Source organism: Cibotium barometz, chromosome 9 (assembly GCF_041138505.1).
Source record: "Cibotium barometz isolate CiBa-2024 chromosome 9, ASM4113850v1, whole genome shotgun sequence".
Classification (NCBI taxonomy): domain Eukaryota; kingdom Viridiplantae; phylum Streptophyta; class Polypodiopsida; order Cyatheales; family Cibotiaceae; genus Cibotium; species Cibotium barometz.
The window spans coordinates 6,486,095-6,558,183 of record NC_141054.1 but is presented as its reverse complement, the minus strand read 5'-3'; the positions used below and the strand labels follow the sequence as shown (position 1 = coordinate 6,558,183).

Below are 72,089 nucleotides of genomic sequence, written 5' to 3'. Positions count from 1 at the left end.
CAGTCCTTCAATGCGCCTGCCATCAAGATTTTGGTCTTGAATCCTGGACATAAGTCTCGGCCGGACCTGTCTATCCAGCATTGACATTACATTGGTTTTCTGCTCTGCATGCTTGCTTGTGCTTGTTTTCAGAAGATCTGCAATGATTTCACGTGAACCATTCTCTTTTTGCTTACCTTTTCTTCTCTCTATTTCCTTAGTAGTTTGAATCCTCACCTTTTCCTGCTGTTCCCAGTCAACAACTGCCTTCTTTGCGGGCTTGAGGTGAGTCTTGATTATGTAGCGGAGTTATTACTACACCAGATTCATTAGCTTTAGCCCTTGTGACTGCCAAGATGTCATGAAACTCCCTCTGTATGTCATATTCCTCCATCATGTTGGCATTTGGCAGATTTTCTTTGAGCTGCATCAATTCTGCTTGTCTTTCTTCATCATGCTTTTTCTTCATGGCACATTCCTCTTTGCTGTGTCTAGGCTATTGACAATAGTAGCATGTGAAGGTTGTAGAACCACCGGCTCGTCTTCTTCCTGAATAATTTCTGCAGCCTCTATTTCCATACCTTCCCATTCTTGGGGGTCTTCTTTCCTCTCCTTCTATATTGTTCACCATGGGAGCTCTATTTTCACGTTGTACCTACAGTTCCATGTACTATGATTGTACATATTACAAATGGTACAAGTTGGTGGCACAGTGCATCCCTCCTTAAGGTGATCTTCCTATTTGCATTGGGAACAGAGCACATTTTTACGGAAATCTAAGCCCTTGCTCTTTTTCATTTCTTGCATCGGCTGCTTTACCTGCATCAATTCTCGAGGGCTTGTTTGTGCCTTCTCAGTTTTCTTCTTTTTGTCTTTCTTTTTCTTTTACTGCCATTGGAGTGTTCTCCGAGGAGTCGCTTGAATCGTCCTCTTGAGTGGTGACACTCTTCTTGGGCTTCCCTTTGGTCTCCTTTCTCGACTTCTTTTTTCTGCCATTTTGGCCAACTCAACCAGTTTCTCAAACTCCTCTTCAATTTTTGCTTGTGTTGAGTGCTACATAGATATCTGGCTTAAGCCCTTGGACAAACCAATCAGCAACAATTTGCATTGAGGGTCGGATTTGTTCTGCCACTCTCTGCCTTAGGCTTAGCAAATTTGTTGCATAGGCTTCCACATCTATATCCTCTTGTGTCGGAGCTCTCTCATTTGATCACATAGTTGAGTTGTAGACTTTATCTTGTGGAATCTTCCCAAAAAGCAACCATGACTCTTCATAGGTCTGGAAATGGTTGTCTTGATATCTTGACACCCACTCTGTGGCTCTGTCTTTGAAGGTATTCATGAAAGCATCTTTGCGAATTTCACTCAGCTCTGGCTCTTCCACATCTCGAGGTCTGGCCACTTTCCACTATTGCCCAAACCTCCTCACATGTAGATCTGCATCTTCCCCTTTCTATGCTGAGAACACCAAGAAATTTTTGGCTAATGATGCCATGGCTCCCTTGAACCTTTTCCGAGGGTTTTGTTGTGGTTGTTCTTCCTGGTTTTGTTACTCCACCCTTTTTGGGCTTTCCAGACCTGGACTGTGCTCGGCTTCTTACTCTTGGCACTCCTTTTCTTGGTCCAAATTGTGTGTGAATTCTGACACTTCCTCTTGCTCATGTGCAGTTACAGAAGTTTTCGCACTGAGTTCTTGATTGTAATGGTGTGCGAGGCACTCCCAACTGCGAGCTTCCTAGAGGGTCTCTTGGAAGGCATTACTTTTCACCATCCTTAGATTCATGAACATGCGGAAAGCATGCCTAAATCTAGTTGGGTTATGTGGTGAAAGGTTCTCCGCACTGACTTTCCCAAAAAGTTCCTTCCATGTTATGGTTTCTCCACAGACTTGTTTTAAGTGGACCCACACTTTCCTTTGCCTGGTGTAGAATGCTACTCAGCAGAGGTTTTCTTGCTTTGCTATGATTTTCTCAACTTGAGAGATTTCCAGCGAGGATGCTATAGAGTTTCTCTTACAGGAGGTTTCCTTGTTGCGGAACTACAGTAGCGATCCAGTAGAGTTGTGGTAAGGATTTTCCTCAGCACAGTTCTCAGTAGGAAGTTTCACCCAACAAGAAATTTGTTTTCCTTAGTAGAATGTTTGTTGTCCCCCCAGTAGGATCGCCAGGTGTTTCTTGCTGATTTTCCTCTCAGCAGACAGCGGAGGAATGGCAAGACAGTAGTCTAGGGTGACAGACAAGTCAAGAAATGCCTTGGGAGATGTGCAGTCACCTACCATAGTTTTCGGGTACAAACACCAACTCTCAAATGGTCATGAAGACACACAGAACACCACTCTTCTGAGCAAACCTTCACTCTCACTCTGAATTCTCACTCCGCATCTCTCTACTACATATCTCACTCACTCTCCCACACATACATAGCATGTTCAATAAATTAGAGACACTGCATACTTAATCCACATAGTGTAGAGAGTAACACATAAACATGATGAAATGGCAAGATTTCTCTTGGTTACATTTCAAAAGTATTGGAGACATAGAGAAATTTACCAACACAAACTACCATTTTCTGAGTACTATCTCTATAACAAGCTTCATAACACATACTATCAATTATCAATTAAGAGCATACAATAACTGCACCCTTCATACATTCATTCTATCTAAGTGTCTATCTCTCTTTCTGTCTATCACCATATCTCCCCTGTGTATCTATCTGTAGTGATCAATCGCTCTTTTAAGATGAGACTTCTTGTTCTTGTTTTGGCAACGGCTCTCTAGTGGTTACAGTTCGCCACCTCCACACGTGTGCGATACCGAGGTGGTGCTCACGATGTGTGGAGTGGGTTGCCTGGGCCTTTTGCCACCACTGAGCTGCTAGGCGCAACACTCAGATGTCATAGTCACTGGATGAGTGCAGTGGGTTACCATTAAGATTGAAGAGGACTGTGTGGGCTTCCTCAAGGTTTATGCTCCAAACATTGCAGCACAGGTAGAGCCACCTTTTAGAGTACAGTCTGTCAGTCACTTCCTCAGGCTGACTTTTGGTTCATGGGTGAAAACTTTAACATGATCGAGTCAGCAGAGGATAGACTCAGAGGAGGTATGATTATTGTCTCAGCAGGCACAGAGTACTCTGCTTAGGGAGGAGATGATCCTGGCACTTAGGGGACAGGACCCTTGACATCTGCCAGAGTTTGGGAGTAGCCCCTGGATCCTGTGCTTCTCATGGTCCAATAGGAGGAACACATGCCCCAACCTACCTTGACTTGATAGATTCTATGTGGATGAGTGGGCTTGCGGTCATGGGGGCATGATTGGCATCTTGGCGGGCACCACTTTCTCTGATCATGCTCCAGTTATTTTGTCCTTGGAGGATCCCTGGAGGTAGGATGGAGGTAGGATAGGCATGTGAGCACTATGATTCCAAACAGCCTCGTACAGGACCCTAAGATCTACAAGAGGATAGATAAGATATGGACAGGACTAAATTTTATCTCACAATTTGTTGTTATGGGCCTCAACAAGATCAGCAGCTTCTTACAGGAGGTAGAACATAGTAGATTGGTGGGATTTTATGAGTAGGAGGAGAATTTGAAGGGGTCTTGCTTCTCTCCATCACCTTCAGGAGAGTTCCCCCCCTCATAGCCCATGGATTGAGAGTCAACTTGCTACCACTTGTATAGAGATCATATCCATCGAGGAGAGGACGGTGGAGTACAAATACCATGCCAAAGCCTCCTTCTGGGGAGATAGTGTCACGGGGGAATCCTTTAAGATTGCATGCCCTCACATAGGCAAAGAGATGGTATTCGCAGGTTGCGTGGCTAGGATGGAGCTATTGTTTCTGAGAACCATTGCCATGGATTTTTTCAGATCTCTCCTTATGGGTGCCCCACTATCCCCACAGGTGGTGGATACGTGAGAGAGGGTATGGTGGCACAAGAGAGAGGTCCCACTCTCTAGACTTTCTTATTTACTCCCTTCAAGGAAAGGAGTTGGCGGAGGCATTGTGACGGATCTTCCTAGTAGGGGCAAATAGTTGGGGGCAGATTGGCTTCCAATTTTCTTCTTTCTTCGCCAACCACTGGGATCTCATGGAAGGCGGTTGTTCGTATAGCCTTACATGAGATTATGGGGTTGTAGGTGTCTTGCCAAAGAGGCTTTCACAAGGTTTGATTCACTTGATTCTCAAGAAGGGTGGTGCTAGATTAGAGATCTAGTAGTGGAGGCCCATCACCCTCCTTGGGACCGCCTACAAGATTTTGGCCAAAGCTATAAGCCGGAGACTTCAGCATTTGCTCCCTAACTTGATCCATGACTCAAAGCATTCTAGACATCTTCACTTTCTAGGAAAGGCGATAACTTCAGCCAAGATATGGCAGTAGGACCTCATTGTGCTCCTCCTAGACTTTGAGGAAGCTTATAATAGAGTTGATTGAAGATTTCTAAAGGGCACGATATACCGGATAGGGTTCCTAATGGAGTGGATCAGCGGTGTTTCAAGCCTCTACTCAACCTCTCACAGCAGTCAAGTTCTCACTCTAGGAGCCGGAGATTATAGGTTCCCCCTTACTTGCTCGATCCGACAAGGCTATCCACTGGCACCTTACCTCTTCCTATTTGTTGCCACCATGAGTAGTTTTCTCTCAGCTAAGGAGACAGGGCTCCAAGGATTGCGTCTCCCCATCTGTACTCAGGGAGGAGCTGCTAGACCGAGTGATTAAGGCGGCCCAAGGTGACAAGTTTCCCCCTTACTCTCTCAGTCCGGAAGGGCTATCCACTCGCACCTTACCTTTCCTATTTGTTGTCGAGGCCATGAGCAGTTTTCTCTTAGCTAAGGAGATGGGGCTCCAGGGATTGCATCTCCCCATCTATACTCAGGAGGAGCTGTTGGACTCAAAGTTTGTATATGACATGGTAGCATACCTATTCGAGGATGTGGAGATTTGTAGAGGCAATCAAGATCTTTTGTCAAGCATCAGGAGAGAAACTGGCACAAGTCGTGTGGTTTTTATGCAAGCTCTACACCTTCCTCGACTATGCATCCAATTGAGGCTTTTCAGTGGATCCCAAGGGGCACTCTAGTCTGCTATATGGGATGCCATGTGGGCATTGATATCTCCCTATAGAAACAACTCACCCCTCTTCTTCTGAGCATTCAAAGAAGCTATTGTACAAGAGTTCTACAATGCTCTCCATAGCTAGCCAAGTGGTGGTGGTGAACCAGGTTCTTTTTATAGGTACAATAGTTGATCTAGAATTTCTTATGGGCCGGCAATGATGGGAGGCCTGCCCAGGCCAAGGTGGCTTGGAGAGTGATCATTTAGCCGCAATGTAAAGGGGGCCTAGGCACCATTGACCCCACCATTCAGAGCCATGGACTTCTTCCAAGTGAGCCTTGGAAGGACTTCTTCCAAGTTGGTGACCCTTGGAAGGACTTCCTCTTGGCCTGGATTTCAACCTCTACTCTGAGTCTGGGGGGCCCTAGCCGCAAAGCACCAGATGGATCTTCACAGAGGCTTTAACCTAGATTTTGAGGATAGATTTTCAGCCACTACTCCAAGCTTGGGATCACCTCAGGTCGGCCCTTCAGCAATTAACTCTCCAGTAGACTTGGAGGAGCGTCTTTGGTAGCCCTTGATTTGGAACCCCCTGATCCGTTTACCCAATGGCCACACGTTGGGGGCTTAACCTCATGTATCATGGGGAGCATTGAGCATAGAAATCGATAGGTCCCTTGGAGATTAGCTTGCATTCAGACAGCTTCCCCCGCGGAGGCTCAAGAGATAGGCATGGCTGGGATCTGGGATAGAGACAAACTTAGCATCAACATCAACTCTGGTGTTCCCTAGGAGTGGCTGACCCCTATCCCAAACCTGATCCCCCCTCCCCACGGTGGTTGGGCATGTTTACTAAGCATGCTATTCTCTTGGCAGTTCATGGCATAGATGAGAGTCATACTTTGCTCACTTTTTCTATTAGACCCCATGGTAGATTAGAGAGATCAAATCTCCCTCTGAATGATTTCAATGGCTACACCTTACAGAGGGTGAGGGTGATCAGATTTCACACACGAGTGGCACATTGACCCCCCACCAACCAAGGTGGTCAGGGAGAGACTCTAGTGATTATGGATTTGGGAGAGCCAGTCCCTCATGCGCCTCCAGGGGAGTGGACTTGGCGTGATCTTGTTGACAAGGAGGAGACACTGGGTACCTCTTTCTTTACATACATCGCACGGCTACGTCGCATGATTCAAATGCCCAAGGTTGAGGGCACCTCGACGGTAGCACACTAGTGTAGTCACAAGGCCTCCCACAACGTATTCTCTCATATTTTTGGAGATCACCCTCTTTCTTTGGCTTCTGGCACACAGGAGTTTGGCGGTTGGCATGTGGTTGGCCATTAGCGATCGACCAGCAGCTTGTGTGAGGTGCGGCCACCCTCAAGAGTGTCTCAAACGACATTCTCTTTGGGATTGCTTAAAGGCTCAGCAGGTTTGGTAGCAGATTCTTTGCATTTTCACGATGGACAGGACCTCGACCCATATCATTTCATGGGGCACTCTCGCTTGGGCCATAAATGCTGAGGTTATCATGGCCTATGAGGAGGAAGGTGGGGGGCTAGCCCTTCAAGCCTCTTACCTTTGCATTTCGACAGTATCATTCCCAGCCCCATCTTGGGCTCGTGCCAGATATGGGAGATTCATAGTAGCATTATAGCTTGGCACATCTGGAGAGCTTGATGTAGTGAAGCCATCGAGGGCACCCACATTCCAACTATAGAGTCCATTAGGAGCATTTGGCTTGACATCATTCATTCCCTCCGCAGTCAATGGGGGAAGATGGAGGGGGGCTCTGACTACATGCAAAAGCAACAGGAAACTTTCTTGAGGCTCTGGCGGCCTAGCCCTTTTCTTACAAATAGAGGTGGTGATACCACTTGGCATTACAAACCACCTATGAGCATATTCCCTCCCCCTCCCTCTGTATGGGATAGCCTTCTCGTCATACAGTAGCTAGAAGGAGGAGAAGTGCATCTTTCTCCTCCCTTTGATTCTTTGATCCCCACCCCATACATGGAGGTGAGTCTGTATCTAGCCCTTTGTGGTTGTACTTAGCCCTTCAAGGCTGGTTTTTTGTTAACTTAGAAGGATATTTTTCCCCAAAAAAAATCTAAGAGATTTTTACAATTTTGTAGAAAAAGTCTAGAGCTTAGATCAAATTTTTTATTTGATTTTTTATTATTTTTATTGCAATTGAATAGATAGGCAGGTTAGCAAAGGATTATAAAAGACTAATCAAGAAACAAATCACAAAAAAGACATAAGAAACTCTTAAGTTTGCTAACTTTCACTAATCCTTAGGTTTTCGTTCTTAGTAGGGTCAAGAGATGAAAAATAAAAAAATTGATACATATTGTGTTACTGGGTCTCATTGAAATCATTATCTCCATGTTTAGGAGAACTAATCTAGCTACTTAGGGTATGAAAAATTGTCAATACTGCCTAAAGAGGTCAAATACGTAGGTTACTTGCATTTTCGTGCCCATAGGCAAAACTTGACTTTCACACCTATGAAACATGATTTTTCACACCCATAGGCAAAACTTTCACACCTATGAAACATGATTTTTCTATCGTGAAATTTTTCTTGAAAAATCACACCGTGGTTACAGGGACTACATGGCTAAGAATGATCGGGTGTAACATGATAAAAAAGTATACTTTACTATGAAAAACCAAAGACTTTTATGCTATGAAAGACCAGAGAATTTCATGTCGTGAAAAAGGGGATTTCATGCCAAAGTTTCTCATGGGATGATGGCCAATTCAGAGTGAATTAATTTTTCACACAAATTTTTTAACAATATGCGACCAATTCACATGGCATATTAGTTTTTCATAGTATGACCAATATGAGTTTTTCACGCGAGTTGTGTCATAAAAAACCAAAGTTTTTCATGTCATGGAAAACCGAGCTAAGATGTGGAAAGGGAAGAAAAACAGCAAGGAGAAGTGGGGAGAAGCATTCAAGAAGTGGGGAGATACTCTCCACAAACCTTGATGATATGGAAAGAAAACAAAGTTGAGACTCAAGACCCCCTCAAATGGACTTGCAAAAAAGAAAGAAGAATTTTTATCTCAAAAGAGTGGAGGGGCTTGTGTTCTTATTTAAAACACACACACACATAAGCACACATAACTCAAAGTCTTGCACAAAGTATTCACAACAAAACCTCCACATTTTGAGTTTGTTAGGATATCGAGCTCAACACACACATACGCACACACAACAACTCAAAGTCTTGCACAAAGTATTCACAATAAAACCTCCACATTTTGAGTTTGTTAGGATATCGAGCTCAACTAGTGTGACAGACAATGATAACTTGCCTAGGTGATAGCTTCCACATTTACGCCACTGGCATGGTTAGTGAGATTATGCATGATATGCCGCCAGTAGTTTATAGTCTATGTGACAACCACTTTGGTTTACTATAGTTATGGCATAGTTATAGCACCAGCTCATGTAGTCAGGCTCACACTATGGACCAACCATTCTATATTATAGTAAGAGATTACTTTCCCTTATAGTATGTACCTCTTATCTTTTTATGTTATAGTTGTAGAGAAGAGAAGAAAATAGAAGAAAATTCAACCATCAATCTCTCTTGTGTGCTTGTCTACTCTTGTGTGTGTGTATTTGCTTGCAAGAAGGAGCTCAAGGATATCCTCTCCCCCACATTATTATCATGGTATCAAAGTGTCAGTTCGTGTGAAGAGCTCAAGAGGCAACAAGCAAGAGGCAATCTCAAAGGAAGTGGTACGGCGGCACAGGTAAGGCTGATTCCATCTCTTTCTCTCTTTGTTTTTAGAGCAACACATTTGGGTATATGTGAGAGATATAAGTAGACATAAAAGTCACTGTCTTCTCAAAGTGAGGCATCCTCTTGGGTGAAGGTAGAAGACCTTGTTGTGTATAACTATCTATATTAATAGTTAACTATTAACTACCTTAACTTAAATTTTATGCATTTCGATGTGATCCACGTGTATTTCAGGCACGGTCTTAGCTTTGCAAACTTTTTGCAGGCCCTCTATAAAACTGCCGATTTTGACTGTGTATATGCCCAATTTTTTGTCAAAGCAAAGTTACAGTAAAAATTTGGTTACAAGATAGTTTATGTAGAGAATTTAAGATTTGAAAGTTGTTGGTGATGTATGGTTACATGATTATTTCATATAAAGCTACAGTATAACAAGTGTATGGTATCACTCTTAAGATTACAACTTTGTTGTAATTGCAAAAGTTTTTTTGTAAGATCTATTTGGTGAGTTATTGTAGGGTAAAGATGTCTGACGGCTTGTCACAAATTATGAGTGAGAAGCTAGACAAGAATAACTTCCAAGAATGGAAGTTCAAAATGACCAATTTCTTTATGAGATGAGAAAAGGATATTGGGAGCTCATCCACATGTGATGAAAATGAGCTAAAGATTGCTGAAGAAAATTCCACCCCATAGCATATGCAAACATATAAAGATGGCACAAAAGAGCCAAAAAGGTGTTGTACTAGTTGTCTTATCAGTCTGGCAGGCTCCATGATTGTGCATATATAGGATGCATAAATACCTAAGGAGGCTTGGGACGCCTTGATGAAGATGTATATAGTATAAACACTTAAGCTCGAAAGATACAACTAAAGTAGGAGCTGCATAATGTGACCAAAGGAAAGCTAAGTATATAAATGATTACTCGATAAAGGTTAAAGGGTTTGTAGATGCCCTTACTTATATTAGATCACTAGTAGATGATGAAAATAATATGGTATCCATGAGCTTGAATGGTCTTGGCAAGGAATATAGTTAGTTTTAGACCTCCATTGGAGTTCGACATGACTATCCTAATTTTCAAGAACTGATTGCCTTTCTCATCCATGAGGAGACAAATATTGGGGGAGGTTCATCCTCTAAAAATTCCCATGAAATGGCCTTCTACTTAGATACAAGTAGAGGTAGAGGCATATTATCATATCTAGAGGGCAAGGTGTAGGCCGTTTTGGAAACATAAATCATGGGTAGTAAAACATCAAGAATCTAATTAGGTGGAAGAGGTCACTCTGAAGACAAGGACTAGAGAGGCCGAGGTGGTTGGAAAAGTAATCAAAATACAAATAACATGGAGTACTATTACTTTGGCAAACTAGGGCACATTGCAAAAGAGTTCTATAAAAAGAAAAATGATATCAAAAGTGAAAATTTGATGTAAGGCAACTATACATCATCCAGTAAACATGGTGATGATAGAATTGAGTAGTTGTTTTGCATAGTTCCACAACGAGCAAGGTTTACAAGCAATTCAATTCTCAAGGGTGTTTTGTGTAAAAAATTAGTGTCGTTTAGTTGTATTAGGTAACCAAAATGGCATGATGTTTACTTTTGGATGTTAACATGCTTGAGGTGAAGACAACCATGCTTTTGCATGGGACATGTGTTATTATAGATATTAACATATTGACATAAGCACATTGGTCATGTGAATAAGCAATGGCTTTGAACTCTGTGCAGGATGAAAATATTATTATTACAAGTTTGTCAAAGTTTAAGGTTGATGATATGCACAAAGTATCTGAAGCATGCCAACTTGGTAAGCAGACCAAAGATGCTTTCCTACGTGAAAATCACGTCAGTGCAAGGCCATTGGATGTTATACACTCTGATGTATGGGGATCGACCAAGACTATAATAGTTGTAGGTTGCAGATACTATGTTATATTCATTGACCACACTAGGAAAGTGTGGGTTTCCTTCATGAAGGAGAAAAGTGAGGTGTCACTTTCAGAGATTTAAAGCCTTAGTCAAGAAGGAAAAAGGTATGCATATTAAATGCCTAATATTCGATGGTAAGGGAGAATATTTCTCCAACGAGTTTAGTGATTTCTTGAGAAAGTAGGGAATCAAGAGGCAATTCACATGCAGGTAGCAAAAAGAAAAAACATGCACATTACAAAAGTTTCTCATGCCGCCTTGATGCCTAAAAATAATATGCTAGATTATTTTTGGGCTAAAGCAACAACAACTATTGATTACATTATAAATAGGACCCCCACTTCAACTGTTCATGGTATGATGCTTGAATAGAATTTTACATGGTATGACGCCTGAATAGAAGTTTATATGCATAAAACCAGATGTGTCTCACTTGAAAGTGTTTGGATTTATTGTATATGGACATGTTTGTGATGAAGTGAGAATCAAATTAAATCTAAAGGTAAAGAAATGCATCTTCATTGGTTATGATTTGAAGTAGAAAGGTTATAGATACATGTAGCTGTAAATGACATAATGGGACTTACACCTCTTTTGACATAATGTTTCTCCATCCACGGTGTTAAAGAAGCTCTAAGCCTATGGTTCCACCAAATCCTCATGTGGATAACCATGTGCCATGCACCACAACACCCTTTTGACCCACTGCTTGTGCCACCATTCGCATGTATTCTTAAAGTCTATGGTGCATCAATTGCCACAGTGTCAATGGGAATGCTTGACTTGGTCGTATTTCCCTCCGTGTGGATGATTTACTTGAGTAAGGGTATCATAGGAGTGACCCACTGCCACAAGTGTGCCCCCCCCACCATTTGAAGGCCCAAGGTCATCTCCATGCATGTCCACCGTGCAAGCTTGAGTGTCCCAAGCACAACATCATGTCATCTCCCATCCGTTGCTTGCACATGTAGTGTCTGAGGGAGTGTTACCCAATACAGAGCCTCCTCTTCATCATGCTTGGTGATAGGTCTAGCCAAACCAGGGTCATTGGAAGCAGCATGTTACAACCAGAACAATCTTCTTCACCACCATACTTCAAGTGTTCTCCCCCAAGGGCAAGGCAGAGATGATTGAGAGAGAGAGAGAGAGAGAGAGAGAGAGAGAGAGAGAGAGAGAGGAAGAGATAGGAAGAGAGAGAGAGTGTGTGTGTGTAAGGTTTTTAAGTAAAAAAGAGGGGAGGGATAACAATAGTCCCGGTGCTATTGCCCTCCTTTATTTCAAAAAAAAAAAGGAAAACAAATCTTTGGTGCAATACTTTGAGCAATGAATTTATCTTTTCCATTGTTTAAGTGTATTGGAGTTAGGTCTACATCTATTATAACTTCCTTTATGCCAACTTGCCTTGATTGACACATCATGTGTGGGGGAATCAAGCTCAATTGATAACTATAATGTTGAGCCTACTTATGATACTTTGTTCTCTCCCGGATGGGTGATTCTAAGTCTACTGCATAGGGAACAATAGGTTTAGCTATGTTCACCCCACCGAATCAAAGCTCACCTTAAAAATATAAGAAACGTCTCCTTCTAAAATGAAATATTCATTGTCTTGTGCAAATTAATTTTTTTCCTCCATTTCTATGCTTGCATAGAAGAAAAGAACTTTTTCTCAACCTGCACTTAGAACTTGGATTGTGTGAGAGAGAGAGAGAGAGAGAGAGAGAGAGAGAGAGAGAGAGAGAGAATGTACATTCATTTCAAAAGAAACCAAATGGATTCATACTTTCTAGAATGCCACATTCATATGCTCTCAGAAATTGAGCAAGATATTGAAGATCTTATCATGAAAAATAATATCGAGCAAAATTACAACATACATTTCAAACATGACATCAACAAACTAATATGAGACTGCAAAAAAGGCCCATTTATGTTGTTTGTGTGTTAATAAATCATGGCTGCAAATATCGAGAATCAAAGTCTTAATACAAAAATGAGCCAAACAAAGATCCTCAAAAGTCTTAATACAAAAATGCGCCAAACAAAGATTCTCCAAGGATATGCAAAAAGCATGCCACTAAAATCAGAGAAACAGGATGTTTCAAGAGCCAAGAGATCTTCACATTATTATTTATGGGGCACTAGGGTTTGTAGAAACATAAATGATCAAGTACATAATGTAGCATTACAAAAAAAGGGTGCTCAATCATGTTGACAGTATCCCCATAAGAGTAGGTACGATACAAATAATCCATCTTAAATAGTATGGTGTGGAAAAACATACATGATCAAGTACATATTGTAGCATTATATAAAACAAGGGTTCTCAATCATGCTGGTAGTATCCTCATTATAGTAGTTACAATGCAAATAATTCATCTTTCATCTATGTAAATGACCATCCAAACAAAAGTGTTACATGTGGGAGCTCCAAAGCAAGTCACAAAGATACCAAGGTTTTACAATGGGAATCTTGCCTTAGAGTTCCCATCAACATTGGGTCAAGTACCTCCCATGGATGCACTGGAAGTAGGTTATAATGGTTAGATATGGACAAAAGCCATAACTACAAATGTATCTTTTAATGGTGCCATGAGGATTACTTATTGTGTTAGGGAGCTCTAATGCTTGAGTGGGCTATAGTAGTTGTCCACACTTTGTCGGAATAGGGAGGAGGAGGAAAGATATGGACAAAAGCCATAACTACAAATGTATCTTTTAATGGTGCCATGAGGATTACTTATTGTGTTAGGGAGCTCTAATGCTTGAGTGGGCTATAGTAGTTGTCCACACTTTGCCGGAGGAGGAGGAAAGATTAGAGAAAGATCTTTTATTCAAGTTCCATATATGATTAAAGAGGATGCTTCTTTTGAAATGTGTATATCTAGTCTAGATCTTACTTCATTAAAATGAAGATGGTAGTTATGGGGTGTCATGCAGTAACTAGGAATGTCAAAAGTAAGATTATCTTGAGTCTCTAGATATGTAGGAAGTATGTGAAAATTATTTATATAATGCTCTTCTTGTTTAAGTATGTGTGAGAGATTTAAGCTAGAAGAGATATGTCCATTGATATAAGGGCACAAGATTTAATCACTCCATGATTTTCCCTTCTCATCATTGTAATATGTTAAGAGAGAGAGGGAGATTAGTATGAGTATAGGTTTTTAGATAGATTCTATCTGTAAGTAGACTTGTAGGTTTTCTTTTGAACTTAGCTAGTGACTCAAATTTCTCATAAGTGCTTGCTTAGAAATTGTTCAATAAAGCATGATGCTTGAATTTTAGAAAATCTCATTTGCTATTCATGGTTGATATATATTGAATGTTTATGCATGTAGATATGTGGATAAACCTTGAGTGGTTATGTATATAGATTCTAGATGTTCATGCATACGGTACTTAGGATGCTTAAATTTGTGATTTATAGGAGTATAGATCATTAATAGAATTAGGGCATGCAAGGTTTATTTAAATAGGACTCTTGAATTAAATACTTAGGGGAGGAATGATTTTCTCTCCTAAGCTAAAAATATATTGCTTCTAAAGTTAAAAATTAGGTTTTCAAATGTTATGAGATGTGCTCTAACCTATTTGATTTAGTGAGATAAAGGAATCTTGTTGCTTATATTTTGATGATAAAACATATATTGATGCTAGGAATTTCTTAAGAAAAAGAATATTATACATGGGAATGTCCCTAAAATGAACCAATATGTTTATGATTTCAAACTATAATATTAGAAGACTAAAGGAACATAGACATGAGTATGTAGTTCTTAGACATAGATAGATAGATCCATGTAAGACTTGTTCTTTAAATATAAATAGAGCATATCACTAGGGGAGTCTTAACATAGCCTTAAGAGGGTTATGCATGTATTGAGAGGAACCTAAGGATCTAAGAAAGAACCCCCACCCATTTGAATATTACACTGAAGACCTTGTCCCATGGACAGAACCAGTTTTGGAATCAAAGATGTGGGAAGAATAGAAGGAATGTGTGTATAAATTGTATTCCATTGTTTCATTACTTGAACAAATTTGATTCTGGATAGGGATAGCCATCTTTTCGAGGGAAGGGCACTAGTCTCCATGTATGGGATGGTGACCCTAAGGGATCCAATCTCTATGTGCGAGATGGTGACCCTAGAATTTGATGAGGAGTAGAGTGGTCGTGACCTAGCGGTCATGACCTAACCCCCTCCTCAAGTCCCCACTAGGTGACTAGGATGAGGTCTTTGAGATGTGGACCATGTAACAGTCTTGAACCACCATGACTCCTGGAAGAGTTCCAAAGTGGCGTATTCAGAAATCCCATGAAACATTCAAACCCACATATGTACCAAGGTTGCAAACCAAGGTATTCGGAGATGAAATTCTCGTGTTGGGAAAACAATGATCTTGCACAATGATGAGGACTATGCCTCAAGTTGTAGAGTAACTTCTTGATGAAATTTGATTTTGAAACAAATTCTTGGAAATGGTATGCTTTATTTTATGAATGGAAACAAACTTATTGGAAATAAAATAAATCCATCCCTAGGGATCGAGTGGCCGCTCACGCGGATGGTGGCTAGATCGTGGGGTTCTCAATCAAGGATGGATCCAGTCTTGAGTCTCCTCCCTCGTTTTCCCAATAGAAGCGGTATGGGATTGTTGAATAAAAGGTTTAATTTCTGCTGGTCAATTTAGAAAACTTTTGAAACACACTGAAAAAATTGAGTTATGCTTTTTTGAAACCACCTTGAGGAGAGTCTATCCAGATCCCAAGCGAGAGGCACCCAGTCTTGCATGAGGGGTGGTCCCAAGAGGGGGAGCTAGGTTGGGCCTCACATAATTGGTTATTTGATAGCCCAACATGCATAACATAGATTTTCCTATTAGCTTCACTAGTCGCAATTGAAAAATTATTTACCATTATCTTTAACAAGTTTGTTTTTTTAAAGACCATCAAGCCCTGCTCACCTAATTGACAAGCCATGTGCTACATGAAGGATCACCCGATGGCTTATGGTCCTACTTGAGTGTGACTTCCACCATTCCGATGAGAAAGGGCTCACACCACATGCATGCCCGCGCATTCCCAATGGAAAAATAGCCATAAGTAGATGAAGATATAACTTGACGCTCAACTGTTTAAACTAAGTGTTGTTCTTGAATGCACCGAAGAGATAATTCCTTATCTAGCTAATGGGTTTCCCTATGAAAGCCCTATAAACAAAGATCATGTGAGAAGCCTTACCAAAAAGGCACTCCCATATCAGTTACAAGCTAGGATAATATGGTAGGTTGGGATGGATAATGGTAGGTTGGGAGAGCCTTACCAAAAAGGCACTCCCATATCAGTTACAAACTAGGACAATATGTTAGGTTGGGATGGATAATAAGGCATCCTCAAGATCTCCAATACATAGAAGTCATGGACAACCCCACTCCGATGTGACTGGAGAACACTTTGGGGACGACACCACCCACAAAAAGGCCTTATTAGCTAGCTTGTGATGGTGTTTGGAAAATCAATAGAATTTGTGAGAGGATGTGATGAATGCCAATGATTTGCAATGACAAATGCCAACAGTTTCCAAGATGGACACGTTGTCCCTCAAGAATTCGAATATGTAGAAAATCCTAGAGAAATCCCACTGATGTGGTTGGAGGACACTTTAGAGACACCACCCATGAAAAAGGTCTTACTAGCTAGCCCTAAGGGCCATCCAACACTATTTGGCCATCCACGAAGTCCTCCTTGGAAGAGGGTGGATGGGGTATAACATATGCCAAATTGACTAGGATTCATGGACCACTTAACTCCAACTTGCCTCTAAGTAATAAAACTGAAAACTTAAAAGGCTACTTGGGAATCAGGGACACCATGACACCAGGGAACCCTCACAATCAACCATGCCTCTCAAAAGTAGGACTTTGATTCAACTCACGACAAAGGTAAGTCACCTAGTTCCATTGAAAGCCTCTAATTAGCCAAATCAACAACTGGGATTCACAAACCCCAACTCCAACTTGCCTCTAGGTAAGTAATGGTGCTACACGTGATGAACCAAAAACCAAAAAAGAATCACAAATCGAAAAAGGACACCAAGTAACCCTCCCTCTCAAAAGGGGCCTTGGCTTCAACTCACAACAAAGGTAAGTTACCTAGTTCCATTGAAAGTCTCTCTAAAGTAGGTCATTTCTTCTCCTCCGCTTCCTCGCCCAATAATCACACTCATCACCATACACTAACAACACCTTTTCTCACACAAATAACACTAGAGGAAATACTCCTCTTGATTCAACTCCCCATAATTCTCACCCAACAATAGGATCTAGCATCAAGAAGGACACAAATGGTGGGTGCCCAAAAGCATACTTCATAGATCCCAACTCTAACTTGCCTTTGGGTAAGTAATGGTGCTACACATGAGGAACCAAAAACCAAAAAGAACCATGAATTAAATATGGAGGAACCCTCACAATCAACCATGCCTCTCAAAAAGTAGCCTTTTCTTCAGCTCACAACAAAGGTAAGTCGCCTAGTTCCATTGAAAGCCTCTCTAAAGGAGGTCATTGCTTCTCCTTTGCATCCTCGCCTTGGAACAATCACACTCATCACCATACATTGACCCCACCTTTGCTAACACAACAAACACCAAAGGAAATACTCCTCTTGATTCAACTCCCCATAGTCCTCGCCCCACAATAGGATCTAGCATCAAGAAGAACATAGGGTGCCCAAAACCATACTTTGGGCACATGGATGCTATGAAGGGAATGACAATCTATGGTTACCCAAGAGAAAACTCAAACATGTACCCATCGCCACCACAAACTACAAGAAGGGACAACCCTGCATGAGCTAGTTGCTAACACAATTAACACTAGAGGAAATACTCCTCTTAAGTCAACTCCCCATAGTCCTCTCATGAGATGAGAACAGGATCTAGCATCAAGAAGGGCACAAATGGTAAAGCATACTTCGGGCATAGGGATGCTATGTTGTTAGTTGCTAGCATAACTAACCCCAAAGGAAATACTCCTCTTGATTCAACTCCCCGTAGTCCTCACCACAATAGGAGTTGAGTCAAGAAGAAATACTCCTCTTTATTCAACTCCCCATAGTCCTTGCCTCTACAACAAGATCTAGCATCAAGAAGGACACAAATGGTGAGTGCCCAAAATCATACTTCAGGCATAGGGATGCTATGAAGGGAACAACAATCTATGGTTGCTCAAAAGAAAACTCGAACCCATACCCGGACACCACAAACTACTAGAAGGGACAAGCCTGCATACGCTACCCCCCCCCCCAACAACAACAACAAATATGGTGGGTTGAAGAGTGTTGCATGGCCAAAGATACTATGAAGGCATAACTCTACTATGGCTCCTCAAGGCCTTTGTAGAGTCCCCTCACCTCATTGAACCACATAGTCCTGGCCCACACCAAACACATAGTGAATACCCAAACCATTTCTCATGGCACAAGGTTATTTTGAGGGTAATAATCGTATCTAGATGCCCAAATATGTCGCATCGACCAAGAGACTAAAAAGGCCCTTTAAAACCACAACTTACAACCATCCCGACAAGGCCAAATCAAGCTACATAGTCAAAGTAAGCAGTTATGCTAGAGAAGTAAAAGAATGCAAGTAGAGAAAGAAGTGAAAGGGTTGGAGGATGAGAAAGAAGTGAAAGGGTTGGAGGATTATGATGGAGAGTCCCCCATGGAAGCATATGCACATCACTCACCTCCACGGCCTCTTCATCAACATCCATCTGAAAGCACACTTCCTTGGATTAGGGAACAACTTTGTGGTGAAATACTGTCAAAAATTATCTACTTCACGTGCGAACGCACGTTCCTTCATCTCACTCTAGCTAGCCATAGTTCCACCTGTCAATGCGCATTCCCTCATCTGATCAGGGCCATTCGCTCATTTGTGAAAGCTCTACACACACACACACACACTTGTTCCTTCAAATGGCTTGCAAATGCACGTTCACTGCCATGCGAATGCATATTCCTACGTGCAAACATGCGTTCCCTCATAGGAAATACATAGAGTATGCCCCCCTTCCTCATTTTTTCATTATCCTCTAGCGAAACACTTGCCAACTTTAACCATGCACTTGTGTTCACTCTCCCAACCTTTACACACCGCTCTGAACTCCATTTTTTGAGCTGTTAACCATCATTGCTAAGGAACACACCTCAGATACCTCTTTTGAGCCCATCACTCCCTAAAAAGAAGAGAAAGGCCCTTGAGGTGCATCACCAGTAGTAGAGCATCTCATACGCCAACAAAATGAGAGCTTCCACTTCAGGAAACAGATGGCATGATCCACAGCAAGATCATGTCTCTCAACAAGGTAGAGCATAAAGTCACCTACCACATTACATCATGCTGTGACATTGCTCGCCATCTAGAGGTGATGACCTTTATGGATAGGTTGGGACTTGGTGGTACGGTGACACTCCCCATCTGAGGCCCAGACCTCTTCACATGCGATTCATTTCCACTTATGACACCAACTACTCTACCACCGGCAACATCCCGCAGGCAACCTGCACACCATCCCCCTTGCACTCGACCTCTACCAGAGATGCCCTTCACTTGCCACATACCATTTAGCCATATCAAAAGAGCTTGGTCGTAGTCAAGGGATCGTTTCAAAGATATCATCAACGGAATGCACCAATTAGGATGGGGTAGAATTAGAGAACATCACCCAGCAGACCTGATTGTGCCCACATCGGAGTCCTTACATTACTAACCCATCTCCGCGTACGCTTGTCTAAGTCAAGAGATTACCTTAGCCTTGCCAAATCAAGTGTCAATGATCTCGCGTTCAAGCCGTAAAATGCAAATTTTCAATGTGCGAGCATTGTCTTATCCATTTGTCACTGCGTTCTCACTCTATTTTGTCACACTAGAGCAATCCATAGCTATGGGAGTGAAGGAAGAGCTCTTTTTGTTTAGATAGAGGAAATAAGAAATTGGCCTTCGCAATGGTTCCCTCTCACAAAAGGTGGAAGAAGAAGAAGCTAATGAGAGGGAGCAACCTACAATCAAACCTATTCAAGCAAGCAACCCTCTACCAACCTACAATCAAACCTATTCAAGCAAGCAACCCTCTAGCATGCAAAAATCTAATAGAGCACAAGTAAGCAAGAGTAGAGAAGAGACAAGCTCACAAGTATCCTATTGTTGCAAGGGAATGAATGTATATTGCTCGACCTAAAAAATGACTTATACATAAGTAAATAGATTTCACACTGGCCAGATAAAACTTAAAAGGAGTCTCGGGCTACGAATTCTAGTCAAAGGCAAGTATATATACATGAAGTTAGTGACTTTCCTATTTAGCATTAAAAGTCATGGTAAGGCTTTTTTATAAAGTCACTCATTATCTTACAAAAGATAGATGCCTGTTCGAGCAAGTAAGATAGCAAAGCACCTTACGGTATTGGTTGGGTGGGTGAAAACATGTCAACCTACAAAGTGGTTAATATAACCCTCCTTCCTAATAGTGGCTGCATCCTCATGTCACACCTAGGTCCGTGGTGAAGCTCTACTAGTTCAAAGAGGTGTGGATGGTCCAAGATACTACACTATGAAGTTGGCTTGCAAGGTTAAATGGTAGATTTGGGACTAAATGCAGGGCATGTTATGATAATCTATGGATAGCCCTGGTGGTAGGCAGCTTCTCGAGGTGGCATGAAAGGTATGTGCAATGTAGAAGTTCCTCATACAACGCCTCCTTTAGTTATGGAAGTGAGTAGTTGTTAGTGGCCCATGCCATTTGATTAGTGAAAATTATGCCAAAACTACCATTGAATGTTTCGCATGAGTAGATGGCAGTTTGAACCTACGATTGGATATTATTTCTAGACCTTACAATGCAATGTTGAGACATTGGCCTTCTTCATGGTGGCTAATACATTGGTGTGGAGAGATTGTGTTTGGGTTGAATTGGAGCCAAAGAAGAGGTTGTGTCCTTTGAAGCACTTTGGAGGTACTTAATTATGGTTATCTAGGCGATGGGCCGTGCCATGGGCCCCATAGCCCCTCCCATCAAGAGATGCACTTGGAGGGTTTTATTTGACGAGGTTAGTTGCAAGTCCATGTGTCCAAGCATGCCATGGGATGCAAGACATGAAAAAAATTGATACCCTCGTGAAATATATAGGTAACATGCACGGGTAGCAATGGGCGGAAGGTGTACTGGTGTCCTCCTCCAAATTCAACAATTTCTCTAACTCAAATACTTTCTTTGAGCCTCTATCGTTTTCCGTGGCATTTACCTAGCATCCAATTTCTTGGGGAGTAAAGTTGTGAGGTGCTGGAGTTGTGTGGCAATGGATTGTGCACATAGCTTCAATGGACATGGGTAGCCTCTCTTGCTCGGTTGATTTATCATTATCGAGAACTTGGGATGGAGGCAACTTGGATCAATGTTTAATGTGGACGAAGAAGAGGTCCAATGATGTTCGTCTTGAATTGAAGGGAGTCCAAGCAAGGAGTTGTACCATGGGTCAACCATCCAAAAATATACCCAAACACCTATCGAGGATGAGGCTTAGTGTAGATGCTTGTGCTATCGGTGCCTATTTGTGCTCAATGTGCCTACTAAATGCAGAGCTTGTGTGCATACCACAGATGTCATACATGGGCATTGGGCTAAAATTCTGCCCATGTACAATCTCTTTCCGATGAAAACTCCAACATACTGCTTTCTTCGACTCTTATTTTTATGCTTTCTTTGAATCTTACTATGCATCCTATATTTGTGGCACCCATTGACATAAGCAATTGGAAAGTAAGAGACAGGGTCCAACATGGGGGTGAGACTTATCAATCCACATTGGTGCCAAAGATGCTGCCAGTCTCATAGAAGGACGTGATGAAGGGCTTGCGAGAAATCCAACGATCGGATCACCTTCATGTGATATCAAAGGGTTCCCAAACTCGATAATCTAGCATGTCTTTGAATGTGGCCACCTTGTGGTCATGGAAATATTTGACCATGTTGAGATCTATTTGCTCGCAAAAATTAGGGCCTTCATTGACCAAGCATTCTTTGCTTGTCCATGGGTTCTTTGGCACCTCCTTAAGGATGAGGGTGATTGGCACATGTGGCCACTATAATTTGGGCGAGGACACCTTGGTGCAATAGAGATCATTAAAGTTTTTCATTCCGAATCACATCATCTCCATGGTGGTTCTCCTTCAATGTCTAGTCAACCATATGTCTACTTATATAGGAATCTAGAATCCTAGAGGCTAAGTGTTATTATTTGTGGAAGATTCTTTTTGGTGCCCTTCATATGGAAATGAAGCTTCTAGCAAGAATTATGGATGCTAGATATTACTCTCGATGCAAGAGAGCACAAGTAGATGTGTGGGATAGATTTTTTGGGGTTTTGCTTTACGAGCTTTCTAGAGTTAAATGACTCGGTGGGCTAAGACATCACTAGATACTCACATATCATGGCATCATTGGTTACTAGATAAAAGTACATGACCTCCTTTATATATATATATATATATATATATATAGTGTTGCAATGGGGAGTATGGACTTCACGAAATGCTTTAGCATGATGCTACAGGCGAGATGTGAACTTCTAAACGTACTTTAATGTGCTATATGGACTTCAAGAAATGCTTTGGTGTTCAATAGCTCAAGCCCGCAAACACGTGATGCCAAGCCTATTAATATATAATGCAAAACTAGTCTTCAAAGCTTTTGTGCAAATAGATAATAGATAATTAGAAAGATGCACGAATGATTTTTATTTCTGAATGTTATTTTTCTCTTTTAAATCTACTGAAGTAGAGTTGCAAGTATATGGCATTTGCTTCTAAGGTTCACATACAAACTATAAGCACGCTCCATGCATCCATGTTGTCACGTGTTACTAATCTTGAATCGGGCTAAGGTTAGTATCAACCATGGATTGGTGGCCTAGGATTAGCGGGATAGACTAACTAAAGGTCACTTAAGGTAAGGTTTAGGATTAAAAACTAACCTGGCTAGAGGTCACTTAAGGCTAAGGTTTAGGATTAAAAACTAAACTATGATTAGGATTAGGGCTTAAGGATAAGGCCTAAATTGGTGGCCTTAGGTCACTTAAAAGATAATTAGTGGCTAAGAAAGAAAGAAAGAAAAAAAAGCCTATTAGAAGGATTGGGTGCTAATCGTAGCCAAGACTAAGGGCTAGCAAGGATGAGGTGAATCGATGGCTATCAATTTATCCCAACCCTATGAGGGTTCCCACGTGTGTGATCCACACACTTTGTAAACCTGTAACGACTAATGTGAAGATTTGAGACCGATTCAGCCTCATGGAGTTCAGACACGCTTGCCTGCTCCTCCTTGAAGCACTTGCATGGGGCAATCTCAAAATGCATTGCGCACACCAGGGTGTTCAATCACACTTGCCTACCACCAAACGAGAATTGTACGCAAAATAGTCCTTGCTACCACACGGTCAAGCACGCTCTCACTAGCAAATGAAGCTAGTTCCTAATAATGAATATCAAAGTATTTAAGCATGAAATTCATTGATCTTCGGTACAAATTTTAAACCCTAACCCCAAAAATCCTTTCATGATGATTACCCATGTCGCATGCCTGAGTAAGATCTTTCCCTTCGTGCTTTACAAGTAAAATCAGTCTTTGATGGTGTAAGAGGACATTAAAGCACAAGTCTGTGTTGGTATATTTATGCGTTTCTTTCAGTTATGACAGCACCAATATACACAAAAGGATATATAATGAATCCATAATTACAAGAGATGAGCTATGTTACAACAGGATCAAAAGAAGAGAGAACATCTTCCAGATGTCGAACTACAGTACCTAAATTTTCACCTTCGTATAATGACCTAACGACAGTATCCAAGGCTTTGCGATGCTCTCTTAGCATCTTAAACGACTGAAGCACAGCCCATCGAGCTTGATTAGATATCTGCATTTAAACAAAAAGGGCAATGAAACATTGAGATGATTAAGTAATTGACAATCATAACAAAACAATTAAGTCTTACTTGTAACACAATGGGAAAAGACCCCCACCTGTGAGGCAGACCAAGGGGGCCTAAGGATGGACACAATTGCTTTGAAAAGATTCTCATCGTTTTCACCACCTTCAGCCTCACCATAAACCAAGGCCTCAGCAGCAATTCCAGCGAAGAGGATGATGCTGTACCTTAAGACAATACAAAGCCACATTTCAGAGAACAAAGGATGAGCCGAGCTGTTTCACGCATCTGTAACAGAAAACATGAACAAGTACTACCTGTCAAATGATGCATTTGTCAAACGACCTTGTCGAAGCTCTTCCTCCAGGGTTTCATCCCAGAATTGTGTTCCAGCCTGCAAAACTTTGCTTTTAGAGGAACCAATGAAGGAATCCTTATTTGCATGATATACACCAAAAACACTTGTCCCAGCAGATCCCAATGTATCTCCAGGGTGACAGATATGCCCTCATCTATATTGCCGGAGCATCATCAAAGGAAGGACTAAGCTATGAGATTGAAGAAATAGTAGCATGGCAGATCAAAGGTGTATGGTTGTTTACCTGGTGGTCAGGCTCTGCACCTCCACCATTTGGTTGTTTACCTAGGTAGGACAGCAGGGCAGACAGCAACAGCGTCGACAGCTGACATGGGCAGAAGGACAGTTTGCCAGCGGGGCCTTTTCGAGGACAAGGGGGCAACAGAGGCTGGTTGTGCAGTGCGGCCAACTCACAACCAGCCAACCAGCAAAGAAGGCCCCTGCCTCCCTTTAAAAAAGGTCACCCCAGCCTCTTCCCTCAATTAATGGTACTATTAATTGCAGACATTAGCAAATCATTGACGGCACAATTGAATGCAAAAATTGGGGCAATTAACTTAAAATATTTGATTGCACAAATCAACAATTAGTTAGGCGAAAAAAAAATCCCGGGAAAAAGATCCTTCAATTAGTTAAAGAAGAAAACAGCCACAAAGGGCTAAGTACACCCACGAAGGGCTAGATACAAACTCGCCTCATATAAGGGCGGGAAACAAGTGATCATAAGGGAAAGAGATGCTTCTCCTCCGACTGGCCACTCTGTCAGGAGAAGGCTATCTCATAAAAGGGTAGGGGGGAACAACCACACAGGTGGTCTATAGTGCCAAATGGGGGTCACCGCCTCTATCTGTGAGGAAAGGGCCAGGCCTCCAAAGTCTCAAGAAGGCTTCCCGCTGCTTCCGCATGTGGTCAGAACCTCCCTATAGCTTCCCCCACAGACCGCGTAGGGTGTGAATAATATCAAGCCATATGCTCCTGATGGTCTCAGCTGGCGGAGTGTGGGTACCCTCCATGGCCTCACTGAGTCACCTGTAGGAGGGGTTGTGATTGGTACTATTGCAATACGATGGTGAGAGACCCGAAGGGCTAGCCCTCCCCCATCCTCCTCATAAGCCTTGATCGCTCCTGCCTCTCTAGCCCAAGTGACAGTGCCCCAAGTGATGATCCGGGTTGATGCCTTGTCCATAGCAAAGATGCGGAGAATCCGCTGCCAAATCTACTGAGCCTTCAGGCAATCCGAAAGGCAACGTCGCTAAGACTCCTGATGGTGGCCGTACCACAGACAAGCCGCTGACCGACCTCCAACTGCCAGCCAAGTACGGACCACCAAACTCCTATGTGCAATCAACCAAAGAAAGAGTGTGATCTTTCTAGGTCGAAAGCTGTCCCACAGCCTCTTCCAGAAATCTGAAAGGAAACGCTGTGATAGGCCCTGTGACTGCCAATGTGTTGCTACTGCCGGTGTGCCATATATCTCAGGCATCTGGATCATGCGGCCTAGCCGCGTTGTATATGCAAAGAAAGGGGCGTCTTGAATCTCCTCCCGATCCTTAGGATCATGCCTAGTCCACTCTCTCGGGTCCCACTACAGCCACGTGAGAGGTCCGCACTCCCAAATCCATAGCCACCATAGTCTCCCCTTGGCCACCTTGGTTGGCGCTGGATCTATGTGCCATTCCTATGCCTGAAAACCAATCACCCTCACCCTCTGAAGGTGCAGCCTCTGAAATCCTCCAAGGGAAAAGCTCTGATCTCTCTAGTCTGTCTTGGGATCCAATAGAAAAAGTGCGCAGACCACTGTCCTCATCAGCTCCGTTGACCGCCACGAGGATAGTGTCTGGTAAACACTCCTAACCACATTGGGGGAGTCGGGTCTGGAATAGGCATCAGCAACTCTTGAGGGATAGCTGAGTAAATGTCGATGTTGAGCCTATCTCGACCCCGGATCCCTAGCAAGCCTCTCTCCTGCTCCTCAAGGGGGTAATTGCCTTTGTGCAATCCAATCTCCAAGAGACCTGGTTGGTCCTGTGCTCAAGGCTCCCCGAGATACATACGGCTGGGCCCCCAACATGTCGCCACTCGGTAAACGGATCAAGGGGTTCCAGGCCAAAGGCTTCCAGAGCCGCTTCTCTGAGGCAACTGGAACTATCTGGTTCCCCCACCCCCCCGCACCAATTTTTTTGGATTTTTTTACTTTTGTTTTTCTTCCATATCTTCCTATCACCTTCCTTCCCTCTTCTTCCCTTGCTTTCCTCCTTCCCTTTCCATCTTCTTCTACTTCTTTCACCTCTACTCCTCCTTCCTTCATTCTCCTCTTCTTCTTCCTTTCTCTTCTTCTCTCCTCCTCTTCTCCCTTGCTCTTCTTCTCCTTTTCTCTTCTTCTCCTCTCTTCTTTTCCCTTTTTCTTCATACACCATCCTTCAATGTCTGAAATCTTTCCCAATTTCTACCTTCTCTTCTTCAATTTCTTAAGAATCCTTGATTAAACCAGTTGTGGTATCTAATCATGCAAAATTGCCATAATGCCTCACCAAAATAAGGATGGTTCCGTGAGATGTGTGAAAAGACACCATTTTTTCATCATTACACTATGGTTTTAGATGGCTACTATAAGTTCTTTAAGTATTTATACTTTATGAAATTATTGATTTTTTGAAACCTCGCAGTTTCTTAAACGAGAGACCAAACCTTTCGAAACAAAACCTGAAAAACCTCGAAACGAAAAAAACCTCAAAACGTTTCTTGTGACTATGCACTAGGGAGAGTCTCGCCGAGCTCCAATATAAAAGCTTCTTTCGAATACTCAGAAGAAGCGGGGCGAGTTGCTGCTCTAGAGAGAGATCTATGCCAACCTAGCAACCGAGGTATCGAACTAGAGTGCCCCTCAGGATCCACTGAAAATCCTCAACTGGTCGCCAAGTCGGGGCGGGTGCTGAGCCTACCCAAAAACCACACGACTTGTGCTAGTTGATATGTGCTCCTAAAGCGCGGAAAAAAACCTCGATCGCCTCCGCAGATCTTTGTAGATTCCCCACATCTCCTCCAAGAAACGTTGTTGTGTCATCTGCAAACTCTGAGTCCAGCAGCTCCTCCATGCGGAGGGGAAGACACAATCCTTGAAGCCCAGTCTCTTAGGCGGAGAGAAAACTACTCATGGCCTCGGCAACGAATAGGAAGAGGTAAGGTGCCAAAGGACAGCCTTGTCTAACCGAGCGGGAGAGGGGGGAATCTATCGCCACGGGCTCCCTAAATGAGAACCTGGCTGTGTGAGGCCGAGTAACGTCCTGAGACTCCACGAATCCACTCCATGAGGAATCCCATCCGACTCATAGTGTCCTCCAAAAAGCTCCAATCTATCCTATCATAAGCTTTCTCAAAGTCAAGGAGTAGCACAATGAGGTCCTGTTGCCACATCCTGGCCGAAGTTGTCGCCTCCCAGAAGGTGAAGATGTTGTCCAGAATGCTCTGATGCTGAACAAAGCCGGTCTGAGTGCCGTGGATCAAGTCTAGGAGAAAAGGCTGAAGTCTCCTGCCGATGGCCTTGGCCAAGATCATATAGGCTGTCCCTAGAAGAGTGATGGGTCTCCACTGCCGGATCTCCAATCTGTTACCGGGAATCAAGTGAATCAAAACCTCTGAGAGCCTCTCTGGCATGGCACCTGTGATCATAATCTCATTGAAGGCAGCACGAAGGCCACCTTCCATGAGGTCCCAATGGCGAAGAAAGAAAGAGACTGGAAGCCCGTCCGCCCACAGGCATTTGCCCCTGGGAAGTGCCGTCACTGCCTCCGCCGACTCCTCAGCAGTAAAAGGTGTCAATAAGAATGACCGGAGAGAAGGGGGAACCACCTCCCTCATATGCCGCCAAACCTTCTCGCCTGCTTCCACCACCTGTGGAGATACTGGGACACCAATGAGGAGGGATCGAAAAAAGTCCGTGGCGATGGCTCTCACCTCGGGGAGATCTGAAACAATAGCTCCGTCCAAGCCATGCAACCTACGAATACCGTCTCTCCTCCTGTGGGGACGGGCTATCTCAAAGAAATCCCCTGTGACTCCATCGCATGCCTGAGTCCAGAAAAAGGCCCTGGCATGATACCTGTACTCCACCCTCCTCTCCTCTATGGATCTAATCTCTGTACGAGCGGCAGCAAGCTTGCTCTCGATCCACTGACTATCCGGGGACCTCTCCTGAAGCCGTTGTAGAGAGGCAAGACTCCTCCGCGAACTCCTCTCTTGCTCTCGGAAACCCTCTAAACGGCTCTGGGCTGCCTCTTGCAAGAAACACTAGATCTCCCCTAAGCCATCCACTGTGTGCGCAACAGAGCCTGAAAGAAAATCCAATCCCACCCATATCTGCTCTATCCTGCTGCAAATCTCTGGGTCTTGAATGAGGCTGTCCGGGATCCTCGAGCTCATCTACATGTCATGCCTCCAGGGGTCCTCTAAGGACAAAATAATCGGGGCATGGTCAGAAAATGTAGTGCCTACCAAAATACCAATCATACCCCCTCGGCTGCAAGCCCACTCATCCACGTAAAATCTGTCAAATCCAGAAAGGTCGGGACCGTTGCTCGTCCTATCCGAACTCAAGGAGCGAAGGCCCCCATGGCTATGCCCAAAGAGGTCAAGGGTCCTACCCCTTGACTACAAGAACCATTTCCTCCCAGGCTGATTACTATGCTCCTGAAACTATGGCCGTGCCACCCCCAAGTTTGTCCTCTATACTGTCTCTATCATTTTGAAGTCACCACCCAAGCACCAAAAGTCAGCCTAAGGGAGGGCCTGCACTATGGAGCTCAAACGAGGTCTCTACCTGCAACAACGTTCGGAGCGTAAACGTTGAGGAAGCCAACGCTATCCTCTCCAATAGTAACGGTAATCCACTGCGCACGCCCAGGGATGACTCCTGAGCCAATCACTACCGGCAGCAGCTTCTCACTAACAGAAATACACACCTCTCCCTACATCCCAGAGGGGCCAAAAGATGGGGACCAAAAAGTGGGACTCCTGCCTGGAAGAATCTTTCCGCATGTGCGGGTGCACCCCTCTGAGAGGTAATGCTCCTAGAGGAATAAAATGTCTATGGGTCCCCCACCCATGGCTCTCTAGAGCTCGTTACGTAGGATACCTCGTCTCTAAAAGCACTAAGGCTCCCCTAAACCCTGAATGTTCCATGTAACAATCCACATATCAGTCTCTGTGTGATGTGGCACTAGCGGAACTCCCCTCCACTCGAAGAGTCGTGGGCGAGGGTTTAGACAGGGAATAATCGCAATCCATGCGGGGGCCAAGGCGTGCTAGGTGGGCGCTGATCCTGTCCTCCATGTAATGCCACTCTGTACGAGCGCAAGCGTATGCATGCTCCGAACTCCATCTATCACAATAGAGGTATCTGTAAGAGGGGGGAAGAGATATCGCGACAGAATTATGCATGAAGACAAAAGGCAACACCTCTAGGCTAGAGACTACCATCTCCCCGCCCTGGCCTCGATGAGCAGAACCTCCAATCTCCATCCTAGCCAAGGGCCAGAAATGGGTGAGAATGTCAGTGATGCAAAGATCTTGGAGGTGCTTGGAGAGCTCGACTACCTGGCCCTGAATGGTAGCTGCCACCATCTCGGGATCCCACGTTGTCCCCGGGGCTGCACTAAAGGGGAAAGAGAAGATCATCGCGCCATTATCTGGTGTAGAGAGCATGGAGTGGTGAAAAACCACAAATACCCGAACAGGGGCTACTGTCTCCTCAAAAACATCGGTCCCTTCCGTCTCAGTAGACATCGGAAGAAACTATAATCCACTGGCTGCCCCAAGACCCTCGGAGCCCCACCTCGGGACTCTAGCGGAAGAGCCCTTACGGGCGAAGCGGCAATGGTCATCTCTACCGGCTCAAAGAACCAGTGAATCAGGCGACAGACGAATCCTGTCGACTGTCTCCTCTCTGGGTTGGGGGCTGTTGGGGGGCGACAAGAGTGCTCTGGAGAGGCAGAAAAGGGGGGGGGGGGGGGGGGGGGGGGGGGGTAAGTCGGTGACGAAGCAGGAGGAGGGGAGGGAGGCAGTGAGGGAGAGCAGAGGAGTGGAGGGGCGGGAGAAGGGTGCTACTGGGAAAGATCCATCGAACAGGACGGCTGCAGGGATGGACTCATCGGCCTCTCAGAACACTAGAGGTCGGTGGGAAATTCTTGACAAGGGATCAGTCGCCATACTGGTGGGGCCGGAGGGGCCCGCTCCGGGATTGGCGAGGGTGCGTCGTCAACCAGAAAATCCTGAGATAAATGCTCATAATGGTTCTCTAACAGAATCGAATCCTCCTACATGCTGCCAGCTTCGCGCGCACGACGGCGACGCTTGGCTCTAGTGCTCGGCTCGCGGCCCAAGCGGGGGCCAATCGTACGCCACTCTCCGGTTGGAGAGTCATCCATGGTCGGTACCTGTTTCTCCGCTGCCTAGGAACCTGCTCCTCCCTCGGCCCCCTGGTGCGGATCTGAGTGGGAAACCCTCTCTCTCGCCCGACTGAAGCGAAGGTGCTCGACACTCTCTCTCCCGGCCGACTAAAGCAAAGGTGCTCAACACTCTCTCTCTTCTGGCAGACTGAAGCGAAGGTGCCCGACACTCTCCCTCTCTCTCCCGGTCGACTGAAGTGAAGGTATCTGATTCTCTCTCTCTCTCCCAACAGACAAAATGAAAGCCTTCGATTCTATCTTCTCTTACTCAGTGGACTAAGGAGAAAGGCTTTGAATCTCTCTCTTCTCTCACTCGGTGGACTAAAGTGCCCAAACCAGCTTGTAGGCTGAACCATACACCTTCACGTGGATTGGCTATTACTCATACTCTTTTTTTTTTTAAGGTTTATCTACTTTTGTCTAGCAAGAATTTTGAGCAAGCCAAAATCTCTTCACCCTGACTTTGCAAAGATTTTCTTAAAAAAGTGTTCTTTTACTCTCTCTTCCTACTACTGGGACTCTTGAGGATGCAAGAGTTAGGATGCTAGAAGACAGGACAAGAGACCGGCATTGAAGCTAGGAGTGTTTCTCTAGGAGAACCAGCTAACCTATCACCGTGGCTGAGCACTGTGCTAGGCGTTAGTACAGGAGTGCTTGTTCGTGCACGGTCCCGGAACACCAGTTTCAGCCCGGGAAAGGTGAGGTTTGCCCAAGATTGGTATTCATCAACGGAATTCTTCACCGACACATACAATGTTTCGGTATTTGTATTCACTTCATGTTTTGGACAAACTGGCTCGCAGGCCCGTGAAACTTGTAATCATCAAATACTGCAAGAAATACATCATGGGGGGGGGGGGGGGGGGGTTTGACCCTAGTGGTGGTGTAAAGTTGTTTATTCTCATTTTCAGATTTGTGGATGCTTGTGTTGTTCATAATTGTCAAGGTTAGGTGATCTAAGTTTGTGCATTCGTTTTCTGATTGTGGTTGGTCTCCCGTGGGGAGCAGTTGCATTGGTATCAGAGCCTAGAGCCTAGTCGTCTCTCTTTCTTAAGAGGAGACATGATGTTTTGAAATTGGAAGTAAATACATAGACACTTGACCCAATGGACAGCCAAGGCAATCCTTTGGAAGTGCCAAATTCAAGGGGTCAATCAAGTGCCTCATGAGATTCTGATGCATTGCAGGGAAGGCACAAGCCCCTTGAGAGGGTTTATGACAGTGTTTTGTTGGGACAGCCGTCCCGTTGGAAAGGAGCCTATGCATGAGGATGAGCCCGATGCATTGAGGGCTGAACTGGAACACATGAAGAAGCTTTTGCGGGCAAAGGAGCAAGAGCTGAAATTTTTGCATGAAGATCCTCGTGTATAAAGTGTCATTGAAGCAAAGAAAGCTATGCTATGGTGGATATGACCTTTGAGTCCATGGCTCGTGAAGTGGGCAAGAAGCCAAGGGAGTTGGCACTCTCCTATCTCATCCGAAAGGGTGATATCAAAGAGGGAGAGGATGGGGAATAATGTTCAAGAATCCACCTCGTTTGAAGCATGGTGACCCAATGTCGCAAAGGTGCTCGACACTCTCTCCCTCTCTGTATGTGGAGCCGTGAGTATAGGACTCTGCGCTCGTCATCATACCATCTGTTCTGGGGCATAGTCCCAAATCTCGCAGGCTCTCCTGAGTGGACACGATGTGGGAAGCTCTGTAATGCAGCCGTATAGGAGTGATGCCAGCTGGGCTGTAATGGTATCCATAGGTGCCAGGGGCCATGAGTAGGAGCCCATCCTCTGCTGTGCCACTGTATATGTCTGCCATGTCATGTGTGAAGTAGATGGTAGTGTGTGCCGTCGGTATGTGGGGGGCTAGTGATACTGGTGATCCGGCTAGTAAAAATGCCAAGTATGTATGATCTGCCCCAATAGGACGAGGTGGAATGGAGAATGAGGTGACAAGTTGTGATGCCTCCAAAGACCCCATAATGTAGTCTACCATCGTGCCTCCGGTCCGTGTATGACCGCCAGGTGGGAAGCATGTCAGCCCTCCTGATCCCGGCCACCGTAGCATCCCGTATAAATAACGAGACGATGCCTGGCTCCCAACTCTAGTCACTGGTCCCCATAATGTCCTATGTCTGGTCCAGTGTCCTCTGATGCCCGACTAGCCCCTATCTCCTCTGGATCCACAGGGAGGAGGATCTCCATGTCATCATAGTCATACACCTCACACTATCTGTTCTGTGTGGGGGCATTGAAGTCGCCCGTAAGAAATACTCCCCCTAGTGTAGAATAATGCATAATCTCCTTTGATAGACAAGTGTATGGCGAGGCTCCTGTCTCCTCCTCCTGTGGCATGTCCTCTATAATGACATAGGAGGATCCTGATGGAGGAAAGTAACATAGGGCTATGTATATAACCCTGTCCTGTGAGAGCTGTAAGCTGATCCACATGTATCTGGCCTCTGGATCTTGTGCTACCACTCTCAGTCTCCTCTGTAGCTCCTGTCTGAATAGAACTGCTACTCCCCCCGACCCTCTCGAGGTCCCCTGGCGTGTGGTCCTCCTGTATGCTGACTCCCACTGGAATCCCTCTACTCCAGGTAGCCCTCTCTCTGGGCTCTAATGTGTCTCTGTCAGAAGTATGATGTCTCTCCCCACCATAACATGCTCCAGTCGTCCAAGCTGCACCCATAGTGAACCATTACAGTTCCATACTGCCATGTGTATCTCTGTCAGTGGCCTGGGCTGTGTCCCATAGGCCCCAAACCGCTAATCCATGGGCCAGCCATCAATGATGACCTGACCATCTCAATAGAAGGCCTTCTTGCCCTCTCTCCTCGCGTGTAAGACTCGTGGCATGCAAGCTCTCCTATGCTCAAGCTGCATCCTCGTGAGATCATCATCCAAGAAAATAGAAGCTCCCTCTAAACATCGTAGTATGACCCTCTTCCTCATGAAGGTGACCCTCTCCGTCTCTCCTGCAAACTATAGGATGAGGGCTCGCTTGCATGTTGAGGCTTTCCCGGCTCTCCATGCTTTGGTGAAGGGGAGAGGGTCCTCTTCCCTGTAGCCGAGCTTCATGCATAGAAGCTGTCCATCTTTCTCGGGAGTGGAGTCGGGTGTCTCGGCTATACCTGTGACTCGAATGTTGAGGCGGCGGGCATGCCTCATCTTCTCCTCCTCAATGGTGGTGTGAATGATTTGGTGCCATCACAGAGCAAGAGTCGAGGAGAGAGAAAAGGAGACTTACTCGGCGCAAAAGGCGGGCCTTCGCAAAGATACAGGAGCTAGAGATCTTTCCTTTCTTCATGAGTAGAGATAGCCCTATCTCATGGCGGCACTTCAGAGAGCCCCGGACACTGACACCTATTGCAGACCCACAGGACATGGCACACATATGCAGAGGGCCTATACCAAGCTCCACAGCAGCCACCTATACCTCAGCCAAAGGAGCCTCGACCTACCACAGCTAGCTTCTTTACCCACTCGATGGTAAAGGAAGCTATCCGCCGCCTAGAGCATGGACGGGCCGCCGACCATATGGGCCTGCAGGGTGAGCATCTCATATATGCAGTAGATTCTTTGGCTCCTTTTCTTGCACACCTGTTTAACAGGGCACTAGCAGAGGGTTTGCCTGCGGAGTGGACGATGCACACCATTGTGCCGATTCACAAAACAGGGGATATACTTGATCCGAGCAACTACAGGACGGTTATGGTTGGCCACGTGTTGGCCAAACTCTATGGTGCAGTGTTGCAGCAAGAGCTTAGCTTATATGCTGAGCGAGCAGGGTTACGCTCATCAGGGCAGGCAAGCTTCAGAAGAACTTTCTCTACCACTGAAGTCCGAGACTATTGCTAGCACCATTGGTGTGAAGCAAGGATGCCCACTTTACCCCACACTATTTGGGTTATCCATTGATGAGGTGGCTGACTTCATTACACGGGGAGGTGGAGATGGAGTTGAGTTAGCAGGTACCTCAGTACATATTATGCTTTATGCTGGTGATATTGTATTAGTGTCTGAGTCTCCAGGAGGTCTACAGCAACATCTACATGCACTCGATGATTTCTGCACATAGAGGGGTCTTACTGTGAACCTTGGGAAAACCAAGGTTATGGTCTTTCATACATCGAGACAAGGTAGGAGCCAGCTGACATTCACTCTCGCAGGACGCCAGGTGGAGGTGGTGACATCATACGTGTACCTAGGGGTTACCTTCTCTGCACAGCATCCACACCCTTCACCATGGGTTCAGCAGCCAGAGCTAGATTGACACAGGGATATGCAACATTGGCTATGCTAGAGAGAGAGTGCCACCAAGCGCATTTTCAAGAGCCCCGGACGAAGGGGTGGCTATTTGACACATTAGTCACACTGCACTGATGTATGGAGCAGCGGTATGGGCGCCAGGCTTTGCTACCCATTGGTGGACACAAATAGAGAGACCATAGGCCCTCATGATGGCACGCATGATACGCAGCAAACCGTCAGTACCTCATGACATTATCCAAGCAGAGTTTGCTGCGCCTCCTATGATGGTAGAGGCCATATTCCAGACTATATGCCTACTAGACAGATTCAGAGAGATGCCACAGGACAGATTGTCATACAGAGCTTTTGAGGCATCTAGACAGCTGGCTGAGGCAGGAGACAAAGGATCATGGTATGCACAAGTCACACATTGGTTCTCACAGCATGGCCTAGACATGGATCATCTACCACCATTCTAGCATGACAGGGATGCACCTTGAAACCGGCCTCTGATAGAAACCAGAGTGCGGTAGACTAGCAGTCACCCGTCCACTTGTAGTCTAGATGTGAAAACAAAACAGATTGGAGCTAGAGTGCCCAAATCTGAAAACAAAGCGACACCTGTTGGCCCCAAAGCTTGGTGCCCCTTGCGGTATTTCTTTATTCAATTCCAAAAATATGAATGGCTGAGTACAACAAAAATCAGCCAAGAGATTACACCTGTATGTCCAATCTGACGGCCCACAATACCTCTTAGCACAGAGGATCTATGCACACAGATCTGTGTCTCAACATAACACACTGTGTCTCCCTCTGATCAGCCAAGACCACTAAGCAGGGCAGCCATGAGCATACATCTGGCATAACTCAAGTACATGATTCAACATCTCAGCTCATACATACATGTACTGTTCAACCTCTGTCTCAACCCTTGTCAATCTGCCATACCCCTCCTCTCACAAGGGGCCAGATAACTCAAATCTGCAACAGACATCAAGCAATAGAAAGAGAGATAAATGAACAGAAGCGGAGCTTACCAAAATCAGCTCGTGAATCAGCACTGGAGGAAGCAACGGTACCAATCTGTACTTGCAGGCACTTGTTTCCACAACCCTGCTTCACACGCATGCACGTACTTGTCTGTACCCTCCTCCTTGTGTTCACTTCTATGCTGTCTTGACTATACAGATCTGAAAAACAGCCCGTACCCGTCTGTACTACCTCGGGATACGTGCCAGGAGATATCCTTGCCTGCAGCCAGCACTTGTACACACCTGTACCTGCGCAGCCAGTAGTAGCCGCCTGCTGATTTGCTGCTGGTTGCCTGCGCCGCCTGCACAACAGTGTTGCCCAGCACCTGTACTTGCACCAGATCTGGCCGTACAGTGTACCTGCAGAAGTACAGAACTGTACTTGCAATCGTACAGCCTATACAGCCTGAATTCAGCAGCTGCAGCCGCCTGTCTCTGTCCCACAGCTCTGCGCCGTCTCTGTCCACAGCAGTACCTGCTGTCGTACAGCACTGTACGGCTGCTGTACGGCCTGCTCCAGCACACAGAAGTCAGCAGCAGCCGCCCTTAATCAACAGTCGACCAGAGTTTCTCCTCAGCTTTTCCACGCATGAGAACCCACAAGAGTGCTCCACGACTCTTTTTCCCAAAAGCTAGAGAGAAGGGGAGGAGAGAGAAACACACACTCCAAAAGTAGAGTGGCCTCCTCCCCATAAAAATCCTAGGGCCCCAAACTTTAAAAGTCCCTAGGGGCCACTAAGGCCTAGGGGCAACTTTAATAAACATTAAAAGTTTAATGTTCTAGTTCCCCCCTTCACACCTAGGGATGTCCACACATCTTTAACTCTGTCCGGGCACCCCCCATGTGAATCATTCAATATTCTGACTCTGCAACCACCATGCCCACACTTATGCTGCTCCATTTTCACAGGGCCATGACATACCCCCCTCTTGAAAAATGGCAAGCGTCCTCGATTGCATTCTGGTGATGCAGCAAAATATTCAAAGTGAAATATACAATATGGCAAGATCAGCGTCCCAATCTCTCTAAGCCATGCACATGTATCAACATTCACTGCAAACCAATGGCATAGTAATAGTCCAAGTTGTATACCACTGTGAACCATACATATCCACAAAATCTCATGTGACTAGTACACATATATCATAGAAGTCCCATAAACAGATGTACTGTCAGCCTCAGTACCTTCGGGTGAGATAAAAACTGCACCAAGCGACCTCTAGATGTCATCTGAGCCTGTCTGTATCAAGGGAGTGGAGGTGCTACCCCCCTGTTGAGCATCAGGTAATGCTCCAGACCCATGCTCTGCTGAACCTGAATGAGCCACAATAAGAGTCGGCTCTAACTCAAAGGCATCGAGATAAAGCTGCAAAACCTGAGGTGAATCTGTTAAGTCACCTTCCTCCATGCACTTCGCATCCATCGGTGAATAGTTCTTGAACTTCACAAGATAGCGACGGGAAACTTTACCTCGCACCTTCCTTTCTTTATGTGCCAGTATCTGCTCTGGAATCAGAACCTCATCACGTTCCTCAATTTCCGGCTGAGCCTCATCCGATACATCCTCAGGCACATCCCCACGGAAAGGTCTAAGAAGACTCACGTGAAAAGCATTGTGAATCCTCCAATGATCTGGTAACTTCAAACGATAGGTTACCTCACCAATCTTTTCCAAAACCTGAAAAGGCCCATAATAACGCATGCTCAACTTAGGGAATAAGCGCTCTTTACCCTTCATCTTCTTGAGTCTAGCCTTTTCAAAGCGCAAAAGAACCCAATCACCCAATGCAAACTGTAAATCACGTCTGTGACGGTCTGCGGCTTTCTTTTGCTTCTACTGAGTTTTCTGGAGTGCCAACTTAACCCTCCGATAAGCTTCATCCAAACTCTCCACATACTGATCAGCCTCAAAGATCTTATCCTTTGTATGCAAAATGGGTGGTACCTTCTTCCCTCCTTCCACAATCTCAAAAGGCGCCTTGCCTGTCGAGGTATGTACAGTGTTGTTATATGCAAACTCGACCAAAGGAAGATACTTTTCCCATTGTTGTTTGTGCTCTGACACATAACACTTGAGAAGATCCAATACTGTAGAGTTAGCCTCTTCTGACTGACCATCTGTCTGTGGATGAAATGACGATGAAAACTTGAGAGTTGTACCCATGTTGTCAAACAACCCTCTCCAGAACAAACTCGTCATCCGTGGATCACGGTCACTAATGATAGACGTAGGCAAGCCATGATACTTGAAGATGTTCGCCATGAACAACTTCACCATATGATCCACTTTGATCGTCTTACGCACGGGAATGAAATGAGCCTGCTTACTGAACTTGCATATATGATAGTCCAGATGCCATCATTTCCCGTTTGTGTCCGTGGAAGATCAAATATAAAATCCATGGCAATGCTCTCCCAAGGTCTATCTGAAATAGGTAAAGGCTGTAATAACCCTGGTGTCTTTTGACGGTCAAACTTTACCTTCTGACATACGATGCATTGCCTTACAAAGGCATCAACATCTCTTCTCAAGGTTGGCCAATAAAAGAAAGTCTCCACTGCTTTGACCGTGGCGTCAATACCTCTATGACCTGCATACGGTGGAGCATGACTTTCAATCATAACCTTAAGTCGCAATGGCCTGGTAACACACAGTCTGCCATGCATCAATAAAAACCCATCTCTGAGAGTATAGTGCTCATGCCGCTGACCCTCAGACATCTGATCATACAACCTTTCAAAGTCCTCATCATGGGCATACTGCTCTTTCATTTCATCAAGCTCATGATGATAAGCAAGTGAAACTGCAGAGACCTGTGGCTTGCGTGACAAAGCATCTGCCACTACATTCTTTTTGCCTTCCACATGCACAATCTGGAAGTGAAACATTGACAAAAAGTTTGCCCAACGCATATGCTTCTCTGAAAGCTTAGTCTGCGTGAGGAAATAACGCAAGGTCTGATGATATGTCTGTACAGTGAAATCAGCCCCAAGCAAGTAGTGTTTCCATGTAGAAAGAGCGTGAATTACAGCCAACATCTCTTTCTCATAAACCTGTAAATGCTTCTCAGCATCTTGCAAAACTCTACTCTCATAGGCTATGACATGTCCCTCTTGCATGAGAACTGCACCAATGCTACTTCCACATGCATCACATTGGACAACAAAAGCCTTTCGGAGGTCCAGTAACACCAATACTGGGTCCGAAGTAAGCTTTTCTTTGAGTTTTTTGAATGCTGTAATTTCCCGATCAGCCCATCTAAACGGAGTTGCTTTCTTCGTCAAAGCATGAAGAGGCGAAGCAATTTCAGCAAAGTGCCGTATGTACCGCCTGTAATAGGAACACAATCCTAGAAAACTGCGTACATCATGCACGGTCCTCAAAGTTGGCCAATTTAGTATTGCTTCCACCTTTGCTGGATCCATACGGACTCCATGCGCAGACACAATATGCCCCAAGAAATGTATCTCCTGCAAAAAGAACTCACTCTTCTTGCCATTAACAACCAACCTATGGTTTCTGAGTTCTGCAAACACAATGGCCAAATGCCTTCTATGCTCTTCCTCAGTTTGTGAATGTGTTGGGGTAAAGGCATTATGCCCACCCTTATAGTGTGTACAAGCCCATAAGTTATAGTACATAGTACACTTAGTACTTTTAATGTACGAAGTGCACTATGTGTACTAGTGCAATATACATGTGTGATAGGGGAGTCACACACTCATATCTTGGTGAGTTGACTTATCCCCACAACTCTCTCTCTCTCTCCCTTGTTCTCTCTGTGTATGTCTCCCACATGAATCTCTAACCCTAATTCACTCTCCCATTCAACTGGTATCAGAGCCATAAGCCTAACTCGCACTGTCGTGCTGAATTCTGAAGGTGCTGGTCGTACCCTGATTTGGTCGCCTTTCTCTGCCCAGCCAACAGGAGCCAACAGGTATGTGCTGCTCAACTGCTGCCCAGCAGCTGGGCGTAGGCAGCCAGTAGCGTGGGCTACCCAGCAGCCACGAGGACTGCCCAGCCATTCAGGCGCAGCCTATCAAACAGCGTGTCAGGCGCCTACAGCAGCCAGGCGTCCATACTCAGGCGAGCGAGGAGTAGCTGTGCCGCAGCGCCGTCAGGTTCTCCAGGTTCGCCACCGACATCACGCGTTCTTGTGTGCTGGGCGCAAACAGTGCGCCTAGTGGCCATCGCTACTACTCGCCACCACTAGGTGAAGGCGGCGGCACAAACGCTGCACGTGGGGCGAATACGTAAAAGCACCCTTCGCGCGAAAGGGCCACCAGGCGAATACACGAGCGTGGAGTTCCGGTGCAGGCAAGGCGTAAGAGCTCCGTCGATCGGCAGCAATACGTGAGGTAGCGAGGAGGCCAGCGCATTCAACCTTGGCTACCTGCGCTAGGCGAAGCACGTGGACACGTAACTTGCTTCGAGCTGTTTGCTTGTAGGTGCACAGGCGACTAGAATTCGCACAAAGGCTCTTCACGACTGCCCCAGCCCTCCGTCAAACTGCAGCAGCAGGCGCATCAGAGCATTAGATTTCTGCAAAAGCAGCAGCAACATCAGCAAGAAGCCCCCCCCTTTCTGCAACACCATCAACACAACTAAAATTCAGCCTACAAATCAGAGAAATTCAAAAATTAAGAGGTATTTGCCTTCAATTTTGGGAATTTCTTATCAATTCAATCAATTGAGCAGGTACAAGTGCCGAATTGCTCAATTTCTGAGCAAAATTGGTAAAATTGGGTGACATTGGTCACAATCAGAATCAATTTGCATGAAATTGGATGTCGAAATTTGGGGCTTTTGATGTATTTGTGCAATTAAGCATTCATACATGCTGTATGATGTGAGAAATCGCACATTCGGGCAAAATTGCAGCAAATTGCAGTGCAAATCAAGGGGCTTTTGTGCCGATCAAGTTGATTTGCATGCAGGCAATCGCATTTGATGCTTTGGGCAATCTGTTGATGCCTGACAAGCACTCAATGTGCCTGTAAATCAAGGGGCTTTCATGTATTGGATGTATATGTGGCCAGGGGGAAGCATCGCAAAGACTCTGGATGCCTTCATGTGCATCAATGTACCATGTATGATCAGCAATTGATCTTAAATCAAGGGGCTTTTCAAGATCGTATGCTTGTTGAGCTTGGCAAAGCAGCAAGCAAGACATTTATGCCTTGAATCCTCAGAAATCAGCTTGCAGTCAAGGGGCTTTTGCCCAATTTCTGTTCGGGACTGTTGTATGCAGTGTTCGGGACTGTAAAAGTCTGATTTTCACTCATTTGGACAGCCAAGAGAGCATTTATTGCTACTGTACCTGCTGGTACAGATTTGGCACAGCTTTGTGCAAGTTTTGGCATGGCTGTACACTGATTTGAGTGAGGAAAAGGTTCAATTTCAGCTGCTGTACTTGCCGGTACAGGTTTGGTACATCCTTTGTGAGCAATTGGTACTGTTGTACAGTACTTTGGAAGGGCAACAGAGCACATTTAAGGTGCTGTCCTAAATCTGCAGCAACCAGATTTTGCTGATTTCATCACATAAAGTGGGAGTAGAGTTGCATTTGTGCTTCCGCAGTGGGAGTAAAGCTTGGGAGAACAACTGTGAGCACACTGTGTGCTTTTGGTGCAGTGTTTGCACATTTTGCAGGGAGTCAGGCATTGACAGGTTGCATATTGCTATGGCAACCACAGGTGAGAGCTCTTCATTGCTTCACATCAAGAAGCTTGAAGGCTCACATAACTATGATATTTGGCAAACCCAGTGCTATAATGTGTTGCTCCAGAAAAAGCAGCACAAGCCTATCAAAGAAAGGGGTGTAAAGCCCGCTTCTCTTACTGCTGAAGAGTGGGAAGATATGGATGAGCTGGCAAGATCTACTATCATGTTGTCTGTGTCAGACTCTTTACTTTTCAGCATTCGTGAAGAGAAGACAGCTTGGGGAATGTGGCAGAGATTGCAGGACTTGTATGCCCAGCAAAGTGCCTCAAGCAAAGTGTATTGGTTGAAGAAACTCATAGGTCTTCAGATGAAGGAAGGGGCGTCTATGACAGCCCATCTAAATGAGTTTAATGGTATTGTCAGCCAAGTTATAAATCAAAAGTTGGCAATTGACGATGAATTCAAAGCCACTTTTCTCTTATGCACTTTGCCAGAGAGTTGGGACACATTCAGGACAGCCACTAGCAATTCGAATGCTATGCTGTCATATGCAGATGTTGAGGGTGCTCTTCTTCAAGAAGAGATGAACAGGAAAAACAACTCTATTGGAAAGTCCAATGCAATGAATGCACGTGGGAGATCCCAGCAAAGGGGTAAAAGCCAAGAAAGGAGAAGGAGCAAGTCTCGCTCCAAAAAGGATTTGGAATGCCATTATTGTGGCAAGAAGGGACACATCAAAAAGCAATGCTACAAATGGAAAAATGATCAAAAGGAAAAGGGAAAAGGCAAAGATAAAGACAAAGATGAAGCCAAAGATGTAAAGCCAAAGGACAAAAGTGGAGTCAAGATTGAAGAAGTCAATGTGTCACATGCAGGTGACAGTGAGGATGAGGTCCTATTTACGTCTTCACTTGATGCCCATTCACTTCTTACATGTGGTCATGGTATGCACTCATGGATCATTGATTCAGGTGCCTCCTTTCATGTCACAGGTTGCAGAGACTTGTTTGTCAGGTATACTGCTGGCAATGAAGGAGTGGTTTATTTGGGTGATAACCATGCATGCAAGATTCTTGGCAGAGGTGATGTGAGGCTTGTGTTTTCAGATGGCTCACAGCTTATGCTCCATGATGTCAGGCATGTGCCTGAGATCAAGAAGAATCTGCTTTCTACTGGACAGCTTGATGATGCTGATTATGTTACCACATTTGGTCGTGGAAAGTGGAAAATTAGTAAGGGCTCACTGGTTGTTGCCAGAGGCTCTAAGGTGGACACTCTTTATTTCATGCATGCAGGTGTTTGTCACCATGCTAATGTAAATGCAACCAAGCTGCCGGAAATCTCTATGTGGCATAGCCGGTTGGGACACATGAGTGTCAAAGGAATGGAGCAATTGTCTCGTTTGGGTTACTTGCCTTCTCTAAAGTTTTCAAGTTTTCAGTTTTGTGAGCATTGTATATATGGCAGGCAACTCCAGTGCCCCCACAAGAAAGCTCTTGGACAGAAAGATGCTCAGTTAGAGCTTGTGCATACAGATGTATGTGAGATGCCTCGGCTTTCTTTGGGAGGGGCAAAATATTTTGTGTCTTTTATAGATGATGCCACACGCAAGGTGTGGGTTTATCCTCTTCGTTTGAAGAGTGATACATTCTCAGTGTTTCAGAAGTTTGTTGCTCATGTTGAGAATCAAACTGGCAAAACACTGAAAGCTTTGCGTTCCGACAATGGTGGAGAGTATATGTCCAAACAGTTTCAGGACTTCTGTGATGCTAAAGGCATCAAGAGGGAGCTCTCTACTCCTTATGATCCTCCACAAAACGGGACAGCAGAGAGGATGAACAGGACCATTCAGGAGAAGGTCCGTTCTATGTTGTCACATGCTGCATTACCTCATGGTTTTTGGGCTGAAGCTGTTATGACAGCCGTTCATCTTATAAACAGGTCACCTAACACGAGGCTTGGTGGGAAAGTGCCAGAGGAAGTATGGACAGGGAAGCCTCCGTCATACAAGCACTTGAGAGTGTTTGGTTGCGTTGCGTACGTGCACATACGCAGGGAAATGTGCACCAAACTTGATCCTAAGTCTCACAAATGCATATTCCTAGGATATGGTGACAGAGGTGAAATGGGGTATAGACTTTGGGATCCCGTGAATAGAAAGATTATACGCAGCAATGATGTCATTTTTGATGAAACATGCATGTATAAGGAGCCTGCAAGGCAACAGGAGCCTGGCAGAGTCATCTTTGATGATGATGGACATCATGGACAACAACCAAGGGCTGTAAATCAGCCATTACAGCAGCAAAACCAGCCCTTAAATGGTGCTGAAAATGGTCCAAATGGACAGCCAGAGATGGCAGAAGATATCCCTATGGATATACCACAGTTAGAGGAAATACCGGGCATGATATTTCAGCCTTATGGCATGGAACAGGAGCCACCAATGGGTGATATGTAGGCTGGACAGCAACCTGCAAATGATGGTCATTGGGTACGGAGGTCCACAAGACCCTCCAAAGCCCCTGACAGGTTTGTTCCAGGGGTTGACTACTTGATGCTCACTGACTGTGGGGAGCCCTCATGTTATAAGGAGGCTTTACAGAGGGCAGACAAAGCTCTATGGGAGCGTGCCATGAAGTCAGAGATGGATTCTCTGCACAAAAATGGAACATGGAAGTTGGTGCATTTGCCTGCAGGCAAGAAGGTTTTGCCATGCAAATGGGTTTACAGGCTCAAAGTTGCACCAGATGCAAAGCCAAGATACAAAGCCAGGTTAGTGGCTAAGGGCTTCAAGCAGGAATATGGTGTGGACTTTGAGGAGATCTTCTCTCCAGTGGTCAAAATGACCACACTTAGAGCTGTGTTAGCTTTGGTTGCACATGATGATCTGGACTTGATTCAGATGGATGTGAAGACTGCTTTTCTTCACGGTGATCTCCATGAGGAGATATATATGCAGCAGCCAGAGGGTTATGCAGTGAGTGGAAAGGAGAAGCTTGTATGCAAGCTGAAAAAGAGTCTTTATGGGCTCAAACAGGCACCAAGAGAATGGTATCATAAATTTGATACATTCATGAAATCCCAGAAATTCAGGAGAAGTGACATAGATCACTGCTTATATACCAAGAAAGCTTTGGATGGCAGTCTATTGATCCTCATCTTGTATGTTGATGATATGTTGATTGCCGGGAAATCTCGTAAAGAGATGGATGCCTTGAAGAAGAGGTTGCATCAAACCTTTGATATGAAGGATTTGGGAGATGCAAATCACATTTTGGGTATGCGGATACTTCGGGACAAAAATCAGCATGTGTTGTATTTGTCTCAGAAGGAATACATTGGCAAAGTTTTGCAGAGGTTCAATATGGACGGGGGGAAGAAGACTAGTACTCCTTTGCCTCCATATGTGAAACTCACTGCTATGGACAGCCCACAGTCAGATAGTGGCAGGGCTGATATGGCCAAGATTCCGTATGCTTCAGCTTGTGGCAGTCTCATGTATGCCATGGTTGCTACTAGGCCGGACATTGCATTTGCAGTGGAAGTGGTTTCTAGATACATGGCCAACCCTGGCAAGAAGCATTGGGAAGCAGTGAAAGGTGTCATGAGATACCTGAAGGGCACACAGGATATGTGCATATGTTTTGGCAAACAGGATGCATTAGTGCATGGTTACACGGATTCGGATTATGCCGGTCATCCAGATAACCAGAAGTCTACTACCGGTTATGTGTTTACATTCACAGGAGGTGCTGTGTCATGGATATCCAGGATGCAGAAGTGCACTGCCTTATCTACTACAGAGGCCGAGTATATTGCAGCCACAGAGGCTTGCAAGGAGGCATTATGGCTATCTCGGTTAGTGGTTGATTTGGGCTATACAGGGGATATTCCATTGTAGCATTGTGACAGTCAGAGTGCCATCCAGTTGGCAAAGAACCCTGTCTTTCATGCAAAGACGAAGCATGTGGATGTGAAGTATCACTTCATCAGAGAGGTGATAGAGAACAAGCAAATTCAGCTTGTTAAGATTCACACGGATGACAACCCGGCTGATCTGTTGACAAAGAGTTTGCCTCCGGAGCGGTTTGCTCATTGCAGACACTTTATGGGCATTGGATGAGGCCAGTTTCAGCCTTGATATGGCCTTGTATATTATCATGTACATGCTGATTTTTTCTTTTCCTTTACTTAAGGGCACTTTGCCTTTAAGTGGGAGGTTGTTGGGGTAAAGGCATTATGCCCACCCTTATAGTGTGTACAAGCCCATAAGTTATAGTACATAGTACACTTAGTACTTTTAATGTACTAAGTGCACTATGTGTACTAGTGCAATATACATGTGTGATAGGGGAGTCACACACTCATATCTTGGTGAGTTGACTTATCCCCACAACTCTCTCTCTCTCTCTCCCTTGTTCTCTCTATGTATGTCTCCCACATGAATCTCTAACCCTAATTCACTCTCCCATTCAGAATGCACAATCATATCATCAAAGAATGTGCCCACAAACTCTCTATGAGGCCTGAAAAATCCTATCCATCATTCTGTTAAATGTGGCAGGCGCATTTGTCAAACCAAAGGGCATAACCAAGAACTCATACAACCCAAACGTGGTTCGGAATGCTGTCTTATGCACATCCTCGGGTCTAATGCGTATCTGATGATACCCGCTTTTCAAGTCAATACGACTAAAAACTGTGGAGCCCTGTAAGCGGTCCAAGATGTCATCGATCCTCGGTATGGGGAATCGATTCTTGATGGTATTCTTGTTCAGCGCCCTGTAATCAATACACATGCGCCAAGAACCATCCTTCCTCTGCACTAAGAGCACAGGTGAGCAAAAGGGTGATGAGCTAGGCTGTATCACCCCTTTATTCAAAAGCTCCTGCACCTGACTCATAATCTCTTCCTGTTGGGCTGCACTAACACGGTACGGCGGTCTATTCGGTGGAGTACTACCAGGAATCAGATCTATGGCATGATCTTCTGGCCTCTCAAGAGGAAGTTCTCCTGGCAATGACTCGGAAAAACAGTCTTGAAACCCACATAAGAAATCAGTCCTGTCCTTATCTAACATAGACAAATTAGACTTAGACTCATCATCCTGTGCATCCTTTACATAAATCAAGTACGCAGAAAGATGCTTTTTCATTACTGATGAAATCGCCGAAGCGGATACAATAGGAACAGATTCCCCTTTGAGTTTTACATCCAATACATGTTCTTTCCCTCTATGAGTCAGAGTGATTTTCCTATTGTAAGTATCCACCACCGCATGTACCCTGTGGCACCATGGCATCCCCAACAAAACATCACAGCCATCCAAAGGCATGATGAAGAACTCTTCGCTGTCCACATAACCCTGCAAATGAAGCCGAAGCTTCCCAATGATAGGAGTAACGGGTTCTGCATACCCTGGAAAAGCCATATTAGCCTCATGTAACGGCCCCATCTCCTCTGCACGAATCCCCAATCGGCCAGCCAAATCTGGTGAAATGAAGTTGGCTCTAGCACCTGTGTCAAAGAAGATCAAAGCATTCTGATCTCTCACTTTGCCCCATGCCCTGCACAACTCTGTGGCTTCACCACCTGGCTGTTCCCCCACAAGATCAGGAACTAAGCCTGCAAAAGGTTTTTGTTTCTTTGGCTTGGGCTCTCCTTTATTGTCAGAGTCCTTTTGGGACTGTCTCTTGGGACAATTGAATGACATATGCCCCTCTTCAGTACAGTAAAAACACTTATGAGCATCTCTCAAAGCCTGTCTTTCCTCAGAAGTCCTCTTGGGCATTGGCAACTTCTTATACTTTGTCTCTGAAGACCCTTTAGCATCACGAGAAGCATGCCCAAATTTTTCAGCTTTCTTGCCCAATTTCTTACTGCCTTTAAACCCAGATGAACCACCAGTGAGTAACGCATTAGCTGTCATAGCATTTTCAATCATCTGTGACATGTTCGTTACTCTTGTCTTTATACAATAATCTCGTACCTCTTTGGGCAGCCCACAACAATACTTCTCTACCTGCTCAGATAATGGCACCGCACGATAAGAAGTCACTGGGAGTAATGCTTCCCAAAACTTCTTGTTATAATCCTCCAAATTATCACACTTTGAAGCATCCAATTTGTGCCATGCGGTCATAACATCCACCTCAAATGTAGATGTGAGCCATACGGAAGAGAAGACCTGTTTAAATTGGATCCATGTAGTGGGTGCTATGCCCTGCAAAAGAAGAGTAGACCACCACTGCAAAGCATTGCCCTTGAGAAAAGTGGCAGCTTTCCTCACCTTAGAGGATTCTGTGTAATTCCCACCAGAAAAAGCAGCATCAAACTGCTGTAAAAAGGTGAGTGCATTCAATTTATCCTTGGCCCCATTGAATGTATCAAACTTCACTGCAACTCCCCCTTCCTTGTAATCCTTCGCCTTTCCCATAGGCGTTAGATTATCATATGGAAGTGTTTTCACAAGATTGCTGCCCCCAACATTCATACCCATCATTGGGTCAACATTTCCCATTCCCACACCAGGCATACCATACATTCCAGCCATGTTTCCAAACATTCCATTATGCATACCTGGCTGCATACCACCAAACATATTGGCTTGCATTCCAGGTTGCATGCCCCCCAACATATTTCCTTGCATACCGGACTGCATACCACCATACATATTCCCCTGCATACCAGGCTGAAAATTAGCTCCAAAAGGCCCTGGCATACCCATGCCTCCCTGAGGGTAACCCCCAGTCATAGATTGGAACACCGAGCCACCACCAAAATAACCTGGATGCATGTTCTGCTGAGGAATAGGTGGGTGTCCATAGAAGGAACTCTGAGAGTTTGCACCATAAGCATGCTGCATGTTCGGAAACTGGCCAAAAGATGGTTCTTGTGGGATGGCACCACTATGACCCTGTGGAAGATTCTTTGAACGAACCTTCTTCTTCTTTTTCTCAGGCTCTGTGCGGGATCTCATAAATTCAGCAAATCTCTCACTCTGTGTGAGCTGCATAAATACATCCATAACACTAGCCAAACGATCTTTGAACCGAGCATCATCATCCTCTTTACCATGTGCATCCTCTGGCTGTGTTACATCCTCATAAGGCTCAACATCTGCAGCCTGTTCTCCTGCAAAAATATCCTCAGATACATCTCTCTCAGGAGAAGTCTCTTGCTCTTCCTCTTCATGATAGAAGTACTCATCCTCTGTATCAGACATGTTTGCTGAATTTTTCAGCGATGGCTTTCTTCAAAGCAACCACGAGCTCACCCCCTTCAGAAAGTTGATGATTGGTCCCGGCAACGGAACCTTGAAACCGGCCTCTGATAGAAACCAGAGTGCGGTAGACTAGCAATCACCCGTCCACTTGTAGTCTAGATGTGAAAACAAAACAGATTGGAGCTAGAGTGCCCAAATCTGAAAACAAAGCGACACCTGTTGGCCCCAAAGCTTGGCGCCCCTTGCGGTATTTCTTTATTCAATTCCAAAAATATGAATGGCTGAGTACAACAAAAATCAGCCAAGAGATTACACCTGTATGTCCAATCTGACGGCCCACAATACCTCTTAGCACAGAGGATCTAAGCACACAGATCTGTGTCTCAACATAACACACTGTGTCTCCCTCTGATCAGCCAAGACCACTAAGCAGGGCAGCCATGAGCATACATCTGGCATAACTCAAGTACATGATTCAACATCTCAGCTCATACATACATGTACTGTTCAACCTCTGTCTCAACCCTTGTCAATCTACCATACCCCTCCTCTCACAAGGGGCCAGATAACTCAAATCTGCAACAGAAATCAAGCAGTAGAAAGAGAGATAAATGAACAAAAGCGGAGCTTACCAAAATCAACTCGTGAATCAGCACTGGAGGAAGCAACGGTACCAATCTGTACTTGCAGGCACTTGTTTCCACAACCCTGCTTCACACGCATGCACGTACTTGTCTGTACCCTCCTCCTTGTGTTCACTTCTATGCTGTCTTGACTATACAGATCTGAAAAACAGCCCCGTACCCGTCTGTACTACCTCGGGATACGTGCCAAGAGCTATCCTTGCCTGCAGCCAGCACTTGTACACACCTGTACCTGCGCAGCCAATAGTAGCCGCCTGCTGATTTGCTGCTGGTTGCCTGCGCTGCCTGCAACAGTGTTGCCCAGCACCTGTACTTGCACCAGATCTGGCCGTACAGTGTACCTGCAGAAGTACAGAATTGTACTTGCAGTCGTACAGCCTGTACAGCCTGAATTCAGCAGCTGCAGCCGCCTGTCTCTGTCCCACAGCTCTGCGCCGTCTCTGTCCACAGCAGTACCTGCTGTCGTACAGCACTGTACGGCTGCTGTATGGCCTGCTCCAGCACACAGAAGTCAGCAGCAGTCGACCAGAGTTTCTCCTCAGCTTTTCCACGCATGAGAACCCACAAGAGTGCTCCACGACTCTTTTTCCCAAAAGCTAGAGAGAGGGGGAGGAGAGAGAAACACACACTCCAAAAGTGGAGTGGCCTCCTCCCCATAAAAATCCTAGGGCCCCAAACTTTAAAAGTCCCTAGGGGCCACTAAGGCCTAGGGGCAACTTTAATAAACATTAAAAGTTTAATGTTCTAGTTCCCCCCTTCACACCTAGGGATGTCCACACATCTTTAACTCTGTCCGGGCACCCCCCATGTGAATCATTCAATATTCTGACTCTGCAACCACCATGCCCACACTTATGCTGCTCCATTTTCACAGGGCCATGACACACCACATATCCGTCTCTCTCATAGTGAGAGGAACAGAGTATTGAAACAGGACCTATGGCAGCTCTATACACGAGAGACATGGATATCGCCTACACAGCCTCTTCCACCGAAGATGCTATACTACAGAGATCACTTCATGAGTATCACTGATGATGGATTTATAGAGAGGCCTAGATACATGGAGGGCTTTTTACCACACGGCTCCCGAGTGGCTATTGGTCAGCTTAGAGTTTCATCACATCGATTGGAGATCGAGGCTGGCAGAGCAGCACGGATCCCCCGAGAGGAGAGGGTATGCAGATTGTGCAGAGAGGAGGTGGAGAGTGAGGAGCATTATGTATGCAGATGCAGAGCATATACAGCCATCAGAGAGAGATATCCCATTTTATTCAAAGAGCCACATTCCCTACGCCAGATCTTTGAGGCAGCAGACCAGCGCATACTAGGGAGATTCATTCTAGACATACAGCATCACAGAGAGACATCATTACAGGCTCAGACACCTCCAAAGGGGGGACGACAGACACAGATTACTACATTTTTTCAGAGATCCACCCCACTCCCAGCCCCTACACGGCAAGAAATTACTCTCCAGAGAGCAGAGACACTCAGAGCCCGCAGGAGACAGAGGACACCTAGCTTTCGGACACCACGCCTATACCACAGAGAGATGACAGAGCTCAGAGCTCAGTTTCACAGAGAGGGTGCGAAGCGACTGGCTCGCTTCAGAGCAGACCCAGGCATGTTCTTTAGGGAGTTGTGGACACCCCCTTCATTGATGTATACCATTTTATACCCCCAGTATGGTACAGGATGGAGCTAGCTAGGTTGCATATCATGATTGTATACTCCATGCATATAGCTTTGCATTCTCCTAGTAGTAGAGCTCCATCCCCTCCCCCACTCATTGTACTTATTGCACACCCAGATTCAGCTTTTTAGTTCAGTACTTTTTCATTTTGTTGGGATGACAGAGGATACCCCATACAGGCACACCGATTTGTCTCATAGGCCGAGTTCGGTCTTTTGGAAGACGTTAATAAAATCTTTCTTTCTTTCTTTCTTTCTTCCGGCCGATTGAAGCGAAGGTGCTCGACACTCTCTCTCTCTCTCTCTCTTCCAGCCAACTAAAGCGAAGGTACTCGACACTCTCTCTGTTCCAGCCGACTGAAGCGAAGGTGCTCGACAATCTCTCTCTCTCTTCCGGCCAACTGAAGCCAAGGTGCTCGACACACTCTCTCTCTTCTGGCTGACTGAAGCGAAGGTGCCCGACACTCTCTCCTTCTCTCCAAGCCGGCTGAACTGAAGGTATCGGATTCTCTCTCTCTTCTGGCAGACAAAATGAAAGCCTTCGATTCTATCTTCTCTTACTCGATGGACTGAAGAGAAAGCCTTTGAATCTCTCTCTTCTCTCACTCGGTGGACTGAAGTGCCCAAACCAGCCTGTAGGCTAAACCGTACAGCTTCACGTGGATTGGCTATAACTCATACTGTAAAAAAAAACAGGTTTATCTACTTTTGTCTAGCAAGAATTTTGAGCAAGCCAAAATCTCTTCACCCTGATTTTGCAGAGCTTTTCTTCCAAAAGTGTTCTTTTACTCTCTCTTCCTACTAATGGGACTCTTGAGGATGCAAGAGTTAGGATGCTAGAAGTTGGGACAAGGGACCATCATTGAAGCTGGGAGTGTTTCTCTAGGAGAATCGGCTATCTTGTCACCGTGGTTGAGCACTTTGTCAGGTATTAGTATGAGAGTGCTCGTGCACGGTCCCAGAACACCAATTTCGTGCAAGTGTTCAGCCCAAGAAAGGTGAGGATTGCCCGAGATTGGTCTCATCAACGAAATTTTTCACCGACATATACATTGTTTTGGTATTTGTATTCACTCCATGTTTTGGACAAACTGGCTCTGAGGCCCGTGAAACTTGTAATCATCAAATACTCCAAGAAATACATCTTGTATTGAGGGGGGGTCGGCCCTTTCCGGCCCGAGTGGTGGTGTCAAGTTGTTTATTGTGGATGCTTGTGTTGTTCATAATTGTCAAGGTTAAGTGATCTAAGTTTGTGCATTTGTTTTCCGACTGTGGTTGGTTTCCCGTGGGGAGCAGTTGCATCTGGTCCTTGGAGGGAGCTCCTCTTGTTCATGCATGGGTAGTATATGAACCTTTGTGTCACGTGTTACAAGTGCTTGCTCACTGCAAAAAATCAACTTTGTGCAAGGCTGAAAGCTTATAAGGCCTCTAGCTCTTCTCCAAGCCTAGAAATAACTAATCTAATCACTCTAAAGTTCGACGCTCCAAAGTACTTAGTAGCAGCTCGTCAGCTAGCCAGCACCGTCTTTCAAGCTGGCTGATTCAGTAAATGGACGGTTTACCCCAAAGTCTTTGCCCTTCTTGTCATCGGGAAGGCCAACTCGAAAAGTTTCAAACATGCACAGCATGTGTAAATGACAGCACTCATCATTTGATATATAAACACTAAAATCAATGCATTGAATCACCGGCTGTGTAGCACAGTCTCTAGATCGGTAGTTCAAATCTGAAATTCCCCCGTCCGGAGTTGAGCACAATCTTGTCACGACTCACCAGATAAACAAGATGAAACATGGCTAAGCACAATACAAGATTTCAAGCTGAAAATAATGGCACCTGTACCGGGGCCAAAATGGGCCAATCTCCCCCCCCCCCCCCCCCCCCCCCCTCAATGATAATATATTATTAAGGAGTATTTTGTTACAAGCCACATGGTCACCTTGTGCCAGATTTCCAATAACAAGAGTAGTGAATATATGTAGAATCCATATCCAAGACGTTTGTGGATGTAGACCACCGCCTCCAAGGAGCACCTCCACATTCCCAATACCCAGTGTCACACCAAACACATGATACCTTCCACTGGCATTCCTCTGTGCAAAGCACACGAGCGCGCCAGGCTGAGAAGTAGAAGACCATATGGCTATGTATGTGGATTTCGAACTGGAGTGTCAGATAGTCTTCTCACATGACCACCTCTTACAGGCACCTCTTACAGGCACCTCGTCACCGGCCAAGGGTGTAGCACCACCACCAAATGTTTTCCAAGGCTCATCTCTTCCCCATCATTTACAACAACAAGAAATGAATACCAAGAAGACAATGCCCCACACATGTGGCATCACTTGATTGACAACCCAAACGTCCGCAAGCCCAATTTGCACGTGCGATGACGTCAACACATGGTCACAAGAAACATTTTGTCCATTTCGTTGTTTCAACATATTTTGTTTCGTTTCGTTTCACCTCTATGGACGAAACAGAGAGGTTTTGAAGTGACACTTAACAAATCAAATTGGAGAAAATGAGAATTTAAGGAAAAAATAGAAAATTTCAACAATTGGGTGTGAAATTAGATGCGATTGAGGTTGAAAGTAAGAAATTGGGATTCATAAATTGAAGGAAAGTCAAAAATTGTAAGAAATTTCAACAATTGGGTGTGAAATTAGGCGCAATCAAGGCTAAAGTATAAAATCGGAATATGTAAATTAGAAGAAAATGACAAATAGAAGAGCTAGTAAAACACATGTAGAAAATTGATGTGAAATTAGGTGAAATTGACCAAGAAGTCGAATTTGGGGCCTGTGCAAAACTCTGTTTCGACCATTGAGGTTGAAAGTATGAATTTCGGATTTGTAAATTAAGAGCTAGTGGATACGTCTAAGAAGCTTCAACGATTGGGTGTGAAATTAGGTGAAATTGACCAAGAAGTCAAATTTGAGATTGTTACAAAGTCACAAGAAAATTTTCATCTATTTCATTGTTTCGTCTTTAGGAGTTTTCAAAGAAAATTGAGATGGAGAGGAGAAGAGAAAGAACAAGAGAAGAGAAAGAAGTGGAGAAGAAAGTTTCTTTTTTAAATCGAATGGCGAAATATAGTATGGGGTGGTTGGCCATGCACCAAAAGTGTGCCCAAGCATTGGGCCAACCTCCACACATGGCCGCAGTTGCCATTAGTGTGGTGGGTGCCCAGAAAGAAAGGCCCACACATTAATGATGAAAAGGAGACGTGCACTTGCCTTGGCCAGCCACCATTTAAAATATTTTTGGCCTCTTTATAAAGTGTCCGCCCAATACTTTAATCAATGTGTACTTGGCTTATAAAATAAACTAAGTGTAGAAACCGTACTTACCACCTCTTCACAAGCCCACAAGCTACGTCAACAAACAGTTCACGAGCGTCCCCAACCTCTGAGCAAGACACACAGACCAGGCAGGCAAACTAAAACAGTTCCCACGAAAATATTTACCAAGCATGCAAACATGTGATGCAATGCACATCTTGCTATTGACAAGCTGCCATTCATGTAGCTGGTATCCCCAATGACCATTCCGGGCATAGAGAACAAGTCCCCAGGTCTACCAGAATGTTGTGTCAAGATCTAGGCATGGACCAAGTCCCCAGCATCACAGATCCAGCCTCTAGCCCCAGGCACAAGGCATAAGTCCCCATGCGCCAAGCATGCAAACATGTGATACAATGCACGTCTTGCTATAGACAAGCTGCCATTCATATAGCTTGTATCCCCAACAACCATTCCGGGCATAGAGAACGAGTCCCCAGGTCTACCAGAATGTCGTGTCCAGATCTAGGCATGGTCCCCTCACAGATCCAGCCTCTAGCCCCAAGCACAAGGCATAAGTCCCCAGAAAAACATGCGCTACTCTAGAGCCCAAAGGCTCAAAGCACGGGAGGCCATTTTGGCGCCAAAATGGTGGCAAAATCCCAGTAGTTGGAGGCACTGAATGCAATGTTGCCTATCATTGAAATTACACTCTGCGACAAAAATCAATGCATTGAGATCATTTTCATGACAGATCAAGTGACAACACAAACAAAACATTTAGTAGATACAAAAGCCCTTCAATTTTGAGATCGCATGCATCAAAATTCACCACACAATAATGGAATACATACAAACATACTATTTGTGTCTTTCATGATGTGTAAAATGGCACAATACTTATGGAATCTTACTTGTCCTTGAATCCCCAACTTCATAGCTTGAACAGGATCCAAAATGACACCACGCACTGGACAACCTAATAGATATGCTGCCACACAAAAGTATGGGTCAACCACTGCATTCATGAATTAGTTCAACGTATACAAGCAGAAAAGTGAACTATAACTCTAAGAAATATAAACAAAGAGTTTAGAGTCACACCTACCACAGGTCAGAATATAAATTCATGCACACAATTCACAAGAGGTTGGCTTAGGAAAAAGCACCAGTTTTGGACAAAAAAGCAAGAAAAAGCAAAAAGTCAAACTAAGTTGACCACGAGCTAAGGGCACCATTGGAAATAGGAGACTGAACCGGATCAAAAAGCTAAATGCCGCTTTTCCAAAAAGTAGCTCTAGGGCCAAAAAGCAAGGCCCTAAAGCTAGAAAAGCAATAATTCAAGAACTTTGGCAAAAGTTGAGTAACATTCTATTATTAAAAGAATAAAGAGGAGAGCATAGTGAAAAAGTAAAAGCAAAGCATGGTAGCTTTTTGCAAAAAGCCCGACCAACAGCCCACCCCCCCCCCCGGTATATAAAAGAAGCATGAACCTCTCCCTTCTCCTCATTCATTGAAGCTTGGAGATTATCCTCACCTTCATCAACATCATCAAGTTCATGGGAGAGTGCGAGAAGACCATCTTCATCGTCGTCGTCATCGTTATCAAGCTTTTGATCGAGGGGTTCCTTCTAGCACCCCTCACCTGCTATTTCTATGCCGCTGCCACCCTGTGCTGCCAGTACCGCCACCGCCCTGTGCCGCTCCTTGCCACCCAGCACTGCCAGTAGCACTCTTTTGGATTACCGCTATTCGTGGAATTGACTCATCAAGAGGTCGTATCTACTCCAGGATTGGGTATCCATTCTTTTGTTAGAAGTCATCTCCTATCTATACATATACACCAGGGCCTCTGTTGTGGGTGTGCCCGCCCTTTGTAGGTGTCTTATCATTTTTCCTCACTCCCCGTATTTTTCCCCCATTTTTCCGTATTTTTCTGTGGCATAAGAGGCAGTCTTGTAGTGGCAGGAGGACCTTGAACCTAGCCGACTGCATCTGTGGAGACTCTGGAGGTGGCCGACTACTCTGCACAGGTCGTGGACCTCCCTGATGCTGGCCGACCCCCCCTGCTGCTGGCCGATTGTGCATTTCAGCAGTCATGGGGTTTTTGTGTCCTGTCAGCTGCCCTACAGCAGGCCGACTGCTGTTGGGGGGCCATATAAAATGGCCCCCAGCCCCCTTGTCACCATTGTATCATTTCCGGGATTCTTTTGTGTATATAGAGCAGAGTTACACGCCTCTGCCTCTCTATCTCTTGTGCTGTTATTTTTCTGCATTGCGTTTTGCTCTTGTGTTTCCAGATCTGGTCATCATCTCCGCTGCGTATTCTAACATGGTATCAGAGCCAAGGCTCTAGGTAGTTCTTGGGATTTGTGTGAGCAAGAGAGGGACTGTTGTGTTGCTGATTGGTGGACTGTTCGGGACTGTTTGGGAAGAGGAGAAGCAAGAGGACGGCGGGCTGATTTGCTGGACAGCCACTTGCAGGTGTTAGTTCTTCTTTGTTCCCACCCACGCACCCTTTTCAAAGTACATCCCCCAAATGGCAGATCTGTTTGAGCTGGCCGAGAGGCACATGAAGCTCCCGACACTCCCCACGTTCCCAGTGGACCGTCAGTTGGACGGGAACAACTACGGCATATGGAAGGTTATGATGGAATCTGTTCTAGAGTCTTACCACCTCGCTGATTTCGTCGTTGTTGGGGTTCCACGGCCAGAAGTAGAGGAAGGGGAGTTACCGTCGATCCGAAAGGACCGGGAGGCTCAGACACAGATGTGGGATCGTGTCAACGCCAGGGTTTGTTCGTTTATCTTTCTCAACTGCACACCGCAGGTAATCAATCATGTAAAGCATATGACGCTGGCCAGAGGTATATGGCAGCATTTGGCCTCTCTTTACAACAGGGTATCGCCCATGAAGAGGATTTCCTTGGAAGTACAGATGCGGGAAAAACTGATTGATGAGTTACAAGCGCCAATGCCTGAGGATCTCACCAAATCCAATACAGCAAAGGAGGACGGGACTAGTGCCACAAGGATTTCCAAGGGAGTAGAGGATTCTCTCGTGTTGGAAGAGCATCCATTGGCAAAGGAACCAGAAGAACCACAACCCGAACCCGAACTTGAACCCGAAGAGCAGATTCTAGAACAGGTAGATCTTCATTTTGTTGCCCCCGAAGTGGAATGTAATCACATGGATGTATCTGATTAGTCCTATAGATCAGATGTGGCCTCTAAAGGACGTTAATATAGTTTTCTTTCTTTCTTTCTTTCTATGTGGAGGAGGATGAGGTCGGCCAAATTTCCCAAGGAGGTGGATCTCTCCAAATCCTATATGGAGGAGGATGAGGTCGGCCCGACAGTTTCAGACAAGCTTCCAGAAAATCTATCTGAATCCAGTGAGGAGGAGGAAGGGACTACATGTGATTGGGATCGAGCCAGTGGATATGAAGTGGAGTCTTTTAACGGCCAAAACGCCCATCACTTTCCCCATGGGAAGCATGCATCACATTTTCCATCATATTTGCCACTCTTTCTTGCTTGTACATCTCTTTCTTTTCCTGACCCATGCAAGGTAGAGGCTTGCTTTGAAGTCACTGTAACCTCATCTTGTAAGACTTAATCCTTTGAGACAAACCATTACATGTCTCCACACACGGTGACACTTGGTTGACCCAACATTATGCCTAGCTTTGGGCATACTGGGCGGCATGAGTAGCAGGTGACACATGATCGTCCTTGCTTGACCCAACATTATGCATAACTTTCAACCCATGAGGGGTTCTTCCTTGGCTAATTCCATAGGCAAAGTACGGCAGCCAACAGGCCCATCACTTTCCTCATGATGCATCGTGTGATTGCTTGCGATGATGTGTCCAGTTCATGGGCAGGGCATGCCCACACATGAACCCTGCTAATGCTTTGTATTCTGACATGGTTTGTGGCATGTGAACATGTGGTAAAGTATCTTGTTTAACCCTTTAAATTTTGAGCCAAGGTTTTATAACTTTTGGGCGTTCAGACTTCATTAAAGTCTGGACTGCCCACTGGGTTGTGCTCGGTGCCCAAGAGCCATGTGTGGGCAGCCTAATCTTCGGGCACCCTCTTTGGTCATTTAAACCCACCTAGTGGCCACTTTAATGTGTGGGCACTTAATGGAGGTGTACACCCTTACTCTTGGTGGGCTATGCCACATGGCATAAGGGGGTTGGACCCCACTCCTCTCCACTAACTTTCCCATAACTCACTCTTGCTCCTCACACACATACGGGCAAAAGCGATCATCTCTCCCTCTCCCTAAGCAAGTCGACATTCACCAGAAGAGCTCCACAAGCTGCCGTACAGCCCCTTACTGTCGTACTGTACTGGCTGTACCTTTCTGCCATCCTGTACTTACTGTACTGACCTGTACATACTCCCGTACCTGTACCTGCTATGTACCCGATTGCACCTGATGAGTACTTGCTGTTCCTGACTGAACCTTTTGTACCTGACTGCACCGACTGTGTACTCGCAGCTGCCTGTGTACTTGCAGCCATACACACCTACTTGTTGCAGCACTTACCGAACTTGCTGCTGAACTTGTTGTAACCCACCGTATTTGTTGTATCTACAGTACTTATTGTACGTGTACATGCTGTTCCTGCAGTACTACTTGTACCAGCTGAACCTACTGTATCCACTACAGTACCTGCTCCTATCTGCAGCACCTGAAGGCTGATACTTGCTTAAGTACCTGCTCTTCTACAAGTACCTGTTCGCGTACTCGTCACAGTATTGAGTACCTGTTCGTATATACTTGTGCTACTAGGATCTACACCATAGCCTCTGCCAGGCCTTAGTAGAGAGTGCTTGTTTGTGCATGGGTTCGGAACGACGATTTCGCGTTCACCCCACTCCAGGTGTATGAGGCTGGTGGTTTGGCCACTTTGACTCTTTTGATGAATCTTGCATCGACATTCTAATCCAACACACTTTTGTTTGGGTAACATGTATTCATTATTTGCATTGCATGGAATATCTGGATTGAAAGCCCTTGGAACTTTCTACAGATATTAAATACTCCAATAATATACAGCAGTTTTTTTTTTTTGGGGGGGGGGGGGGGGGGTCAGCCGGTTCGCGGCCCCAGTGGTGGTGTATTGTGCAATCTCTATCTTTGCAAAGCTATCTTGTGCAGTATTGTGTACTTTCAGTTATCTGATGCATTGTTGCTGGTTCATATTTACGTGTTGACGAGTTGCTTGTTCTTGAGACAGTGCCTAGGAACATTCACACAGTGTTATTACAATGGTATCAGAGCACGATTGTTTCCCTCTTCTCAGTGGAGAAACGATCATTTGGGCATTAAACTCCGTGTGAATAGCCATCGCACACTATGGACAACCATGCACAGAGTGGGCAAGGGCTAGTTCACATGGCCAGCCAAGTGGTGCACATGCTTTTGATACTTTGGGTAACAGGCATATGCACACAGGTTAGGTGGAGAAGCATACACATGTGGGACAACACTCTCAAGGCAAACATGAGATGCATGAAAATGACCCAAATGTGTTGAAGGCCAAGATGGAATGCATAAAGAGGTAGTCGTATGCCAAGGAGGAAGAGCGGAAGATGCTTTATGAGAACCCACAGGTTCGCTTATGGAGGCCATAAAGACCGAGTCTATGATTGCAAACACTATGAACTCTATGGCTAAGGAATTGAGTAGGAACCCTCAATAGATAGCTCTCAACTATCTCATAAGTAGTGGAGATGTGGTCAAAGGCAAAGCAGGTGAACTTTGTGTCACAGAACTGCGTGTGGAGACATGTAAGTGATTTGTCTCGAAGGAATAAGTCTTATATACACAGGATTAGATTTCAGTGACTTCAAAGCAAGCCTCTACCCCGCATGGGTCAGGAAAAGAAAGAGTTGTACATGCAAGAGAGAGTGGCAAACATGATGGAAATCAACAAACCAGTTTCAAGCATGCAGAGATGCGTGCACATCCATTATGCAATGGATATATCTCTCGTTCCTAGACCCTGTAATTAGCACGTCTTCCCTGAGCACGAAATTGGCTCAATGGGAAGCCTAAACTGGGATCCCTGACAGTGGGTTCCACGTCTTGGCCACACTCGGGCGACACGAGGCCTGACCTCAGTATGGGTGACACGAACTCCTGTCCCTTGGCACGAAACTAGGGAAGTGCACTTGGGCAGCAAAATGGTGACACGGAGATAAATTTACCACATACTGTTGTCAAAATGTCTGCGGACAAGTGTACTTGACCACATCTAGTTATATCTGTATGCAAACTATTAAAATGGACTAGGTACCATTACAAGTGTACAGATAGGATGCCACATGTCAAACCTGTGATTGGTCAACTCGATTTGTCACATCAACAAATGATGCGATCGAATTTTCACACAATCTATAGTGGATCATGTACCATTTCCACCGAACCGTGTACCATTCAAAGGACTACATACCATTGCAAAGTCGATATGTACTTTTGCAAATTTCTCAATTTTTTGGATTTCCAACCATTTGTGTTTGATTTTTGGTTTCTTAGGGAAAGATCAAGCATCTATATACTCAATTTTTATTTTAATTTAAAAATATTTTCACTATTTTTTGAAATTCTTGTATTTTTTGACAAGAAAGAAAAAAAACTACAAAGAAGCAAAAAATATAGATTTGATGGAAAAATATAAAACGAACAAACAATTGAGAGCATTTACTGTTGGATTATATATCATCTCTAGAGTGTCTATTGCATCATTTTCATGCTTATACTGGCCATTTATGAGGCCCTGCAGTGCATATTTATTTAGGTATTTTTCCCCTATTTTTTATGATTTTGTAGCATTTTTATGCTATTGTGGAGCTGTCGGCCTGCTACAGGCTACAGCTAGCCGACCAGCTCTCCTAGGGAGTATATGAGGGTTGTCCCCCATTTCATCTCATTCTTTTGCATCCACTTGAGGTTATTAGCAATTGCTTCTACTTCTTGTCATTGTACAGCACCTACGGGCTTCCCTCGTGCTCAGTTTTCATCAATGAACATCAGTTTCCAGCATTTACAGGTCTTGTACTACATCTATGTTTTCTGTTTGCTTCACTTTCTTTCATGGTATCAGAGAAAAACACTGACCTATGAGCAGAAGAGAGCTGCGTTTTCTGTTCTGGAGCAGAGGCTTCGACAGATTGCTGCATTTTCCGCAGCTTTCAACGCAGAAGGTGCTGTGTTTTCTTCCGAGAGCAAAGGCTTCCTCAAGATTGCTACGTTTTCTTCATCTGACGCTTGGGACTGTTGTATTTCTGAATTTTTCAGCAAAGATTGCTGATTGGCTTGCTAAAGCACTCTTCTAGGTACCGAGGACAAGGATCTACAGCTTGGAGAGATCTTCCTCTCCTTTCAGTTTCCCACTCTATCTCCCTTTCTTCTTGCTGTGCACAGCCTGAGAGGAGGATTTGCTGATTTTTTCAGCCCCTTTCTTAAAAGAAGGTTTCTTGTCAGAGGACATGGCTTCATGAGGTTTCTCTAGCTACTGCTGCTCCTTCTCCTGTTGATTCTCCAACACCATCGCAGCCTGGATCCCCTGCTCCCGCTCCACAGGTGGAGCCTATTCCCAATCTTTCCTCTCTGAGTTTCTCTCATCCAGGTCTTGCTCCCACCCCTACCCATCTACCATCCTACAATCCTCCCCAAGTCAGTGACTCCATGAAGCTTACAGCAACCAACTATCATACTTCGTCTTTCTACACTCAGTTGTTGCTAGAAGGAGCCGGTGTGTGGATGGCTATCTCCACACCTCACTTGGTGGACCCTGCTGTCTCTACTCGGAGAGTAATGCTCATCAGATGTGGACAGAGATCCAGATGAGGTATGGAAGAGTTTCGACAGTGAAGATTACCAAATTGGAGTCAGATCTGGAGAAGCTTACAATCAATGAGTCAGATAACTTGATTGAGAAGATTCGAGAGTTCACCCGTATCAAGCTGCAGCTTGAGGAGTACAGGAGCACCATCAACAATCCCATCCATAAACTTCTTGGTAAATTGCCTGCTTCCTTTGATTCTTTCAGGGATAATATTTATTTCCGTGATCCTCTCCCCCCTTTTGAGGAAGTCGTGAGTTATCTCAACGACAAGTGCATGCTTCACGGAAAAGGCAAGTCGGAGTCTGCTTTTGTCGCCTTTGACAAGGGCAAAGGCAAAGGCAAAAAAGGAAACTCCAACAACAACAACAAAAACAAAGGCAAAGGCAAGGGTAAACAGGATTCTAAGGAATCCACGGATAAAAGCAATGAATGTGATTAATGTGGCAGGTCAAGTCACACTGAGGCTCGCTGCTTTGCTTGTCGTGATGATTCTCGAGCAGCCAAAGCCAAGTATAAAGCCCAAGATGCTGATAAAGCATTTGACAAGGACAAGACCAAAGATAAAGGCAAAGTTTCAGGAGGGATCTGCCAAAGTTGCATACATAGCACTCCCAGATTCATCCAATTCTTCAAAGAATTCACTCCTCGTGATCACAGATATAACCTCTCCTGAAGAGGTTAGTGACACACCTAAAGCGGTGGAATGGATTGGTGATGGTGGTGCTTTTCCCCAGATGACCAATCAGGCCCATATCTTGGAGGACTACCAGACTCTCTCTTCTTCAGTTCACATCAACAACTCTTCACTTCCTGTCATCGGTGTTGGTAATCCACCTTACATGATGTTCTACATGTCCCACGGATTTCCAAAAATCTGTTTTCAGTATACAAAGCTTCTCAGAAGGGACTTGGTGTGTACTTTGATGATGAGGTCATCGAAGTAATCGACATGAAGACTCTCGGTTGTTGCCAATGGAGTCCATGATGGGGGTCTCTACAAGATCACCAATTTTTCCTCCCAGATCCCTCACATTGATTCCCATATTCATCGACTTTTCTCCCCCTTGATGACCTTGGTTTCTGAAGCAAATACTTCTCTGTGGCATTCTCGCTTCAGTCATGTACCCATTGCTGCCTTACAAAAGTTCCATTCTAAATAGGTTGTCAGCGGACTACCTCAGCTCAGGTCTCTTTCACACATCTCCTCATCTTGCATGATGGGCAAGCATCATCGAGATGCATTTCCAGAGGAGGCCACTCATCGAGCAACCCGAAGACTGGAGCTTATTGTTATATGCACATTATGTGTGCATATACTAGGAGGCTAACCCACATTAGGCTTGTGAGCATGGGAACAAGCTCTAGTGGAGCATGGGTTAGGACTAACCTTAAGGATTAAGGTTAGGGTCAGGCATCCAAGGGTCACACATGGGAAATGGAGAGTCAAGAGTCACTTGAGGGCCCTCCTATATAATAGGGGCATGGGGCACACTCAAGGGAGGCTGACGTTATGGCCTCTTGATGTTATCTTGGGGCTAGGTTATGTTATGCTCTCTTGTGTGGAGGATCATAACTACTCACCTACCATTTCACACTATAGCTACATGCTATTGGATTGGAGTTATACCTCTTGATAGTATGGGACATCAAGGTAAAGGTATGATGTACTTCATTATAATTCATGTGTGCATCCCTTGGACTCAGGGGTGGTTGGGTGGATGAGTTTATGCATGTTTATGCATAACAATTATCTAGAGAGATCTTAGGGTTTTAGCACTTATACATGCAGATCTTGCAAGACCTATGGAGGTTGAGTCTCTTGGTGGTGCTAGATATTTTCTTCTTATTGTGGATGACTTCACTCGAGAAGTCTGGGTATGTTTTCTGGCTCACAAGTCAAATGCTTTTGCCAGTTTCAGGACTTGGATCGCAATGGTGGAAAATCAGTCTCGGGGTAGAGTTTCATTCCTCCGAACTGATAATGGCGGCGAGTTTGTAACATTTGATGACCTCCTTGCGTCAAAGAGCATTCACCGACAAACTACAGTTTCTTACATTCCTCAGCAAAATGGGATTGTGGAACGGAAGAACCGGACCGTCAAAGAGATGGCTCGTGCTTTGTTGCATCATGCAGGTCTCTCTCTTGCTTTCTGGGGTGAAGCTGTGGCTACCTCAGTTTATCTCATTAACCGCTCTCTCACAAAAGCAATTGAGGGGATGACTCCGAAGGAGGCTTTTACAAGACACAAGCCTTCTATTTCTCATCTTCGTGTTTTCGATTGTGTTGCTTATGTGCATGTCCCAGATAAGAAAAGGACCACACTCGCACCAAAGTCAAAGAGGATGATCTTCACAGGCTACAATCTGAGATCAAAAGGGTACCGCTTTTGGAATCCGCAAGTTGATGACATCATCATTTCCCGTGATGCTCGATTTGATGAGAGCTTGTTTGGCATTGATTCCTCTCCACCTGATGCATCTTCCGACTTTTTGGATGATCCATTCCCGACAGATGCTAGTGATATTATACCTCTTCCACGTAAAGCTCCTCCTCCTCCTCCTCCCTCCCCTGCTGCAACCCCGGTGCCAGCTGCTACTTTGCAGCCACCCATTCCTGTTGCACCACCTTCTGCAGCTCCCCTCCCTCTACAAGTCCTACTTTGACTCCGGGATTACCCTCACCAATGCTTACTTCATCACCACTTCCAGCAGCATCAGATGAGTCCTCTGCTGCAACTAGATCTTCTTCTTAAGGCTTTGAGAGGAAGGTTGGCCTACCTCGGTGGATTCAGCAACTCTTTAGAGATTCTGGTGTCACTAATGCACAGCTCCATAACCAGATCTCTACCACCACCCCTGGACCACGCCGTTCATCTCGGGAAAAACCTTCGAGTGGGCCTACTATTTGTGGGATGGGTCCATGTAGCCATACTTATTAGGCAACAACCACATGGGTTTGACCCACCTTGCTCTATTGGATATTCCATAGGAAATCCTTCGAGTGGGCCTACTATTGGTGGGATGGGTCCATGTTACCATACTTATTAGGTGGTAGCCACATGGCCTGGAGTCACAGGTGTGCTCTCTCGAGTAGGCTCGGATGAGTCTAGGCAAAGCAACCTAGGCAATTCATCATGCTCTCGCTTTGGTAGTAGGCTAACCAAGTAAAGCAACCCCTTTGGCTTCCACATCTCATCACAAAATGAATTATGCTGTCATGAGTTCTCTCAAGGAGACCGATTAACATGAGAGTCCAGAGGAGGCTCTTTCACAACCGTAGTGGCGGCAAGCCATGGAAGCATATATGGCCTCTATTGAGAGGAATAACACTTGGTCTTTGGTGCCACGGCCTTTACATCATCGTGTTATTGGTGTGAAATGGATTTTCAAAGTCAAGTTTCATGCAAATGGTGCTTTGGACAAGTACAAAGCCTGCCTTGTTGCGCGAGGATATGCTCAAAAGACAAGTGAAGACTTTGATAAGATATTTGCTCCTACAACCAAGTATACTTTGATAAGACATTTGCTCCTACAACCAGGTATACCACCATTAGGATAGTTTCGGCTCTGGCTACACACTTCAGATGGCCCGTGTTCCAGATGGATGTCAAAACTGCTTTTCTAAATCGAGATTTAGAGGAGGAAGTTTATGTTGAGCAGCCTCCTAGTTTTGTGATTCAGGGACAGGACACGCATGCGTATCTTCTGCAGAAGGCTCTTTATGGTCTCAAACAAGCACCCCGTGCCTCGTATCAGAAGATTGATGCCTTCTTGTTATCTCTTGGCTTTGAGAGGGCATATACTGACAGCAATCTCTATGTGCTTCTTTCTGATGGAGATATTTGTGTCATTGTTTTGTATGTTGATGACTTTGTATGTTGATGACCTCATCCTTTCTGGCTCAGATATTGGGTTCGTCACTCAGGTTCAATCCAAGCTTCCAGAGTCATTTGAGATGGTTGATCTTGGCCTTCTACATTATTTTCTTGGGCTAGAGGTTTGGCAGAAAGCTGATTGTACCTTCATTTCTCAGCAGAAGTATGTGAAGAAGCTGCTCTCACTTTATGGGTTGTCAGATTGTACACCTCTCTCTTGTCCCATGGATCCCAATGCCAAGTTATCAAAGGAGGATGATACACCCTTGGTGGATTCCACAGAGTATCGACAGATTGTTGGCTCATTGCTTTACCTTGCCAACACCCGTCCAAACATCTCCTATGCTATAAGTGTCCTCAGCCAGTTCTCATCAGCTGCTCGAAGGTCTCATTGGCAAGCAGCTTTGAGAGTTCTTCGTTATCTTCGAGGTACATCAGATTATGGCACCACCTACTCCAGTGGTGCTGATTTGGTTGGCTTCACAAATTCTGATTGGGCATGCTGCATTGATACTCGGAGGTCTACATCTGGATATTGCTTCATGCTGGTTCTCGATTGGTTTCTTGGAAGTCTCAAAAGCAGAGGACTGTTTCTACTTCTTCCACCGAGGCTGGGTATAAAGCCTACCTTCTCTCCTCCAACGAGGCACTTTGGATACATCATTTTCTAGACCATTCGTGCTGTGCTGATACTTTCCCGATTACTATCTTCTCGGATTCTCAGAGTGCTATTGCTCTAACTCAAAATCCTGTGATACGGGGACGATCCAAGCATTATCATTTTGTACACGACTGGATCAAGTTGGGACTTCTTCGGCTGACCTACTGTTCTACCAAGGGCAATGTGCTTGATCTCTTCACCAAACCACTTCCGAGAGCTACTACAGAGGTGTTACTTCAGCATGCTGGTATTGGACTGCCCCTCTTGCACTGAAGAGGAGCTGTTGGATTATATATCATCTCCAGAGGGTCATTGACTAGTGTACTTTCACTCTCCCTCTCTACTATGTTGACCCTCTCTCTCCCTTTCTCTCCTGTGTGCAATGCCATAGCCACAGCCATGTTTCCCTTTGAGCCCCCACACGTGGGCTGCCTACAGCCCGCTCTCCACCTGCTACCCATCAATAGCCACATATCCATCTGCCCTCTGCTGCCCACCACCTATCCCACATTGTCGTCCTCCTATCTGCATGCTATCCACCACGCAGAATCTGTCAACCATGCCATGCTAACCCTAGCTTAGCTAGCTAAGCCTTGTGGCTCCCTATCAGAAGAAGCTACTCCCACCGAACAACAGTACCTAAAAAGCACAAATTGTCATCAGAATACAGCAAAAAGAGGTGAAAAAATAACCGAGGAGTGCAGAAAACACAACCCAAAAGCCCTCATGAAGGAGGCACCTTCTTCTAGAGAGAGAGGGAAGAGTGAGGTGGTGAGTTGTCCACTCTAGGTGGCAGGCAAGTGCTTTGTGGAGCAAGCTAGAAAGGACACATGGCTGGTTACTCCCTTTGTACAAAGGGGATAAGGTCTGGGCGGTGGACATTGGGTTTTGTCCACCTCGGGACATCAGTGTGTGTGAACACCGGGCTGGTCATAATTTATAAGTGAGTTTTGGTCGCCCAAAACTTAATGAAGTGTGTACACACTCACTTATAAATTAGTGCTAACCCCTAAGACTAGGTTTATGACCAATACTTACCACCTGTCACATGCCACATAACCATGTCAACAGACAGTTTCACACGCACAGTTCACGAGCGGACGTCCCCTTACCCGGAACTACACATTGGTCAAGCAAGCATGAAAACAACATGCAATTTCAATTGCAAGCAAGCACATAGATATGCTATGCAATGCAACATTGGTATGGACAATCCCCGTTGATGAGACTACCAAAATAGACGTGCTCCAAGCAAGTATACGAGGTACCAGACCCAATGGAGCACCAATCCACCGGGCGTTTTCAAGCATGTACACAGAGACACAAGTCCCAACAGAAAGCCAAGTCCACAATATCACGAGTGGCATCAATCCCCGGCATATACAACTGCCATGGACACCAGTCCAATGTACATACATGATGAGAAAGCACGGGTGGACCAATTGGGTGACCAAATGGTGACAATAAGATGTTCATTGTCTGATGTCTCCCTCTCTCTGCCTCTCTCCTTTGTTTTGTTTCCACACTGTGCAACTTTATCATGGTATCTGGCTTCCGCACGGTGATCCCCCCTCCTACAAGAAGGTTTGCGTTTTTTTCTGGAGTAGAGAGGTACTTGCATTTCATCAACCTATTGCATTTCTAAGGCGATTGCGTGTTCTCCTTGGGTGTTGCGTTTTCTCCACTGTGGTTGTGCTTCTACCTTGGTTGCTGTGTTTTCCTGTTACCTGGGTTTTCTCTTCTCCTCCACTTCCTTCTCTATCAAGGATTGGTTGCTAGCGGTGTGTGGGCTGCATTTTCAGCCTTGGACAGCAGTTGGTGCCAAGTGGTCCTCTTCTTCGCATGTGGAGCGCTACAGACTTGTGGCATCCTCAGCCTGCCTCTTCTTCAATGGTTCTACCTACTTTGTGGGTGTTTTCTTCCCTTCATCACTTGTAATCCAATTCATTCATTCATAGGCACATATGCTCTACACCATCTCTACTAGCTCATATTGCCATTGAAAAAGCCTCATGCTAAATAGTAAGATGTTAATTGTTTGATGTCTCCCTCTCTCTGCCACTCTCTGTGTGCAATGCCATAGCCACAGCCATGTTCCCCTTTGAGCCCTCATAGCTAAGCTGAAGCTCTATAAGATGCAACTTACGTTTGGTTACTCCACTCTCTCATTTACTCCCCTGGCGTGTCACTCATCACAATGCTCACACACAAGAAGGCCAACTCTCTCACTCAATCACACTCACAAGCAAATGCAAGCAAGGAAGACGCACAACACACATGCATGTACTCTCTCAAGCTCATTCTCCCTCTCTCACATGCGAATTAACCAAGCGTTCTCTTTGCATCATGTGTAAAAGTCCCATCCAATGACTCAAAAGTCACTTGTATACTTGGCCATGAGTTCACACTAGACCGGACACTTCTTAAAAAGTACCAATTATTGACTTGGCTTTGTTTGTAATCACAACCTTTACAAATGACTTCGTGAACTCACCGTTGAAAACTCTTGGCAAAGCCTTTAATTTGTGTTGATACAAAATACTAGCACCGTCATTACAAAAGTGGGCTCCAAAATGTTAAGAAAAAATGGGCAGCTTACAAAGATGGAGGGTCAAAAGGAACATCTAAGGCAAGTAGCCACCTCTCCTGCATGAAATAAGCATGGCCAGGGAACAAAAGGGATAAATAAAATTGAAACTTCTCACTAGAAAATGAGACGTGTGTCTCTTCGAGTCTTAAATTTATGTGCACTTAAAAACATAAAAAATCCTAACCCTTGCCCCTAAAACCCCTATTTACCAAGACTTTACAGCCAATATGACTTAACCCCACCCACTTCTCAAGGCAGCAAGTCATAGCCGCTCCAAGCCAATTAACCATTGACAATGGGGACACTTTTGATGATGCACCTAACCACCAACAGCAGCAGCTTTACAAAAGTAATGCACCCTTCTGTCATGCCTCTGTCCAACATGTCAGGTTCACTGTTAGGTCTCAATAATAAGGCTCATTGAAACAAGTCCTTCATCACTTGGCCGCTGACATCAGCCCAAAGGCCATATGGCAAATGACTCAATAGACAGATATGATAGCACTTGTTCAACATTTTCAAAAGATTTACTTGCTAAAAATCAAAGTCAAACAACTTAAAGCCATGTCCAATCCTAATGATGTTCCCAAAGCACATTCAATAACCAGTGAATTAAACACAATTCAAGCCAATAGCAATCTAGGTATATTCAAAAGTGAAATTACCTACAAGAACATGCCCAAAATCTCAGTCAAACAACTAAAAGCCGTGTCCAATCCTAATGATGTTCCCAAAGCACATTCAAAAACCAGTGAATTAAACACAATTCAAGCTAATAGCAATCTAGGTATATTCAAAAGTGAAATTACCTACAAGAACATGCCCAGCTTCATGAACAAACACGCGTCTTTTGTAAGGAGGCCATGAAATCAGGACAGATGCAAGACCTGTGCCCCCTAGATAGATGGCATCAACAAGCGTAAATGCCAAGATTGAAGCCAGAAAAGGCCGGACATCTATTCCATTGTTAACCAAGAAGTTGAAACCTACTATCACACCCGCTAGCAGCAGAGCAGAGTTCCCAGCCATGCCCCACTTCTTTGGAGATAATTTTGATGCTGCAGTGTGACAAGGTATGGGATCATAATATGCCCTGCTAATGGATTTACATAAATAAAATTAATAGCAAAAATGATCTATTTAGTGAAAATGCAGAGCCCTCACATATCTTAAAACCATGCTTACCTTCCAATCCAGCTGCCTCCAAAAATGCAGCCGGTGTTACGTCTCTTGAGCTTTCAGCCGCTGCAAGACAAAAAGAGAAATTCTTTAAAAAGAGCCCTCTTGTTTTGGTCAATCAAGGAGAAGCAACCTTGAGATGTATAAAAAACTCGGAATGGCAGGAAGATGATGCCTTACTTACTGATGTTTTTGTATCTGCCAAAGCTTGGGAGCAAGCCTCTCAGTTGCAGGAAATTGTAAGTCTTGGCGACGAGCCGCATGTCTGTTGCACTCAGGCAAGTGTCAAGCAGATTTCGAAGATCCTGTGGAGGGCTGGGGATGACAAGCTCATCATCATCACCATCATCCTCGCCCTTAACCCTAAACGGCAGCAAGTCATTCTCCTCCTCTGCTTTGTCTGCAAATGGCAAATCTCTGGACTTCTCCAGCACTCGAACAGTTTCAAGGATCCGCAATGCCTTTCTGAGGTCCCTTCTCTCCACTGCTTTGCCGTACTCTGTCCACACCCTCTCGCCTAGAGTTTCTTCTTTGCTGGCAACAATTTTGAAGCTGTTGGTGGTTTTTCGAGGCGATAAGCACCTTCTGATTGTGCCTGCTGGAATGAGCCTCGCGTCGCTGCAGCCTGCGTCGGTGTTGAGAAGACAAGCTGGCCTGTAGCTTTGCCCTGCAGCCACTACTGCCATTACTTCTTCAGAGAATAGAAAGTTGCAAGCGCATATGTTCAAGGATTATATGTAGGCTATGTAGCATTTTTGGTTAAAGTGAAGGCGTTTGTATGATGGAATATCTGGCTCGCATTATTATATAATCACAACTTTTTGTAGGTGTATATAATCCAATAGGGGCCTACAACGCGTGGAAAAAGAAATTCCATTAATTAATTGAGCGTTATTAAGATTTGTGTTAGTAAGGTTTGACCTTACGTAATATTATTTATTTATTATTGCATTATTATTTCAAACGGTTGCAATTGTAATGCGCGATCTTCCTCTTCCCGATTTTATCCGTCTCCTCCTCCCTACCGCAGGCACTTCCTCGTCTTCCGGCTATATGAAGGTATATTTGTCTCCTCCTCCCTACCGCATATCGGTATTCGAAAAAGAAACAACGGCCAAAAACCATACAAATTGGTACGCGCAGCCTCATGGAGCAGAAGGGGCGAAGCAATGGCAGGCAAGGTTTATATTATAGACACTGCATAATAATATGACGGTGGTGATGATGACTTTGCGAAGGCGCAATGACAGACATCTATCGGCCAGCGACGTCCTCTTGAGCATTTTAGTATTGTCTAGTTTTTTCGTGCATGTTGTGCGAGGAAGAAGTCTTACAGCCGATCAAGTAAGAGACTCGCTAAGTGGGTACACCAGGGAGGATGTCGCCAAAGCGCATGTGCAACTCCGAGAGCTTATCAAACCATCGGTTCAGAGCATCCAGGTGGACGAAATTATGTCATTAATTAGGTCAATGCAGTAATTAATATAGATGAAATCATCAATTACTTTGATTCGTTGCGTTTATTGATCATATAAACGTCGATGCATGTTATGTTGTCTTGTGAACCCTACAG

At 45.0% G+C, this 72,089-nt stretch overlaps 1 protein-coding gene across 3 annotated transcripts; it reads right to left on the bottom strand.

The window, feature by feature from the left end:
• Nucleotides 1–23,458: 23,458 nt before the first annotated feature.
• On the bottom strand, nt 23,459–71,339 carry LOC147635197 (ATP-dependent zinc metalloprotease). 3 transcript variants are annotated; one of them, XM_086802410.1, is made up of 7 exons: nt 70,701–71,339; nt 70,523–70,582; nt 70,225–70,395; nt 55,258–55,334; nt 24,061–24,137; nt 23,838–23,970; nt 23,459–23,730 (listed from the first exon to the last, which is right to left on the bottom strand). In XM_086802410.1, exons 1-7 carry the CDS (start codon nt 71,200–71,202, stop codon nt 23,563–23,565), a joined length of 1,188 nt encoding a protein of 395 aa, XP_086658536.1. In that variant the 5' UTR covers nt 71,203–71,339; the 3' UTR covers nt 23,459–23,562. The 3 variants fall into 3 exon arrangements, with proteins under 3 accessions (XP_086658536.1, XP_086658535.1, XP_086658533.1); XM_086802409.1 differs by having other exon boundaries at nt 23,838–23,964; nt 70,147–70,395; nt 70,701–71,338; XM_086802407.1 differs by having other exon boundaries at nt 70,147–70,395; nt 70,701–71,336.
• Between the last annotated feature and the right edge of the window lie 750 nt (nt 71,340–72,089).

Excerpts from the sequence above, each read along its gene's own strand:
- LOC147635197 (XM_086802407.1), bottom strand. The coding sequence starts at position 71,202 with ATGGCAGTAGTGGCTGCAGGGCAAAGCTACAGGCCAGCTTGTCTTCTC. Across the intron at positions 24,138-55,257 it reads AGTTGGGGATTCAAGGACAA|GCTGGAACACAATTCTGGGA; the intron begins GTAAGATTCCAT and ends AAAGTTTTGCAG. Across the intron at positions 23,731-23,837 it reads CCCCTTGGTCTGCCTCACAG|ATATCTAATCAAGCTCGATG; the intron begins GTGGGGGTCTTT and ends GTTTAAATGCAG.